This window comes from Bombina bombina, chromosome 4, assembly GCF_027579735.1.
Source record: "Bombina bombina isolate aBomBom1 chromosome 4, aBomBom1.pri, whole genome shotgun sequence".
NCBI classification, from domain to species: domain Eukaryota; kingdom Metazoa; phylum Chordata; class Amphibia; order Anura; family Bombinatoridae; genus Bombina; species Bombina bombina.
Window position 1 is genome coordinate 1,169,708,095 of NC_069502.1, and position 72,089 is coordinate 1,169,780,183.

Sequence of the window (72,089 nt, forward strand, 5' to 3'; positions counted from 1 at the left end):
CTCTCCCTCTCTTTTGCTCTCTCTCTTCCCCCCTCTCATTTGCTCTCTCTCCTCTCGTTTGCTCTCTCTCCCTCTCCTCTCTTTTGCTGTCTCTCTCCCTCTCTTTTGCTGTCTCTCTCCCTCTCATTTGCTCTCTCTCCCTCTCTTTTGCTGTCTCTCTCCCTCTCTTTTGCTGCCTCTCTCACCCTCTCTTTTGTGCTCTCTCCCCCTCTCTTTTGCGCTCTCTCCCCCTCTCTTTTGCGCTCTCTCCCCCCTCTCTTTTGCGCTCTCTCCCCCTCTCTTTTGCGCTCTCTCCTTCCTCTCTTTTTCGCTCTCTCCCCCTCTCTTTTGCGCTCTCTCCCCCTCTCTTTCGCGCTCTCTCCCCCTCTCTTTTGTGCTCTCCCCCCCACCTTCCTTTGGTGCTCGCCCTCCCTCTCTCTCTTTTGTGCTCTCTTCCCCCTCTCTTTTGTGCTCTCCCCCCTCTCTTTTGTGCTCTCTCCCCCTTCTCTTTTGCGCTCTCTCCCCCCTCTCTTTTGCGCTCTCTCCCCCACTCTTTTGTGCTCTCTCCCTCTCTCTCTTTTGTGCTCTCTCTCTTGTGCTCTCTCCCCCTCTCTTTTGTGCTCTCTCCCTCCTCTCTTTTGTGCTCTCTCCCCCCTCTCTTTTGCTCACTCTCCCCCCTCTCTTTTGCTGTCTCTCTCCCCCCTCTCTTTATCCCCCCTCTTCTGCTCTCTCTATCCCCTCTATCTCTGTCTCAATCACTCATTGTGCACTCGCCCGGCATCTGGCCCTGCCCAGCCCCCACCCGCGTCACGCTCGGCCTCGCATGACCCCACCCACATCACGCCCGGGCCCCGCCCACCCGTCGGCCATGCCCACTAAACCACACGGGACGCCAGGAGGAAGACACTTAGAAGGCCAGATGTGTTTGTCCTCGTGCACAGTCTCTACTGCGCATGACAGCTTCGGACAAACACACTTGGCCTTTTATTATATAGGATTATTGATACATAATCAAGACCAGGAGGTCATGCCATGACATGTTTCACACTAAGGGGTCGATTTATTAAAGGCTTGGGGAGATTGACAGCTCCTGCCTGCGCCTGATTGGCAGTGCATGGGCAGGGGGCGGGATTGCACGCAAGCGCAAAATAGCGTTCGTGTGCAAATGTAAATTCCTCCCGGGATATTCAATCTCTTACTCTTTGTATCATTGTTTTCTTATTTACTGGATATTATTTCTGCTAATATCTTCCAATGAAATTAATTTAAAAAAAACACCAATAAAAAATTTCAAAAATATATTATATATGAAGTAATTATAAAAGTTATAATGTAACGTTGTAGTGGTCAAACAATTTGGCATCTCTTGTCCATGTAACACATTAGACACAACCTTTTTCTTTCTGATACATTTCATATCAGTTCATACTGGTATATAAAACAGCATGAGGTGACAGCAGCAGCTGGTCATATTTCTTGTAAGAGTTATAGTTTTTGTCCAGCATGGGGTCTTCTTTTCATTCAAGACCTGTTTGCAGAGTCAGATTGTGTGACAGCAATAAGAAAGTTAATACAGTATAACAACACTCACTAACAAAAAAAGGTTTGTCCTCTTCCATCAGATATTGCAGATCTATTTGGCAAATAAAAACAAATGCTGTTAATTGATGCATTTTTAAATATTGTACTCAATAAATAAACATTATTTGTTAGATGCATGAAAATAGAAGAAATATCTGACTATATTCAGAAATTAAAATAAATCAATAAATATTAACCAATCAGTATTAGGATGCATAATTATTCATAATACAGGAGAAAATATAAATGCAAAAATGATTACAAAGATATAATACTATAAAGATAAAAGGAATACAAAGGGCCAGATTACAAGTGGCGCAATAAATAACTTTTGAGCTTGCGTGCTATTTGTGCTCAAAGTGAAAATTTATCAAGGCAGAATTAGCGCGTGTATTACAAGTTGAAAGTAAAAAGTTTGTACTCAAGCAAAAGACCGATATGCGCTAACTTCAGGACTTCAGACACCACAACCTTGCTAACTTCTTCCCATAGAATCAGAAGTGAGTTAGATATACTTTACAATCCAATGTTCTACACATAGAAACAAATGTTTTTTTTTTAATTTAAAATAAATAAATATATATATACAGTATATATGAATTTATCCACCAATCAGCAAGAACAACCCAGGTTGTTCACCAAAAATGGGCCAGCATTTAAACTTACATTCTTGCATTTCAAATAAAGATACGACGAGAATGAAGAAAATTTGATAAGAGTAAATTAGAAAGTTGCTTAAAATTTCATGCTCTATCTGAATTACGAAAGAAAATATTTGGGTTCAGTGTCCCTTTAAGCGTGACGTTTCGGGGACACACTCCCCTAAACATCACGCTTAAGAGATTAAATTCACTTATTAAAAGACCAGCGAGTGCCTCCTTCTGTTCATATATATATATATATATATATATATGTGTGTGTGTGTGTGTGGACATACATATTTTCACATCTAAACACATAAATACATTTGTATACTCATATTCCCAGTCAAACACTTTGTCATATACCATATAAAAAAACTTTTTATTAATAATAATGATATATTTTATTAAAAAGTGTATGTATGTGTATAATACTTTATTCTAACATAAAGTCCTGCTCCTGAACCGCAAAGAACTTCTGGTTGTGAATCTGTCTTCCAACTTATAATTTACAGTTGCTTGATAATAATAATAATACAAAGTAGAAACAGTGGTATCTAATTTGTTTATGAACAGGGCTATATTTATAATAAGGCAGCTCTTATCTCCGCTCTGCGCTGGCTTGATCCTGGATAAAGAAGGAAGAGTTCCCTACTTGAAAGAAGATATTGGCCGCTTGGAAAAAGACTTCACCGCCTGGAACAGGTCCTTCTCCGCCGGACTTCAGGAACGGTGAGTACCTATTTGGGGGGTTAGACTTATGTTGTTTTTTTGGGGGATTTGTTTTTTTTTAGATTAGGGATTTCTGGGCTCTCTTAAAAGAGCTGAATGCCCTTTTAATGGCAGTACAAGAGCTGCCGGCCCTTTTAAGGGCAATGCCCATACAAATGCCCCTTTAGAGGCAATGGGTAGTTTAGGATTTTTTAGTGTTAGTTTTTTTCATTTTTGGGGGTTTGGTGTGTGGGGGGTTTTACTGTTAGAGGGGGGACATAGTATTTTTTTAAGGAAAAGAGCTGTTTAACTTAGGGTAAGGCCCTACAAAAGGCCCTTTCAAGGGCTTTTGGTAGTTTAATATTAGATTAGGGGGTGTTTTTATTGGGGGGGTTATTTTCATAGGGATTAGTTTATTTTTTTTATTTTTGATAATTTGGTTTATTATTTTATGTAATGTTAGACTTTTTATTTTTTGTAATCTTAGATTATTATTTTTTTTTTAAGTAATGTTAGCTTTTTTATTTTAATTGTAATTTAGTATTTTTTAATTTAGGTAATTGTGGTTAATTTAGGGAATGTTAGGTTAGGGGGATTAGTAATTTAATTAGTTATTTGCATTGTGAGGGTTTGGCGGATTAGGGGTTAATAGATTTAATAGGATTATTGTGTTGTGTGGGTTTGGCGGATTAGGGGTTAATAGTTTTATTAGGTTTATTGCGTTTGGGTTAATGGCGGATTAGGGGTTAATAGTTTTAATAGGTAGTTTGCGATGTTGGGGTTGGTGGATTTAGGGGTTAATACTTTTATTAGGTAGTTTGCGATGTGTGTGAATGGCGAATTAGGTGTTATTGCATTGTGGGGGGTTGTCGGTTTAGGGGTTAATACTTTTATTATTAGTTCCGATGTGGGTTTGATGGTGGATATAGGGGTTTTACGGGTTGGGTTTATTTTTGGGAGGCGGGTTAGACTTTTACGGGAGATTTTATATATATTTTTTTTTTCTTAGGCACAGCAGTTTCTAAAGTACCGTAAGTCACTGGCGACTCCAGAAATTTGTATTTACGCTCATTTCTGGACATTGCTAGTTTATCCGACTTAGGGCACTTTATGAACTGCCGGTGCGGTTTATGTAATACCCCGATGTGCGAGGTGAAATTCCGGGCGGTGCGGGTTTCAGCAGTTGCGCTGAAGCCTGCGCCGTATATGTAATCTCGCCCTGGGTTCCTAAATCGATTTCAGGAGAGAATAGAATGGCTGAGCTGAATAGAAAGCAAGTCTTTTGGATTCATACCCTAGAAATAGGTTATCTTAGAGATATAAATGATAAATGGGATTTAAAACTTTATACAGGCAGTTATCTCAGTTGGAACAGACTATAATTATTTTCTTATTCTGTTTTAATTCAACCGTATCGGGATATTTATTGTTTATTTGCTATTGTCAATTTAAACAATCTTTACTATATTTATATATAATATTAAATATGTGATATTAAATATCCCTATTAGTGTTACAACATAATTTTCTGAATATTTATGACATATTTTTATTGGTTTCATGTGACTTTTTTTTTTTTTTTTTTTTATACATATGGTTTGTTAGGGGGTTAATATTTAGTAATTTGTGCAGCTGTGTATCCCTAATGAAATTCTCTAAGGCAGGAAACTATTCTTTTTTTAATTTTTAAAGGGACATTCAAATCAAAATTAAACTTTCATAAATCAGATAGGGCATGCAACATTCCACTTTACTTTTATCATCAAATTTGTTTTGTTCTCTTGGTATTCTTCTTGAAAGCTAAACCTAGGCAGGCTCAAACTGATTTCTAAGCCTTTGACGGCTGCCTCTTGTGCATTTTGATCATTTTTCATAGATATATACTGTAGATAACATTGTACTCATTCCCTGTGGAGTTTTGTATGAGTCAGCAATGATTGGATAAATGCAAGTCTGTCAAAAGAAATGAGATAAGGAGGCAGTCTGCAGAGGCTTAGATACAAGGTAATCACAGAGGTAAAAAGAATATTAATATAACTGTGTTGGTTTTGCAAAACTTGGGAATGGGTAATAGAGGGATTAACATTTAACATTTACAAATATTTTTGTATTTTGTTTTTAATCCTTTATTTAGAACCAACAGTGGATAAAGAATATCAGAAACATGATTAATGTCACACAGGACAAATAAAATATAAAATTACAGATCGTATATGGGTAAACCAAAAACAGGGTCATATATATTATTCTTCTAGTATCAAAGATGTTGGTGTTTTAAACTTATATTAAGTAATTCAGTCTTTTATTCTAATATTTCAAATATTCTAAGGTGATAGAAAGATTACATCATAAGAAAACAACAAGTAAACTAAAGAGGCGGGAAGCAAAAAATAACCAGCAAATTGGGCCATTCATTCATTACCCAAGAACTATACCAAAAATTATCGGTATTAATAAATAATAAGCTATTCAAAAGACAACATAAAAAGGGGGGGAGAGCTAGAGAGGGGGGAAAAAAGGGGGGAGAATATGACAAGCAATCAGGGATATCCTTTATTAACCTAACCCTGAGTTGGAAAAATGCCCAGCGTATATATTTAGTTGGACGAAAGCTGAGTTTAGCAATCGTTTCGCTGGTTGAATTTGTGCTGTCTCAGGGAGGGTATAGATAAGCCCTGTACATTCACTAGGGTTCTGTAATCTATACTGCTCTGACATGCATTAACCAGGGCTTGTTTAAGATCTATGAACTTAGGAGCCGAATGATCTTTCCAGGTTCTTAAAATAAGATTATGAGCAGTCCCAAAAGCAGTGAAAAATGTCTGCGTGGCTGGCACCACATCTTGAACAACAAATGTTAGATTTGTACCATCTAGATAAATCGTGTGGTGTTAAATAAGCCATATAAATCAATTTTAAATGAGTCTCCCGCCAGGTCGTCAGAACCCAGGATTTATCTGTTGTTTTAAAACTAAATCTAAAATATTCTGAGTGCTAATGTTTGGGAAATGTTTTGTCCATTTAGTTTTTAAATATTCTAGTTTATCAGTAGAGGAGGAACAATTCAGTATAGAATAAAATAAATAAATGGAGTGTACCCCATTTCACTATAGTTTGATTCTGCTGGGTAAGACTCCCAGAAACCAATCTGGACCATATTTCTGTTTCAATTCAGTGATTTAGTGCCTAAGCTGTAGACAAGCATAGAAGTCTCTCTTTGATAATCCAAATGTATTACAGAGATTAGGGAATGTTTCGAGGACTAAATCAGATTGTATTACTTGTTTCACCCAACTATCATTTTGTAAATAAAATTTATATAGCTTAGCAATCCAGGGACATAACCCTTAAAAAGTATCTTGATTGGAGTTTATCTTGTATTTTTGCTGTGACCAATTATTGGGTGAAATAATAATGAAAGTACATTGTAAATTATTTTACTATGCATAATTAAATAATCATGAGAATTCAGTTTTACGTCTCTTTAAGGAATCTGAAGCACTGTAGCTATGACAAATTGTAAAAATAGTCAAAATGTCAGCCACAAGAGACCTGTGTTAATCAAATTATAATAGTAATTAGTTTCCTTCTGATGATTAAATCGTCCTTGAACAAAGCAGTTTACTGTAAAAATTACACATGTTCCTATTTCTAGGTTTTAAAATAATGAATGTGTTATTTCTGAGTTATTTTTTAATTTAGTCTTTTGGGGGGGGGGGGTGCTACTGATTACAGTGTAATTAGTTTGCTTATGTGAAAAAAAAATTGTGCATTTACACAAGCTTGGAAAATCAGCAAACGTAAAAGCAGAGGTAAATACTGCATAGCTTTATAGCTTTATTTTCCTTGCCACTGTAACATTATAATGATAAATATATTACTTTATTCTTCATTTATTAAAGAGGCCCATGTAATCTGAATCTAAATACAAGAACATGCAACTAAAAATAATATTCATTATGGGCTGCATTACAAATGGAGCGCAATATCTTCTGTTCAACCTCACCCTAAGAATATTGCAAAAGCTAATGTCACAAGAGGATGATTAAACATTTTAACTAAACTATCTTTTTAGAGGTTGAAACATTTTTAGCGCACCCTATACTTTAAATCAGACATCCTCAAACTTGGCCCTCCAGAGGTTTTGGAACTACATTTCCCATGATGCTCAGCCAGCTGATATGCTGGCTGAGCATCATGGGAAATGTAGTTCCAAAACCTCTGGAGGGCCAAGTTTGAGGATGTCTGCTTAAAATGGATAGGGTGGGGGATGCTATAAGGTCTTAATGATCTAAAGCTCTCAGCTCACGTGAGATGATCTAAAATGATCCTCCAGCACTGCGAGGTGGCTAGTGAATTCTTAAATAACAGATTTTGCTATACTTCTGCAAGGGACATTCCCTGCATTTCTGTATGTGAAGGAGAGACAAGCCCAGTGCAGTATAGCACTGCATAACATGACAGTTTTGGTGCATTTACACACTGTGCTTTGTATTCTATTATACTTTACACTTCCAATTTCGTTTTATACATTTAAACTTTGCACTTTCCATTTTGTATTTTATTTTCTATAAAGCAGTGTATTTTGGATTGTGGTTTTATAAATTCTGATTTCACAGAAAGCATAAATACTTTAAAAAATTAGGACCATACTTTGTATGTTTATGTGTATCTTTTACAAATGATATTACACTTTGTATTTCTTTTATTTAAAATAAAACTGAAAAACAACCTACTTCAGTTTCCCAGAGAGCTTAATTACTTTCTATGGGTCCAAAAAACAAAGATTCCCCAGTTTGGAGAGAAATTTTAGTGTAGACGTCACAGGGGCTGAACTCACTGAATTCTTTGAGAAAAAAGAGCAGAACTTAGAAGTCCAAGAGAGATTAGAGATGCCTTCCATAGAAAGTAATAAAGATACGGAATTTCACAGGGGAAAGAGAATGTAACTGGAGAACACCTAGGGCTGATATAAATGCTCAGTTTGCATAAATTACAAATTAAACTGAAATGTATTCACTACAATTTAAATTGCTTTTGCCTATAGTTTATTATATATAAAGTTTCTGTCAGTTAAATAAGAGTATTGTGATTTTTGAGCAAACTTTACCTGCATAAAACTGTCAAGAAAAATCAGTGATTCCAGCTTGTTTAAAATGCTTACAGTATTTCACAAGACTTGTGAGAGCTTCAGGCATACCATGGGAACTACCCTGTTCAGCCCAGGGAACTCCCCTGTCCCTCCCACTTTCTGAAGCTGTGTTTCATTTTACAATATAAAAAATACTAAGTGCAATGTAAGGTGTAAAAGATACACAGAACTATACAAAGTATGATTCTACTATGTTAAAGTACACAGAAACTTTCAAAACATAACCAGAGTTTGTAAAATTCCAGCTGGAGCTGGAGCTAAATCTAAATGTATTGAAAGTGATGTGGCATAACTGTAAAAAGCTGTTGTGAAAATATCACCTGGACATCACAATTTCTTCAGCTCACCAGAGTAAGCGCTCTGTGAAAAGTTATTATTCAGCTGCTGTAAAGCTACAATTTGAAAAAAAAAAAAAAAAAAAAAAAGAATAAAAAAAACCAAACAATATCCAATCAGCATCACCAGTGCTAAGGTTGTGCTATGCTTTGCTGTGATCTCATAAGATTTCATAGTAAGCTTCCTTAAACTGAATTGGAAAATACTCACATGCATGTCATGGGACTAGCATTCTGATTGGCTGCTTAAAGTCTCTTTACAGTGGGGTGTGAATACTTAGGATATTTTTAGGTAAACAATCTTCCTTTATTTACATAGAGATGCTCAGGTGATATTTTCTAGTCAGCTTTTTACAGCTATGCTGCATCACTTTCAAGTGCTTATCATGTCCCTTTAAGTTTCATTAGAATAGTTTAGCATGTCTCTTTGAGTTTCATTAGAATAGTATAGAACTCCAACATCACCTTAGTGATGCATACCCCATAGAAGAGTATTATGTAAATATTTAACACACCCACGCTGTCTGAAATGAAGAGCACATACTAGACTATTGCACGAGTGTTAAAAAATACATTTGGACTATTGATTGTGCCCAAGTGATGTTAACGCACACTAACAGTAATATTTTAGTGCTCCACTTGTAACCTAGCCCTAACTGTCTTCCTAAGCTGTAAGTAGAATAGACATGGGCACAAACAAAAACGTAGTTTCTGACATTATTTTGTCATAAAAATTTCTTTCATGTCATCTGATATTCACTCATGGGCCTCTAGTTATCAACGTGTCTACTTACCCGCCTAAGCTCACCTACCATCGCTGCCGCGGACCTGAAAAATCTCGCCAAAGTTATCAATAAAGCTGTCAAAAAGCCGCGCACCAAGTACGGGGCGATGAGCAGTGGACTGTGATAGTTATCACTCATCCGATCTCGCTGCTCTTCGGCTTTTTCCCAGCTTTATTGACAAGCTGTCACTAAGCACCCACACTAAACTACACTGTTCTACCCCCTATACCAGCACCCCCGGAGCCCCCCGCAACTAAATAAAGTTATTAACCCCTAAACCGCCACTTCTAGACCCCGCCACAACTATAATAAATGTATTAACCCCTAAACCGCTGCTCCCGGACCCCACCGCCACCTATATTAAACTTATTAACCCCTAATCTGCTCCCCCTATACCGTTGCCACCTTTAATAAATTTTTTAACCCCTATCCTGCCCCCCCTACACCGCCGCCACTAAAATAAAATTATTAACCCCTAAACCTAAGTCTAACCCTAACCCTAACACCCCCCTAACTTAAATATTAATTAAATACATCTAAATACATATTATTCTTATTAAATGGACACTCAATCAAAATTAAACTTTCATTATTCAGAAAGAGCATGCAATTTTTTTTTTTTTTTTTTTTAATTTTATTTATAATGTAGGCAGAGAAATTAAATACATTCCAAGAAAAAAAAAAATCCAGACAGGAACAGGAATCAAAACAACGTATATGTTTGTTATCATTTCTTAGGCCATCCTTCCTTGCCTTTTAACTTCCCTCTGCTATTTTATCATTTTATATAACTAAAAATAACCCCATTTTCTCGATTATTTACTAAATAATGTAAAACAATCCAATTAAACATTCGATAAGCGAGACCAACCGGGTAAAATAATTCAACCAAAAACCCATAAAGAAAAGAAAAGAAAAAAAAAAAACCCACACCAGGGAAAGGGAACAAGGGAAGGAAAGATTTCCCTCTCTCTCCTACTCCACCCCTACTACCATATGTTAAATTGTACCAGTTCTAAGTCTCTGAAGGGAAAAATTATATGCTCTACATACATTGTTTTTTGAGGCAATTTTTGACCTCTAATATTGTGGGAGCCCTATGACTCTTCCAGCATTTAATGATTAGATACCTGGCTGCCAATATTGAGAGTACTGCTAGTTTTTCTTGAGGGTGTTGCTCTTCGCTTTGTTTTATGCAAAACATAACTTGTGTGAATGTAGGGCCCAGAGGGGAGACCTTTAATGTGTTACTAAACCAATATTCAAGTTTATGCCAAAACTGTCCGATTTTCGGGCAGCTCCAAAACATATGTTTTAAATCTGCTGCTTCTAAAGAGCATTTTGGGCATTTTTCAAAGTTGTCATTGTGCAATTTGTACCCCTTCTGTGGCGTAAAGTATGCTCTATGCAGTAACTTTGTATGAGCTTCTCTCCAGGTTGCTGAAAGTGTTGCCTGAGATACTTTTCTTATGGATTTTTGAAGAAATTTTGTGTCTATTCTGCATGGGGCAATTAGCCTGTTCCACTCTGCTGTTAATTGATCTAGGAAAGAGGCTCCCTTAATATTATTTAAGGATATATAGCAAAAAGTTATAGACATGTGACCACTCTTTATTAAAGCCAACCAGCTTTCCATCTTACCCATGTCCCAATTCCAGCCTGTCTTTCTAACCAGTTCTGAGATAAAATGCCGTAATTGAAGATATGCAAAAAATTCGTTATTTTCTAGCTTAAACTCATTTTTTAATTCCTCAAATGTTTTTACACACTGTGTATCTTTATTAATGAGTTGCTGAACCCTCTTCAGATCCTTAGTGTACCATTTATCAAAAATTGCCAGCTCAAGACCCGGATGAAAGTCGGGACTCCCCTTGATGGGCAAATATTGTGAAACATTACAATTAATTTTCAAGAGATTCCCGATCTTCCACCATGCTCTAATAGGGTTTGAAATCGCTTTAAGCTTTTTAATTTCTGGTGGCAATGCTTTGGGCTCACAATGCGCCAATCCTATGGGAAGAAATGGGTGACAAATGTTTTCATCAAGTAAGTTGTTGGTCACATAATTTTTAATATGGAACCAATCTGTCACTGTACGTGCTAGAAAGGCTAAATTATATAACCTAATATCCGGGAGGGCGAGCCCTCCAAATTCTTTTCCTACAGAGAGCTTAGATATTGATACTCTAGATCTTTTCCCTTGCCAAATTAAATTTCTGACGGCTGAGTTAAGTAATCTAATATCCTTTTCAAACAGAAGTATTGGGGTGTTCTGTATAACATATAATAGTTTTGGCAGAAGGATCATTTTGTACAACGCTATTCTCCCTGAAAGTGATAGGTAAGTTCTGCCACATTTTTAATCTTTCCAATATAGTAGACAGAATTGGTGTCACATTTAGTTTATAAAGATCCGATGGATTAACTGGGATACTAATTCCTAAATATTTGAATGAATCTTTCACCTCCTTAAAGGGACATTCACATAGTGAGTCTTTTTTTTTCCTCTTTAGCCATAGTATCTCCGATTTGGAAGCATTTATTTTGTATCCGGAGAAGGACCCATACCTATCTATTATATTAAGAAGTCTAGGAATGTTTCTTTGTGTGTTTGATAAATAAAGGAGTACATCGTCCGCGTATAACACAATTTTCGATTCGTGTTTGGTTATTGTAATCCCTTGGAGAGAGTGCCTGACTTTCATTGCCAGTGACTCTATGGCTATATCAAAAAGAAGAGGAGATAGGGGGCAACCCTGCCGCGTACCCCTCTGGATTTCAATTTCTGATGACAAAGAATTATTGATTATTAATTTTGTAGAGGGGTTTTTGTATAAGTTTTCTATAAACCGAGGGAAATTATCTGTAAATTTAAATTGAATGAATCTTAAATTGAATGAATCTTTCACCTCCTTAAAGGGACATTCACATAGTGAGTCTTTTTTTTTCCTCTTTAGCCATAGTATCTCCGATTTGGAAGCATTTATTTTGTATCCGGAGAAGGACCCATACCTATCTATTATATTAAGAAGTCTAGGAATGTTTCTTTGTGTGTTTGATAAATAAAGGAGTACATCGTCCACGTATAACGCAATTTTCGATTCGTGTTTGGTTATTGTAATCCCTTGGAGAGAGTGCCTGACTTTCATTGCCAGTGACTCTATGGCTATATCAAAAAGAAGAGGAGATAGGGGGCAACCCTGCCGCGTACCCCTCTGGATTTCAATTTCTGATGACAAAGAATTATTGATTATTAATTTTGTAGAGGGGTTTTTGTATAAGTTTTCTATAAACCGAGGGAAATTATCTGTAAATTTAAATTTTTCAAGAGATGTAAATATGTGGTTAAAATAGACCGAATCAAACGCCTTTTCGGCGTCAATTGCGACTATTGCCAGATCTGTGTCCCCCCCTATCTCCTCCCCCATATCTGACTTCAAGGAAAGAAATTCTATTATTGTTAATACTTCTCTGATTTTGGAGGCAGAATTACGATGCTTAAGAAACCCTGCTTGGTCTTTGTGAATAATATGATTAAGACAACTTTGTATTCTATTTGCTAAAATTGAAGTTAAGATTTTGTATTCTGTATTTAAGAGGGCTATAGGTCGATAGGATTCTTTTTGGGTTGGGTCTTTCCCCCTTTAAGCAATAATGTTGTATATGAAGCTGTAAAACTAGGTGGAATAGTTTTGCCATTGATATAAAAATCGTTATACTGATTGCACAGGTAAGGGCTTATGTCTGGAGCAAGAATCTTATATAGTTCGTTAGGGAGCCCATCTGGGCCTGCCGCTTTGTTCACTGACAGTTCTGAAATCGTTTTTCTAATTTCTTCCACTGTGATCGGATTATTTAACTTAATGTTTAATTCCTCGGGAACTTCTGGACATTTAAGTTCTTTCCAGAACTCTCTAGACTGCTTTAAATCAGAGGTTCTTGAGGAGTAAAGATCTTCGTAATATTTTGTAAATATCTCTGTTATGTGCTCGGGTTTTGTCAGCATATGCCCTTCCTGTTGTATTTTATCAATCATTGAGGGCTTTTTTTCCCCTTTGACCAGTCTGGCTAATAATTTGCCCGATTTATTGCCAAACCGGTACATTTTTGCCTGAAATCTGAGATCTTTTTGAGTTTCTGTAAGCAATGCTAAATCATCCCTTTCTTTTTTAGCTTTAGTGTATTTGGCCCAGTAAAAGGATGTCTTATGGAGAAGATAACTGTTGTATGAATTTATGAGAAAATTAGTAGCTTCCTTCTCCCTGTTCTTTAATTTTTTAGATAGTTTTGCAGCATATGCTGTTATTTCTCCCCTAATAACTGCCTTTGCAGCACCCCAGAATATTTCTGGCCTATCGATATAATCTGAGTTAAATTGAACGTATTCTGTAAATTTATCACTCAAATGTTTTTTGAATTTAAAATCATTTGCTAGGTAGTAAGGAAACCTGAATCTCTTTGTTACTTTTTTTGTGTTGTTTAGTTGTATCTCAAGGGTAATGGGAGCGTGATCAGAGATAGCTATTGATGTAATTCCTGCTTTAGTGTTATAAGAGCAGAGTCTCTCATCTATTAGGAATAAATCTATTCTGGATAATGTTTTAAATGCTCTGGAGATACAGGTATAATCTCGTTCATCAGGGTTTTGGGCCCGCCAAATATCTTTGACCGATAAGTTTTGGAAAAGTTTCTTAAATGTTTTTGTTTCTAGGTTATCCTTTTTAGATTTTATTTTTTTATTGTTACTTCTCAGTCTATCTAATGGGGATTGTGGGGACATATTAAAGTCCCCTCCTAATATCAGATAACCTTCTGACAGAGAAAGTGCCAATGATTGTATTTGATTCCAAAACTCATGGTCAAGTTCATTAGGTGCATATATGTTAAATAATGTGTAAATTTGCTTGACAATCCGAATTTTCAATATCAAAAATCTCCCCTCTGGGTCACTCCTTACCTGCATTATATCAAAGTCTACCCTTTTACCTAGTAATATTGCTACCCCTCTTTTCCTTCTGATGCTGGGTGAAGCAACTACCTCCTTTATCCAAGAACCTTTCAGTTTCATGCTTTCTTCAATATTTAAATGAGTTTCTTGCAGAAACATTATATCTGCTTGAAGCTTACGCATATGTGAAATTATGGCTTTCCTCTTTATAGGGGTTGAGATACCTCCAACATTCCACGATACCATTTTTACCTTATCTTGTAACTTTATCATCTTAGACTAAGAAATGTAATCAATTTTAAAACAACGCATGGAGGGAGAGGAAGGAAGAGAGAGAGAGAAGGGAGAAAAAATAATAATAATAATAATAAGAAGGGGGAATCTTGAATCTCAACTAAGTAAAAGAAGAGGGGAACCTGCCCTCCCTTTTTTTTGTTTCCCCTGGCTTCAAGGGGATCCCGAACCAGTGTTCGCCAGGTTATTGTTACAATCATAGCATGCCTTTATACTAAATGATAACATAAGTTTTTACAATTTTTATTTTGCCCAAAAAATCCTCCAAACAAAGGAGAACTCATCCTGCTGGTTCTAATTCAGTAAAAAAACTCTCTGCATCTTTTGCATTGTCAAAAATATGTATTTTGTCAGTGGTAGTGACTTTAAGTTTAGATGGATAGATTAATGTTGCCCTTTATCCCTTTTGTATTAATTTTGTGCAGATGGGTGCAAGTTCTCTCCGTTTTAAGGAGGTTTCGGCCGAAAAATCCTGAAACATGAATATTTTAACTCCTTCTATATTGATAGGTTGTTTCTTCCTATACTGTTGCATCATGTTAGTTTTGTCTAAATAATTCAAGAAGCGTGCTATAACTGGCCTTGGTCTGTTATTAGATTTATTGTCAGCCTGCAGTGGGCCGATTCTATGGGCTCTTTCAATTATTATCTGTGTTTCTGTAATTCCCAGGATTTGGGCTAGGGTTTCTGTTATAAATAATGTTAAATTTTCAAATTTCTTTCCTTCAGGTATTCCTATTATCCTAATATTATTCCTCCGGGACCGATTCTCAGAATCTTCTAGTCTAGACTGTATTTTCTGAAGTTTAATTTCTGCTTCTTTTAGTCTAAGATCATCGGTCACTGATAAGTCTTCTAAATCTGAGACCCTTTGCTCTGCCTCTTGCAGTCTATTCAAGAACTGTCTAATTTCCTGTGATAACATAGCTATGTCCTGTTTTATTTCTGTTCTTAAAATGTCAAACTTGGGTGTCAGGGCTTCTGATATATTAGAAACCAGATTTTGCATGCTAAAAACCTCATTCATTAAATTTATATTTGATGCAGAATGCTACGTTTTCTACCACTCCTTTAGACTTTTTGTCTCTAAGTTTGCCTGCCATATTTGAAGGGGAAGATTTTTGTGAGGTGTTAAGGAATTTATCCATGTGCCAGTTGTGAGGGTGATAGCAAAAAAATAGTGTATGTGATTGGGTGATCCTGTTTACTTAAAGAGAGAATTTTTAGTGACTAAACAAGTGAGAGAGGAAAAAAAAAATAAAAAAAATGTTTTCCTCTTTTTTCTTTTTTTTAGTTAGTGTGTGTTATAAGTGATACGATGGGGATTAACCCCCAAGAAAGAAAAAAAAAAAAAAAAGAATTTGTGAATTATTTTAGGGGTATAGTGCCAAGCTTTGGCAGTTTTTACTCAGAGTGTGGGAGAGGAATAAATAAGTTTTGAATAAGTGTTTTTCTTATAACCTTAGTATTTTAGGGCTTCCTGCTTTTCTAAGTTGCTATACTTTTACCCACTCACCCTATATAGGATCAGTTATTTTTCTTTATCCCTGAATCATTATCAGGAATATGATTCAGAAGGCTAGCTACTAGAACATATCTAAGATGGTATATAGCATAATATTGTGTTAGTCGGCAGTACTTGTGATCTTTGTATTCAGTAAGCCATGAAAAAGCATAAAAAGAAGACAGGAGAATTGCATTCAGCTATTGCATTAAATCACAGCTTTGAGAAAAGACCCAGCATGAGAAGGGCATGAATTTAATCCTTCTTACCCACTATCCTTAGTGTTTTCTCAAGTCTGAGCCATTATATCCCAAGAAGTTTAATATACAAGTATTAGAGGAATAGTTAATTATCAACAGTGCTTATACCTTTAGCATACACTAGAACCATTAAACAAGAGAGAAGAAAAAAAAAAAGAGAAGAGAGAGAAAACATATTCAACTATGCTTTTCACCAACAATTTTTCCTAGGGAGCCTATTATGTTGTTAGTGTAAGGCAAGTCCTTCTCACACAATTAGATTTGTAAATTTGTAATGTTTTTATGTTCTTTTGTTTTAAGTCTTTAATTTTTCCTTAATTTCTCCTTTTCTCCTTTTATCTTAAAGTTAGTTGAAATTCTTAAGGAGGGTCCTGGTGTCTATTTTTCTTAATATTCGAAGGGAGCTGTTTCCTTGTTTTAAAGGTATATTCCCAGTGATATAAGTTCTCTTCCCTTCTTAATTTGCTAGTTCAGTTTTCTCTCTTCACTCCCTGGCTTATACAAAGGGAGAAAAAAGATAATAGGAGCAAAAATAAAGAAAAGTCCAAGCCACCTAAAATCGTAGTCTAACTTGTTTCCTTCTTTTTAGGCTTCTTATCTTCCCCCTTCCAAGGCTATACACAACTTTTTCTTAATTGTACTATGTACTCACCCTTCCCATCACCGGTATTTTCAATTGTGTCCCTTCTTGCAGTTAGCCTCTGGGTTGTGAGCCCCTCTCTTACCTTCCAAGAAAAGGGAGATAGCAACGTGCAGCTTACAGAGCACTAAAGCGTAGCCTTTCCTTAACCCACCTCCTCCCGCGCAACATCGGTGGGGGGGGGAGCGGGCCTATTGACAGCTTTCGTGTCAGGTCCTGGAACCAATCTAGCGGAGTGAAGGGGAGAAAAGAGCAAAAGACCATTCACTGTCCCTCTCACCGGGGGTTCCGGCTAATGCCGCAGCGCTCAGACTTCTCACCATACGCTAGAGCAGCGCTCTCCTGTAGTCGCCTCCTCCCTCGCAGCACTGGTGGGGGAGGAGGATGTCCTTTCAATTCCTTCGATTCCTCCTTCCTCCTTCGGGTTCGCTTTAGTGCAGCCAGGTATGTATCGATAGCTCACAGGTGCATCGTTCAAGGGGTCGCCGGCCTTTTCGCCAGGAGGGAGGGTGAGTGCCCAATCAATATCAGGGGGGAGAAATAGCAACTTATTATTATCCAAAGATATAATTTAACACAGTCTTATCTTTATGTGGTTTGCGGTAGGGTAGGCTCAGAAAAAAAATCAGTTAAGCTATTATAGCCACTTGTTGTAAGCTGGTGGTATACTTTACCGCACTCTTGTTTTTGTAGGCTTTGCCTTTTGTAGTAATGGTACAAAGTCAAAGAGGGGTTGAAAAAAGCCGCTATACCTCTTTTAATCCTTCCAATATTGCCAGGCACATTTAGTAGGTTTGCAATCCCCTCCAAGCCAGGGGGTCTCAAACAGCAGGCTGGTTTCTGCTGTAAGTTCCGGCAGCGTGTGTACTTTGCTGGCCAGGTAGCAGCCCTTCACCTCAGGGCTTGGTGCATGGAAAACATCACCAGGTGCTTAGAGCTGGAGAACAATCACTCAGCCACCTGTGCTGAGCTCCTCTTCCGGAACTGTGTCTAGAGCATGCAATTTTAAACAACTTTCCAATGTACTTCTATTAACAAAATGTGCACAGTATTTTTATATTTAAAATTTTTGAGTCACCAGCTCCTACTGAGCATGTGCAAGAATAAGTGTGTATGCATTTGTGAATGGCTGATGGCTGTCACATGGTACATGTATGCATTTGTGATTGGCTGATGGCTGTCACATGGTACAGGGGGAGTGGAAAAAAACATAACTTTTAAAATTGTCAGAAAAAAATCTACTACTCATTTGAAGTTTAGACTAAGTGCTTTTGCATTGTCTTGTTATCTTGCATTTGTTGATTATGCAAATCTACTGTGTTGACTGGTCCTTTAACTAAATTAATCCTATTTAAAACTAAATACTTACCTATAAAATAAACCCTAATATAGCTACAATATAACAAATAATTATATTGTAGCTATTTTAGGATTTATTTTTATTTTACAGGCAAATTTCAATTTATTTTAACTAGGTACAATAGCTATTAAATAGTTATTAACTATTTAATAGCTACCTAGTTAAAATAAAGAGAAATTTACCTGTAAAATAAATCCTAACCTAAGTTACAATTATACCTAACACTACACTATCAATAATAAATTATTCCTATTTAAAACTAAATACTTACCTGTAAAATAAACCCTAAGATAGCTACAATGTAATTAATAATTACATTGTATCTATTTTAGGATTTATATTTATTTTACAGGTAACTTTGTATTTATTTTAGCTAGTTAGAATAGTTATTAACTATTTACTAACTACCTAGCTAAAAGAAATACAAAATTACCTGTAAAATAAATCCTAACCTAAGTTACAATTAAACCTAACACTACACTATCATTAAATTAATTAAATAAATTAGCTACAAATAACTACAATTAAATACAATTAAATAAACTAACTAAAGTACGAAAAATAAAAAAAATTAAGTTACAAAAAAATAATAAAAATAAGTTATAAACATTTCAAAAATATTACAACAATTTTAAGCTACTTACACCTAATATAAGCCCCCTAATAAAATAACAAAGCCCCCAAAATAAAAAAAATGCCCTACCCTATTCTACATTAAAAAGTTAACAGCTCTATTACCTTACCAGCCCTTAAAAGGGCCTTTTGCGGGGCATGCCCCAAAGAAAACAACTCTTTTGCCTGTAAAATAAAAATACAACCCACCCCAACATTAAAACCCACCACTCACACACCCCTACTCTAACCCAAACCCCACTTCAAAAACTTCAATCTGATTGGCTGATTAAATCAGCCAATCAGATTTTTCCTACCTTAATTCCGATTGGCTGATAGAATCCTATCAGCCAATTGTAATTCGAGGGACGCCATCTTGGATGACGTCACTTAAAGGAACCGTCATTCATCGTTAGTTCGTCGGTAGAAGAGGATGGCTCCGCGGCGGCTCGTCTGAAGATGGCTCCGCTCTGCTCCGGATGGATGAAGATTGAAGACGCCACCTGGATGATGACTTTAATCGGATGGAAGACTTCTTCAGAGCCCCTTGGATGATGACTTCAATCGGATGGAAGACTTCTTCAGCGCCCCTTGGATGATGACTTCGGCGGATCTCCTCTTCTGTTTCATCGGTGGTCGGCTGACTGAAGATGGCTAAAGGTAGGATGATCTTCAGGGGGTTAGTGTTAGGTTTATTTAAGGGGGGTTTGGGTCAGAGTAGGGGTATGTGGGTGGTGGGTTTTAATGTTGGGGGGATTGTATTTTTATTTTACAGGCAAAAGAGCTGTTTTCTTTGGGGCATGCCCCGCAAAAGGCCCTTTTAAGGGCTGGTAAGGTAAAAGAGCTGTTAATTTTTTAATGTAAAATTGGGAAGGGATTTTTTTTTATTTTGTTATTTTATTAGGGGGCTTAGATTAGGTGTAAGTAGTTTAAAATTGTTGTAATATTTTTTAAATGTTTGTAACTTTTTTTTATTATTTTTGTAACTTATTTTTTTTTATTTTTTGTACTTTAGTTAGTTTATTTAATTGTATTTAATTGTAGTTATTTGTAGCTAATTTATTTAATTAATTTAATGATAGTGTAGTGTTAGGTTTAATTGTAACTTAGGTTAGGATTTATTTTACAGGTAATTTTGTATTTCTTTTAGCTAGGTAGTTATTAAATAGTTAATAACTATTTAATAACTATTCTAACTAGCTAAAATAAATACAAAGTTACCTATAAAATAAATATAAATCCTAAAATAGCTACAATGTAATTAATAATTACATTGTAGCTATCTTAGGGTTTATTTTATAGGTAATTATTTAGTTTTAAATAGGAATAATTTATTTAATGATAGTGTAGTGATAGGTGTAATTGTAACTTAGGTTAGATTTTATTTTACAGGTAAGTTTCACTTTATTTTAACTAGTTAGCTATTAAATAATTAATAACTATTTAATAGCTATTGTACCTAGTTAAAATAAATTGAAAGTTGCCTGTAAAATAAAAATAAATCCTAAGATAGCTACAATATAATTATTATTTATATTGTAGCTATATTAGGGTTTAGTTTAAAGGTAAGTATTTAGTTTTAAATAGGATTAATTTAGTTAATAAGAGTTATAATATTTAGATGTAATTAATTAATATTTAAGTTAGGTGGGTGTTAGGGTTAGGGTTAGACTTAGGTTTAGGGGTTAATAATTTTATTATAGTGGCGGCGGTGTAGGGGGGGCAGGATAGGGGTTAATACATTTATTATAGGTGGCGACGGTGTAGGGGGGCAGATTAGGGGTTAATAAGTTTAATATTGGTGGCGGCGGGGTCTGGGAGCAGCGGTTTAGGGGTTAAACAATTTATTTAGTTGTGGCCGGGTCCAGGATTGGCAGGATAGGGGTTAATAAATTTATTATAGGTGGCGGCAGTATAGGGGGGCAGGATAGGGGTTAATAGGTATTATGTAGGTGGCGGCGGGGTCCGGGAGCGGCTGTTTAGGGGGTAATAAGTTTATTAGAGTGGCGGTGGACTCCGGGAGCGGTGGTTTAGGGGTAAATCAGTTTATTATAGTTGCGGTGGGGTCCGGGAGGGGCGGTTTAGGGGGTAATAACTTTATTTAGTTGTGGCGGTGTGTAGGGGGGGGACAGATTAGGGGTGTTTAGACTCGGGGTACATGTTAGGGTGTTAGGTGCAGACATCTCACATAGGAATCAATGGGATGTGAACATGAACTTTCGCTATGGTCAGACTCCCATTGATTCCTATGGGATCCGCCGCCTCCAGGTACGCTGGGCGGGAAAAGTGCCGAGCGTACCTGCTAGTCATTTGATAGCTAGCAAAAGTAGTCAGATTGTGCCGAACTTGCGTTTGGAACATCTAGAGTGACGTAAGAATCGATCTGTGTCGGAATTTGCCCGGCAGATCAAAGCTTATGTCACAAAATTCTACTTTTGCCGGGCAGCAGGGCTTGATAACTAAGGCGAATCAGCCTCGCCACAAATACGCTGCGAAATTCCACTGGCTGTTTCACTGGCTGTGATATTTACAATGTTTGATGCCAATTATGGTTTTTATCTGCATTAGTAATAAATGTTAATTTTTACTTATACGAACCATTGTCAGCTGGACTTTCTTCACCTAGTGTGATTGTATGCTGAATTGCTGATATCCTGTTTTGTATTTTTGTCAGATCAGTGCTTGATTACTGAATATATGTTATGTTTTTTAAATTGCGTCACATATCTGAAGGTTCTTTCTTGCCATAAGCATCTGGGGATCATCAACACTGGGTATTTGGGGGATGACCCTTAGGGCTTAATTTATTCACAGGCAGACAGGGGGGTACCTATTTGCCCCTGTACACCTGGCTTCTCCCCTGGCAGGTAGTAATCCGCTGCCCTTATTAACCATTGCACTCTGCCCCCTGCCCGCACACAGCCAATCATGCACGGACAGTAGCTGACAATATCTTTAGTTGGAAGAGATTGAAAGTTTCCACCTAAGAGATGGAGAACAGGGCAGGGAAGCAGTGGCTGATGACTGCTGCTTAAAAAATTCTGACTGCAGGTTTGCTTGTGCGAAACGGCAGTCAAAGGGGAGAGAAGGGCTTGATAAATCGAGTCCTTACTTGAAAACATATTAAATTTGCATGATGTACAAACTGTAGGTGTTGCATCTCCATTTACATGGCTGTTAATTGTTATCAAAAGTGTGACTAAAGTGGGTACCTATGTTAAGATATAACAAGCAAAACTCCAGGAAGGAACATTGTAAATTTGAACTTTTAAAGCCTTTTTCTCCTAAAAGTGTAAATTTGATGCCTTTTTAACCGCCAAAAAATACATTTTCATTTGTAGTAAAGGAACTACAAACAAATTTAAATATTTTACAGAGCAATGTCCCTTTAACACACCTAGATAATAAAATGTCCCACTACATAAAATATTGCAAAGACAGTGTATGTTCAAAAATAAAATGTGTATCAAGGTCAGAGTGAGTATTATTTACAGTAATATTATACACATGTTCCTTAATCCTTGCTCTGACCTCCCTTGTCTACATAATCCATTCTGTAAAATTCTGTATATATCCTGACAATGTGCAATATGAGCATTTAAGTGAATGCCAGTCTCTGCATATGTTTCCTGCAAGCCATCTATTTTCTGGTTCATGCTATCCAGAGCTTTATTATACTAAAATGTGATTGGATATTTCCCAATGGTCAAATCCTACTATATAAAGTATGATGTGAAAGACCTTTCAAAGTAAAATGTATAATATTAAAAAGGCAGGAGAGTGTTTGGATACTCATATCCGTATTGTAGAATATGGTTTTACCCAACACATTTTCAGGCATATTATTTATTATATTATTATAAATTCATTAACAAAGAGCAGTTTATCAAAAAAACCTACAAAACACTGTGTAGTCCGCTGTATATTATACATGCATTGTAAGCTGCTATATTTAGCAGTTTACTGAAGCCACACCCAATTTCCCACCAAGACCATATCTCCATCAAAAAAAAATAAAAAATCAAGACCAGTTAATTTTTAAATCATTTTTAAATTATATTGGAATAAATATTAAAAACAGAAGCAGATAATAATAATTGACTGATTTATGTGGCTGTGTCTTCAGAATGAACCTCTTTTTTTTCTTGATACCACATACCGAGAGTAGCTTTTAACATACACAGATATGAAGGGCAGAGGAGACAGTTATTGTAGGCATTTTCTCTGAATGAACAGTGAGAGCTGACCTAAGATTTGATGGACCAATGCTTGTAAACATACGGCTAGATTATGAGTTGTGTTTTAGGCTGAAAAAGCAGCGTTAAGAGGTCCTAACACTGCTTTTTTACACCCGCTGGTATTACGAATTTTGAAGGTTTAGGGTCACCGCACACTTCTTTGGCCTTACCAGAAAATTACTTACGTAAACCTTGTAAAGTCTTTTTTCTATGGGACTTCCATAGTGCCGGTTTTACGAGTCTGTCCTGGGAGGCCAAAAAGTGAGCGGTATACCCTATCCTGTCAAGAGTCCTAACGCATTTAAAAGTCAGTAGTTAAGAGTTTTATGGTACAATGCCCTAACATAAAACTCATAACTAAAGTGCTAAAAAGTACACTAACACCCATAAACTACCTATTAACCCCTAAACCGAGGCCCTCCAGCATCGCAAACACTATAATAAAATTTTTAACCCCTAAACTGCCGCTCCGGACACCGCCGCCACCTACATTATATATATATGAACCCCTAATCTGCTGCCCCAACATCGCAGACACCTACATTATATTTATTAACCCCTAATCTGCCGCCCCCAATGTCGCCGCCACCTACCTACACTTGTTAACTTCTAATCTGCCGCCGCACTCCCGCCTCGCAAACATTAGTTAAATATTATTAACCTCTAATCTGCCATCCCTAACATCAACGCCACCTACCTACATTTATTAACCCCTAATCTGCCGCCCCCAACGTCGCCGCCACTATATTAAAGTTATTAACCCCTAAATCTAAGTCTAACCCTAACACCCCTTAACTTAAATATAATTTAAATACATCTAAATAAAAATTCATATCATTAACTAAATTATTCCTATTTAAAACTAAATACTTACCTATAAAATAAACCCTAAGATAGCTACAATATAACTAATAGTTACATTGTAGCTAGCTTAGGGTTAATTTTTATTTTACAGGCAAGTTTGTATTTATTTTAACTAGGTAGAATAGTTATTAAATAGTTATTAACTATTTAATAACTACCTAGCTAAAATAAATACAAAAGTACCTGTAAAATAAAACCTAACCTAAGTTACAATAACACCTAACACACTATAATTAAATAAATTAACTAAATTAACAACAATTAAATCAATTAAATTAAATTATCTAAAGTACAATAAAAACAAACACTAAATTACAGAGAAAAATAAACAAATTACAAGATTTTTAAACTAATTACACCTAATCTAATAGCCCTATCAAAATAAAAAAATCTCCCCAAAAATAAAAAAACCCTAGCCTAAACTAAACTACCAATAGCCCTTAAAAGGGCCTTTTGCAGGGCATTGCCCCAAAATCAGCTCTTTTACCTGAAAAAAAATACAAAAAACCCCCCTAATAGTAAAACCCACACAACCAACCCCCCAAATAAAATACTAACTAAAAAAACCTAAGCTCCCCATTGCCCTGAAAAGGGCATTTGGATGGGCATTGCCCTTAAAAGGGCAGTTAGCTCTTTTGCAAGCCCAAAGTCCCTAACCTAAAAATAAAACCCACCCAATACACCCTTAAAAAACCTATCACTAACCCCCTGAAGATCGACTTACCGGGAGAAGTCTTCATCCAAGCCGGGCCGAGTCCTCAATGAAGCCGGTAGAAGTCTTCATCCAAGGCAGGCCAAAGTCCTCAACGAAGCCGGGAGAAGTCTTCATCCAAGCCGGGCGAAGTGGTCCTCCAGACGGGCAGAAGTCTTCATCCAGATGGCATATTCTATCTTCATCCATCCGGCGTGGAGCGGGTTCATCTTCAAGACATCCGGCACGGAGCATCCTCTTCCAATGAAGTCTTCTTACTAAATGACGGTTCCTTTAAGTGACATCATCCAAGATGGCATCCCTTAGATTCCGATTGGCTGATAGAATTCTACCAGCCAATCGGAATTAAGGTAGAAAAAATCCTATTGGCTGATACAATCAGCCAATAGGATTGAAGTTCAATCCTATTGGCTGATTCAATCAGCCAATAGGATTGAGCTCGCATTCTATTGGCTGATTGGAACAGCCAATAGAATGCAAGCTCGTTCCTATTGGCTGATTGGATCAGCCAATAGGATTGAAGCTCAATACTATTGGCTGATTGCATCAGCCAATAGGAATGTTTCACATTTAATTCCGATTGGCTGATGCAATCAGCCAATAGGATTGAAGTTCAATCCTATTGGCTGATTCAATCAGCCAATAGGATTGAGCTCACATTCAATTGGCTGATTGGAACAGCCAATAGAATGCAAGCTCGTTCCTATTGGCTGATTGGATCAGCCAATAGGATTGAAGCTCAATCCTATGTTTCACATTTAATTCCGATTGGCTGATAGAATTCTATCAGCCAATCAGAATTCAAGGGACGCCATCTTGGATGACGTCATTTAAAGGAACCTTCATTCTTCGTTAGACGTCGGAAGAAGAGGATGCTCCGCGCCGGATGTCTTGAAGATGGACCCGCTCCTAGCCGAATGGATGAAGATAGAAGATGCCGTCTGGATGAAGACTTCTGCCCGTATGGATGAACACTTCTGCCGGCTTGGATGAAGACTGCTCCCGGCTTTGTTGAGGACTTCTTGCCGCTTCGTTGAGGACTTCTCCCGGCCTCGTTGAGGATGGATGTCGGCTCTTCAAAACTGTAAGTGGATCTTTTTTTCTAAGGGTTTATTGGGTGGGTTTTTTTTAAGGTTAGGGTTTGGGCAGCAATAGAGCTAAATGCCCTTTTAAGGGCAATGCCCATCCAAATGCCCTTTTCAGGGCAATGGGGAGCTTAGGTTTTTACTTAGGTTTTTATTTGGGGGGTTTGGTTGTGTGGGTGGTGGGTTTTACTGTTGGGGGGTTTGTATTTTTTTACATGTAAAAGAGCTGATTTCTTTGGGGCAATGCCCTGCAAAAGGCCCCTTTAAGGGCTATTGGTAGTTTAGTTTAAGCTAGGGTTTTTTTTTATTTTGGGGGGCTTTTTATTTTGATAGGGCTATTAGATTAGGTGTAATTAGTTTAAATATCTGATAATGTCTTTTTTTATTTTGTGTAATTTAGTGGGGGGGGGGTTTAATTCAGGTAATTGTATTTTATTTAGGTAATTTATTTAATTGTAGTGTAAGGTTAGATGTTAGTGTAACTCAGGTTAGGTTTTATTTTAAAGGTAAATTTGTATTTATTTTAGCTACGTAGTTAGTAAATAGTTAATAACTATTTAGTAACTATTCTACCTAGTTAAAATAAATACAAACTTGCCTGTAAAATAAAAATAAACCCTAAGCTAGCTACAGTGTAACTATTAGTTATAATGTAGATAGCTTAGAGTTTATTTTACAGGTAAGTATTTAGTTTTAAATAGGAATTATTTAGGTAATGATAGGAAATTTTATTTTGATTTATTTAAATTATATTTAACTTAGGGGTGTTAGGGTTAAGATTAGACTTAGTTTAGGGGTTAATAACTTTAGTATAGTGGCGGCGACGTTGGGGGCTGCAGATTAGGTATTCATTATTTTATTTTAGCATTTGCGATGCGGGAGGGCCTCGGTTTAGGGGTTAATAGGTAGTTTATGGGTGTTAATGTACTTTTTAACACTTTAGTTATGAGTTTTATGCTACAGCTTTGTAGTGTAAAACTCATAACTACTGACTTTAGAATGCATTACGAATCTTGCGGGATAGGCTGTACCGCTCACTTTTTGGCTTCCAAAAAAAAGCTTGTAAAACGGGGCTATGGAATTCCCATTGAAAAAGACTTTACGCAAATTGTGTAAGTTAATTTGCGGTACGGCCAAAAAAGTGAGCGGGACAGCTGTACCTACAAAACTCGTAATAGCAGTGGTAGTGAAAAAGCAGCGTTATGAGCCTTAACGCTGCTTTTTTACTCATAACGCAAAACTCGTAATCTAGCCGATTATTAGTTACTTATAAAGCACCAGCACAGACTAATTACAATAGGTTAGGCTACATATGCGGATACATTACAATAATGTCAGTACTTACAAGAGTAAACTAAAGGAGAGGAATACCATTGAGCACAAGCAGTGATAGGACCATTATTTAGTGACACAAAACATGTGAGAGGAGGGAATATTCAGATATGTGCTTACAGAGAATTACGAGTTTGAAAGAATAAATCTGTAAATGATAGGATGAATGTACTGTACGATACAAAATGAATAATTATATTGCTTTGAAGGGAAGGGAGCAATATAACAGCTGAAAGAACAGTAGAAAAAATGAAGAAGTTATGTAGGAGAAAGTGTATAGTTTCCTACAATGCTTTCAGTGCGGATGGGTTCATCATCATACCTCACCTGAGCTTGTGAATTAGATGAAACTTGACAGCAGACAGTGGTCAGATGTAAAGACAAAGTTACAGCTCCAAGTTATATGGGTGACAAAATTTACTGGTAATTACACTATTGATAAGAAACCATAATAAGTGCATTGAGGGTCTCCGGTGCTATTTGTCAGTGTCCCTTATCCACGTTAGAGCAAAAATGTCTCAAGGGTTCCTTGGAATCCCACACTGTGCATAATTTAGACTTTAGTATTAGACTCAAACGGATAGATAATGGGTGGGTGTCAGGGTTTTTCCCTGCTTTGTTTGCCATGTGCTCCTGGCAACCATTTTACTCACCTCTCCTACTGAATCTGGTGCAGAGTGTGTGATGCTGCTCATTTCCTGCACGCCCTCTTATGGCCAGACTGGTGAACATCATCTGTGTGAGACAGGTTGCAATCTCAGAATTGTGATGTCATCACTTATTATTTAAAGGGCCTCTGTTCAGTATACTTTGCCCTTGCGTTGTCTCAGACCTGTTTGTGAGTTCCTGTGTTCCAGTTCCTGTGTATTACCTGGCTGTCTGACGTCCCTTCTAATTCCTGATCCCTGGCTTGTACCTGACTTTGCTGTTTTCCTTGTTCCTGATTCTGGCTCGCCTGACTATCCGCTTTGGCTCCTGACTAGGCTCGTCTGACTACCAGCTCTGACTTTTGACTCCTGGCTTGTTATTTGACTTTGGACTTTTTATTATTTTTTGTTATCAATAAAGGTGTGATTATTTTTGCACTTCTCGTCTTAGTCTGATTCCTGGGACCCTGACATTAGGCAAGGTCCATGAATCCGGATGGTGCTAAAAATCCACCTTTACCTACCATCATTTCCAGGATGGATGAACAGGATCACCGCTTGGATCAATTTGCACTAGCCCTGCAAACCCTGCTGACTCACACTGCACATTTGGACCAGCGTGTCCCACAAGTTATGGCTGCTCCTGTTTCAGCTGCTGCACCTAGCCCTACCAGGTGGTTCTGCACCTCTACCTCAGCGATATGGAGGCAATCCTATTCAGTGCAGAGGATTTTTGAACCAGGTGGGCATTTACTTTGAGATGTTACCTCAGGTGTTTCCCTCTGACAGAGCTAAGGTGGACAACATCCTCATACACTTACCCACACTTGAGGCTCATCGTTCTGATGTCACATGGGTACTTCAGAGACTACGTGAGAACGGCCTGTTTTGTAAACTCGAGAAATGTGAGTTCCATCAGACTCAAGTAACCTTCCTATGTTATGTTATCTCTGTTGCAGGGTTCTCCATGGATCCTGACAAGTTGTCTGCAGTTCTGCAGTGGTCTCGCCCAGTTGGTCTTCTGTCTATCAACGTTTTCTGGGCTTTGCCAATTACTATAGAAAGTTTATTAGAAACTTTTCTTCCTTTGTCAAACCAAATCACAGACATGACCCGTAAAGAGAAAGATCCACTCCATTGGTCACCTACTGCCATTAAGGTAATTGATAGTCTTAATACTGCCTTTTCTGACACTCCAGTTCTGGCTCAACTTAACCCTGTCCTGCCTTTCATTCTTGAAGTCGATGCATCTGAGACTGGAATAGGTGCCCTCTTGTCTCAACGTCGTATGCCTGATGGTTCCTTGCATCCATGTGTTTTTTTCTCTAAGACACTATCAGGGAATTACTGGCCATAATTTTGGCACTCAAGGAATGGAGGCATCTTCTTGAGGGTACTAGCATACCAGTGCTTATTCTTACTGGCCACAAGAATTTAACTTTCTATCTGAAGCAAAACGTTTGTCGCCCCGACAGGCCAGATAGGTGCTATTTTTGTCTCGGTTTAATTATGTGGTCACCTATCTGCCTGATAGTAAGAATGTTAGGGCTGATGCCCTCTCTCGACAATTTTCGCCTCTGTCCAAGGAGGAGTCTGTACCTACTCCAGTTATACCTATGGCCATGTTTCTGCTACCATACGTACTAATTTGACTTCTCCCTTGGGGGAGGAGATCCTGGCTGCACAAACCAATGCACCTCCTGAGAAACCTAGTGGCAAGTGTTTTGTTCCTGAAAATCTTCTAACTAAACTTTTGCACACTTAGCACTATCCTAAAGCTGCAGGTTACCCGGGCAAGAACCAAACGATTTGGTCTGTCACTCTACAATTCTGGTGGCCAGGTCTTTGTTTTGATGTTGCTTCGTATGTTGCCTCCTGCTCAGTTTGTGCACAGAATAAGACTCCTCAACGTCTTCCAGTGGGTCTTCTTCAACCTATTGCAAATGGTGAGCATCCTTGGACACATCTTTCAATGGACTTCATTATCGAGCTCCCTGTTTCTAATGTCAATACTGTTATCCTAATGGTGGTTCACCATTTTTCTAAAATGTCTTCCGCTCAGGAGCTTGCCTAAATTTGTGCCCGGGAGGTCTTCCATTTACATGGGTTACCCAAGGAGATAGTCTCAGACCATGGGAGCCAGTTTGTCTCCAGATTTTGGTGTTCCTTTTGTGCTGGAATGGGGATCCAGCTTTTCTTCTCCTCTGCACATCACCCTCAATCCAATGGGGCTGCAGAATGGTCTAATCAAGCCCTGGAACAGTACTTCCATTGCCAAGTCTCAGATCACCACAATAATTGTTCTGAACTGGGCAGAGTTTGCTCGTCTGACTATTCGCTTTGGCTCCTGATCCTGACTTGGCTCGTCTGACTACCAGCTCTGGCTTTGACTCCTGGCTTGTTGTTTGACTTGTGGACTTTTTATTATTTTTTGTTATTAATAAAGGTGTGATTATTTTTGCACTTCTCGTCTCAGTCTGATTCCTGGCACCCTGACACTGGGTATTACCTGGCTGTCTGACTTCCCTTCTGGTTTCTGATCCATGGCTTGTTCCTGACTTTGCTGGACTGGGAGAATCCTGCAGTTTACAAATTCACAGTAATCTGGTAAGAAGAGAGAGCTATACAAACTTTATTGGATTTGAACTGTTTATTTAAACTCTTGTGCAGGGTAGCTGAACTGTTTAGTTAGCCTCCTAAAAAAGGAGTAGTTTTTTTATTTTGATGTTTGACAGTTTTTTCATTTGTTTTGTTGCAACTAACTGCCCTGACTGATTATCTAAGTGCACTGGCAACTGCTGTGTCACATGTGGTGTCAGATTGGAGTGACTAGGAGTGCACTTTGTCAACCCCTTAAAGGGGCAGAACCCATTGCAATTACTACAGACTTTGCAAACATGGAAGATGTTGTAAAAGCCCTCCTACATGCTACAACAGTCCAGCAGGAGACTAATCAGGCACAGCAGGAATGCAATCGCTTGCTGGCTACACAGCTTGCAACAGTGTTGGAGGCACAAAGAAGTGACAGAGAAATTCTTTAAGAGATAGGCCAAAGATGTTTGGTCCTAGGAGTTCCTGTGCAAGCTAGTATTTCAGAGAGAATTCAGGAAAGTGGCTGCCTTCAGAAAATAACTCCAGGAGATGACGTGGAAGCATATCTTCTTACCTTTAAATGCACTGAAATTAGGGAGGCCTGGCCCCAGGAACAATGGCCAGGAATCAATGCTCCTTTTCTGCTGGGAGAAGCCCAGAAAGCATGCTACGAACTTAAGAAGGAAGATGCTACTTATTACTCCCATCTAAAAGCAGAAATACTAGCCAGAATGGATGTTACTGCTACTGTGAGAGCACAATGTTTCCACAACTGGCGATATGATGAAGGAAAGCCCCCACGGACTCAGATGTTTGATTTGAGTTATTTGGCACAAAATTGGCTGAAACCAGAGACTCAGGGACCGGAACAAATTTTGGAAATCCTTGTACTTGACTGGTTTTTGCGGAAACTGCCCCGAAGGTTCTGTGAATGGGTCGCACATAGTAACCCCACTTCTGCCAAAGACCTTGTCAAAGTTTCTCCTGCAGTATCTAAGACTGCCACTGGTGGTGGGGCCTATCAGACAACTAAACAATTTGCTAAGTCCCAAAGGTGTAGGGCTAAGATGGAGGATGAGAAAGTCCGGCCTGGAATTAGTCCTCGTCCCTGGAAAGTGAACGTTGAGATCCATGATGACACAAAACAGATCGATTTCAGGAAAACCTCTGTAACTTGTTTTGAATGTGGAGAGAAAGGATATGTGAAGGCAAGGTGCCCTAATCTCCCAGAACCCATGCAATGCAGACTTGGGGAGGACCCAAAGGATTTTTGTGGACTCATATGCTTGTCAGGCATGAGGGAAAGTGTGCAACCTTTCCGAATAACTGCTCTTGGATCTAAAACAATTGCTTTAGTGGATTGGTAGTGCAGTAACATTAGTGTCAGGGAACCTAATTAAGAAATCTCATTTTTTTTAAAAATTAGGATGTCGGGGTACTTTGTATACATGGGTGCATTGTGAATTATCCTAAGGCCAGGATAGAAGTAACTGTGTTAGACAAGAGGGAAAATGTTGTGGCCGTGGTTGTGCCAAAATTGACCTATCCTTTAATTATAGGCAGAACTTATCCTAGGTTTCAAGCGTTGATACAATCCCAGGTGTCTTTGAGAGAAGTAGAGCCTGAAGTGGTTACTGAAAGTCCCCATGATGTATTTCCATTTACTCATTCTGACTTATTTCTAGACAACCCAAAACCCTGCAAAACTCTGCGAGAACCCAGAGAAAATAAGGATATGTTTAATAAAGCCTTATGTGAGGCCTTGTGGAATGGGCGGGGAAAACGGTGTAATAAAGGGGTAGCTACTTAGGTTACAGAACAGGAGCTAACAAGAGGTCAAAAGGAACCTGAACCTGAGAAAGGGAATGAACCCCGGGCAAGATGATGCTTCTAGTAGTTCTTTCGGGCCCAATCAGGCAAATGATCCCTTACTACAAAATGCCCGAAGTCGGGTAGTAGAAGTAAATGGGGTACCAGTGGGTGGTCAACCTAGAAACACTTTCCCCTGTTTTATCCTTAAAAATGACCTTCTTTATAGAGTGACCAAGGAAGAGGGGCAAGAGGTTGAACAATTAGTGGTACCCTCATCTCACACAACTGACAAGTACTGGATTTAGCACACTCACATCTTTTGGGAAGACACCTGGGGGTTGAAAAAACACAGGAATGGGTACTAAAATGGTTCTGTTGGGCAGGGGTTTATGAGGATGTAAAAAAGGTTTTGTGCCTCTTGTCCTGAGTGTCAACTGACAGTCCCAAAACCTAAACTAAGGGCACCACTGGTACCGCTCCCAATAATTGATTCTCCATTTGAGAGGATTGGTATGGATCTAGTGGGTCTATTAGAAAAATCTGCTAGGGGTCACCAATATATTTTGGTAATACTTGATTATGCCACCCGTTATCCTGAAGCTATACCCTTATGTCAGGCAACTACCAAAAACATAGCAAAATAGTTATTTCAGGTGTTTTCACGAATAGGCATCCCAAAAGAAATACTGACTGATCAAGGTACTCCTTTTGTCTCCCGACTTATGAAGGAGATGTGCCAGCTGTTAAAGATTCAAACATTAAGAACCTTGGTTTATCATCCACAGACTGACAGTCTTGTGGAGAGATTTAATTGAACCCTTAAAGGAATGTTGAGAAAAGTGGTTTGTAAGGATGGAAGGGATTGGGACTTGCTTCTTCCTTACTTATTGTTTGCAATTTGAGAGGTTCCCCAAAGTTCCACTGGTTATTCTCCATTCCAGCTATTATACGCCAGACATCCTCAGGGTTTGCTAGATGTTTTTAAAGAAGTTTGGGAAGAACAGGGAGTTCCTGGGTCTACAGTGGTTTAACATTTGGATACGTTGAGGGAGTATATAGCTCACGTTATACCCTTGGTACGCCAGCATATAGAAAAAACGCAAGGGGCCCATAAGTTTAATTATGGCAGGAGTGCAACATTTAGGCAATTTCAGCCAGGGAACAGGGTGATGGTCTTAGTGCCCACAGTAGAGAGTAAACTCTTGGCACATTGGCAGGGCCCCTATGAAGTCCTAGAAAAGGTAGGACCTGTAAATTATAAGATTAGTTAGCCAGGACGCAGAAAAAAAGAACAGATTTTTCATATAAATCTCCTCAAAGAATGGAAAAAGAGGAAGTCTTGTGTAGCATTAGAGGATAGTCTCAGAGAGGTTCCCCTATGTCCAAACCAGGTGGTTAACATTGCCATGAATCTTCCTCCTGAGCAAACTGAAGAGGCAAGGGAAATGATAGAAAGAAACAAAGATGTTTTTTTCTACTAAACCAGGCAGAACCCAGGAGATTTTCCATGATATTATAACGGATACTGGGGTAACTGTAAATGTAAAACCCTATAGAATCCCAGAGGCAAAACAAGAGGCAGTCAGAGTAGAGATAAAGAAAATGCAAGACCTAAATGTCATTGAGGAATCTCATAGTAACTGGTCCAGTCCAATTGTTCTGGTGCCAAAACCAGATAGATCAATTCGGTTCTGCAATGACTTTAAAAAACTTAATTCAGTCTCACAGTTTGATGCATACCCCATGCCCCGTGTTGATGAGCTGGTAGAAAGACTAGCAAGGGCGAGGTTCCTCACCACATTAGACCTCACAAAAGGGTACTGGCAAATATCCCTAACAAAAGAGGCTAGAAAAAAACAGATGGTCTCTTTCAGTACATTCCCCACTTTGCCATTAGGGCTGCTCCTCTTACTGACCTTATCAAGGCTAAAGTTACAGATGTTGTGAAATGGAATAGTGAGGCAGAAAAGTCCTTTGTAGATTTACACTCAGCGCTGTGTAGCCATCCTGTACTGGTAGCCCCTGATTTTGAAAAATAGTTTTTGCTGCAGACAGATGCCTCTGAAGTTGGTCTGGGGGCAGTGCTTACCCAGTATGTGAATAAGGGGGAACATCCAGTATTATATTTAAGTAGGAAAATGTTACTCAGGGAACAGCATTATGCTACAGTGGAAAAAGAATGCTTAGCAATTAAGTGGGCATTAGAAACACTTAAATACTATTTGTTAGGGAGACGTTTCACCCTGGTCACGGATCATGCCCCTCTGAAGTGGATGCATGCAAACAAGGACAACAATTCAAAGGTTACCAGATGTTTTTTGTCTTTGCAACCATTCAATTTTGTGGTGAAGCATAGGGCAGGTCTTTCTCGAGTGCATGTGCTTTCAGCAATGGCCGCTCCACGTGACGGTGTTCCGCTGGGGAGGGGGATATGTGACAGGGTGAAAGATGGGGTTTACATAAGCAGGAGATTAGAGAGAGCTGCTTTTCCTCTGTAAGGAAATAGTTAACCTTCTTCCTGAGCCCACACACACCTGTAGTGAATGTAATTAGTGAATTGCTTTTTATACAGGTCTGTGTGAGGCAGTCACTCTCTCAGTGAGCAGCTGAAGCCCAGAGAGACAGGACTGAGAGAATCCTGTAGTTTACAAACCCACAGTAATCTGGTAAGAAGAGAGAGCTATACAAACTTTATTGGATTTGAACTGTTTATTTAAACTCTGGTGCAGGGTAGCTGGCCATGGTTCTTGTAGCTAGCTCTGCTGAACTGTTTAGTTAGCCTCTTAAAAAAGGAGTAGGTTTTTTATTTTGATGTTTGCCAGTTTTTCATTTGTTTTGTTGCAATTTAAAGGGACAGTAAACCCACAATATTTTTGTTATAATAAAAAGGCTTAAATTCTGCAACTACTAGCTGTCCTGAATGACAGAATGGGCTGGCAAAGTATCACTTTGATCCTGCCTACTCTTTTGATTGACTAATGATATTAATTCACTATTTTTTTTATCTTTAGCCAGTTACACAACAAGAACCGGCTGACATCCGGGAATTAAACTTATGATATATAACTTAGAGTACAGTGGGTGGAATATCAGGTTAGTGTTCATATTTATTTATCCATTAGGAACCCGAAACCTCAGGTTTTTTAACTTAGTTATGTTAAGTAGTATATTGTGCAGTTAGATCTGGAAAAGGAAAGCTGTAACCATTATAAACCTTATGGAGTCAAGGGTGTGGGAAAGTGTCCAGATAGGTAATTAAGTGGAGGAAAGGGGAGAGAAGTAAGGAAAAAAAAGGGGGGGAGGAGCTAGGGTATCATGATTAAGGGTCCTAATTAATCTGGAAATTTCTCGGTCCATATGGACCAAGTCTCCAGAGTTCTATGTGAATACAGCTCCATCTGCTTAATAGATTGAACTGTAGAGATGACTTGTGCGATAGAGGGTGGTTCTTTGTTTTTCCACATTCTTGCTATAGTTAGTGTGGTGGCCATGAGGAGGTAAATTGCAAGCGCTTCTTTGGCCGGGGTTAGACTTGGGAAACATAAATGGAGTATATAGACTTCAGGTATAAATGGTAGGCTGATGTTTAGCATCCTAAAGAGTCTTAATTCACTATTTTTTAAACATACAAAGTCATGCACAATGGTCCAGACCATTGTTGCTATGGATAATTGCTGGACTTATCCTAACATGGAATGCTACAGGAACATGTCAGGTGCTTGACTTTATCTGGGTATAATGCAATTGCATTGAACAAACAGACTCAAGAAGGATTTTAAAACAATGCTCCAATAAAAAAGACATTTTATTTGTTACTGTCTGTTTAAAGATGTTTTCAAAAGCATTTTTGCAAAAATGCTACAACATAGCTCTCCAGACACAGGCATATATAGGTATTCCCTTCAGCACAGTATACCATGAGTATGAACTACATTTAATAAGAAGTAAATTGAAAACTTTTTAAAAATTGTATACTCTATATTAATCATGGGAAAACAAGAGGTTTCGTGCCCCTTTAAGTACTTTAATTACCTGTGTGTTATCTGTTTTTTCTTTTTTCCTAGGGTAGAAATGTAGAGTTGTTTTTTTAAACATAAGTGGCTAGATTACGAGTTGTGTGTTACAGTAAAAAAGCAGCATTAAGAGGTCCTAACGCTGCTTTTTTACGCCCGCTGGTATTATGAGTCTTGCAGGTTTAGGGTGACCACAGACTTCTTTGGCCTTACCGCAAAACGACTTACGTAAACTTCATAAAGTCTTTTTTCTATGGGACTTCCATAGCGCTGATATTACGAGTCTGTCCTGGGAGCCTACCGTGTCAAGATCCCTAACGCATTTTAAAGTCCGTAGTTATGAGTTTTACACTAAAACGCTGTAGCATAAAACTCATAACTAAAGTGCTAAAAAGTACACTAACACCCATAAACTACCTATTAACCCCTAAACCGAGGCCCTCCCACATCGCAAATACTAAAATAAAAATTTTAACCCCTAATCTGCCGCTCCGGACACCGCCGCCACCTACATTATATTTATGAACCCCTAATCTGCTGCCCCCAACATCGCCGACACCAACATTATATTTATTAACCCTTAGTATGCCGCCCCCAATGTCGCCGCCACCACCTACCTAAATTTATTCACCCCTAATCTGCCTCCCCCAACGTCGCCGACATTATAATAAAAATATTAACCCCTAAACCACTGCACGCCCGCCTCGCAAACATTAGTTAAATATTATTAACCCCTAATCTGCTGTCCCTAACATCGCCACCACCTACCTACATTTATTAACCCCTACTCTGCTGCCCCCAACGTCGCCGCCACTATAATAAACATATTAACCCCTAAACCACTGCACGCCCGCCTCACAAACATTAGTTAAATATTATTAACCCCTAATCTGCCGTCCCTAACATCCCACCACCTACCTACATTTATTAACCCCAAATCTGCCATCCCCAACGTCGCCGCCACTATATTAAAGTTATTAACCCCTAAACCTAAGTCTAACCCTAAACCTAACACCCACTAACTTAAATATAATTTAAATAAATCTAAATAAATATTCCTATCATTAACTAAATTATTCCTATTTAAAACTACTTAAAATACTTACCTATAAAATAAACCCTAAACTAGCTACAATATAAATAATAGTTACATTGTAGCTAGTTTAGGATTTATTTTTATTTTACAGCCAAGTTTGTATTTATTTTAACTAGGTAGAATAGTTATTAAATAGTTATTAACTATTTAATAACTACCTAGCTAAAATAAAGACAAATTTACCGGTAAAATAAAACCTAACTTAAGTTACACCAACACTACACTATAATTAAATAAATTAACTAAATTAAATACAATTACCTAAATTAAATTAGCTAAAGTACAAAAAAACAAACACTAAATTACAGAAAATAATAAACAAATTACAGAAATTTAAACTAATTAGACCTAATCTAATAGCCCTATTAAAATAAAAAAGCCCCCCCCTAAAAAAAAAACCTAGCCTAAACTAAACTACCAATAGCCCTTAAAAGGGCCTTTTGTGGGGCATTGCCCCAAAGTAATCAGCTCTTTTACCTGTAAAACAAAATAAAAACAGCCCCCCCCAACAGTAAAACCCACCAACCACACAACCAACCCCCCAAATAAAATACTATCTAAAAAAAACTAAGCTCCCCATTGCCCTGAAAAGGGCATTTGGATGGGCATTGCCCTTAAAAGGGCAGTTAGCTCTTTTGCCGCCCAAACCCTAATCTAAAAAATAAAACCCACCCAATACACCCTTTAAAAAAACCTAACACTAACCCCCTGAAGATCGACTTACCGAGAGACGTCTTCATCCAAGCCGGGCGAAGTGGTCCTCCAGACCATGCAATCAGCCAATATTATTGAGCTTGCATTCTATTGGCTGTTCCAATCAGGCAAAAAAATACAAGCTCAGCCAATAGGATTTTTTCTACCTTAATTCCGATTGGCTGATAGAATTCTATCAGCCAATCGGAATCTAAGGGACGCCATCTTGAATGAGGATAGAAGATGCCATCTGGATGAAGACTTCTGCCCGTCTGGAGGACCACTTCGCCCAGCTTGGATGAAGACGTCTCCTGGTAAGTCGATCTTCAGGTGTTAGTGTTAGGATTTTTTAAAGGTGTATTGGGTAGGTTTTATTTTTTAGATTAGGGTTTGGGCGGCAAAAGAGCTAACTGCCCTTTTAAGGTCAATGCCCATTCAACTGCCCTTTTCATGGCAATGGGGAGCTTAGGTTAAAATCAGCCAATAGAATGCAAGCTCAGTCCTATTGGCTGATTGCATCAGCCAATAGGATTTTTTCTACCTTAATTCCGATTGGCTGATAGAATTCTATCAGCCAATTGGAATCTAAGGGACGCCATCTTGAATGACGCCACTTAAAGGTACCTTCATTCTGTTTTAGTAATTGGATGAAGAGGATGCTTCGCGTCGGATTTCTTGAAGATGGACCCGCTCCGCGCCGGATGAATGAGGATAGAAGATGCCGTCTGGATGAAGACTCCTGCCCATATGGAGGACCACTTCTGCCCGGCTTGGATGGAGACTTCTGCCCGTCTGGAGGACCACTTCTGCCCGGCTTGGATGGAGACTTCTGAATGAGGATAGAAGATGCCATCTGGATGAAGACTTCTGCCCGTCTGGAGGACCACTTCTGCCCGGCTTGGATGGAGACTTCTGCCCGTCTGGAGGACCACTTCACCTGGCATGGATGAAAACGTCTCCCGGTAAGTCGATCTTCAGGTGTTAGTGTTAGGATTTTTTAAAGGTGTATCGGGTAGGTTTAATTTTTTAGATTAGGGTTTGGGCGGCAAAAGAGCTAACTGCCTTTTTAAGGGCAATGCCCACCCAAATGCCCTTTTCAGGGCAATGGGGAGCTTAGGTTTTTTTAGATAGTATTTTATTTGGGGGGTTGGTTGTGTGGGTGGTGTGTTTTACTGTTGGGGGGGTAGTTTGTATTTTGTTTTACAGGTAAAAGAGCTGATTACTTTGGGGCAATGCCCCGCAAAAGGCCCTTTTAAGGGCTATTGGTAGTTTAGTTTAGGCTAGGGGGGGTATTTTCGGGGGGGGCTTTTTTTATTTTAATAGGGCTATTAGATTAGGTGTAATTAGTTTAAATTTCTGTAATTTGTTTATTATTTTCTGTAATTTAGTGTGTTTTTTTTTTGTACTTTAGCTAATTTAATTTAATTTAGGTAATTGTATTTAATTTAGTTAATTTATTTAATAATAGTGTAGTGTTAGGTGTTATTGTAACTTAGGTTAGGTTTTATTTTACGGGTACTTTTGTATTTATTTTAGCTAGGTAGTTATTAAATAGTTAATAACTATTTAATAAATATTCTACCTAGTTAAAATAAATACAAACTTACCTGTAAAAAAAAAAAAAAAATCCAAAGCTAGCTACAATGTAACTATTATTTATATTGTAGCTAGTTTAGGGTTTATTTTATAGGTAAGTATTTAGTTTTAAATTGGAATAATTTAGTTAATGATAGGAATATTTATTTAGATTTATTTAAATTATATTTAAGTTAGTGGGTGTTAGGTTTAGGGTTAGATTTAGGATTAGGGGTTAATAACTTTAATATAGTGGTGGCGACGTTGGGGCGGCAGATTAGGAGTTAATAAATCTAGGTAGGTGGTGGTGATGTTAGGGATGGCAGATTAGGGGTTAACAATATTTAACTAATGTTTGTGAGGCGGGAGTGTGGCGGTTTAGGGGTTAATATGTTTATTATTGTGGCGGTGACATTGGGGATGGCAGATTAGGGGTTAATAAGTGTAGGTAGGTGGCGGCGACATTGAGGGCGGCAGATTAGGGGTTAATAAATATAATGTAGGTGGCGGCGATGTTGGGGGCAGCAGATTAGGGGTTCTTAAGTATAATGTAGGTGGCGGCGGTGTCCGGAATGGCAGATTAGGGGTTAATAAATATAATGTAGGTGTCAGCGATGTCGGGGGTGGCAGATTAGGGTTAATAAGTGTAAGATTAGGGGTTGTTTAGACTCAGGGTTCATGCTAGGGTGTTAGGTGTAAACATAACTTTTATTTCCCCATAGGAATCAATGGGGCTGCGTTAGTGAGTTTTACGCTGCTTTTTTGCAGGTGTTAGACTTTTTTCAGCCGGCTCTCCCCGTTGATTCCTATGGGGAAATCGTGCACGAGCACGTACGACCAGCTCACCGCTGACTTAAGCAGCGCTGGTATTGGAGTGCGGTAATGAGCAAAATTTTGCTCAACGCTCACCTCTTGTCTTTTAAAGACGGGTTTCTGAAAACTCGTAATACCAGCGCTGTAGGTAAGCGTTGAGGGAAAACTGCTTGTTAGCACCGCACAGCCTCTAACGCAAAACTCATAATCTAAGTGAAGGTTTTGTGAAATAATTTAAAACTTTTTTTTTTAATTTGCAAATATCTGACCTTACAGTCAAGTCAGTTAGCCTTTCATTGTTGCCATAAAGTGAAATTCTTTTTTAGCTCTGCTCAGAATAAAGCACATGCAACACGTTGTTATTTAAAGCCAGAAGGAAATCAAAAGTTATGATAATTCTTCCCAATGCTTTGTTTTCTAGAGCAATACTGAACTGGTTGATACAGGAAATCACATTTAATAGCTGCCATCAAAATCCTATATGAATTTAAATGCAATTTTTCAAGTTGATCTTCCAAGAAAAATGACAAAGTGCTGTCATTATGTGTCCTTCATTTCATCTCTGACAGCTTCTGCAAATTATATGGCATTTGACAGGAAGTAAAGATAAGAATAAGCAGATGATATCGACATCAAATGATTCTGTATTGTATTCTGGATTTGTTTGAATATAATGTGATACGGCCTTAGTTGCATTTAATGGTTTTGTTATTTTACATAAAGGTAATAGTTATGCAAACTCAGTAGGGATGTATCCCACATTAATAAAATATGCCAAATGTCCCGATTTTTTCAAGACAGTCACAATTGTAAGTCTCTGGTCTCATGATATAATTGTCCCTTGAGTCTGTTACGCATTGCAAAAGTCTTCCCCAACAAAGCTCCCCTGAACCCCTAGCACAATAAACTGTAATCACAATCTCTTCTACCACAGAATACTTTAACAGAGCTGCCTTGATCCCCCCACACTGAATTTTTTTACATGATAACCTCCCTATTAATTGTAAGACCCTTCTAAAGGTCCCCACACCACATTGTGACCCCAAATGTCAATCCTTGAACACTAAATGCCACCACTGCTACTTCACCCTCCTATATAATCTCCTCCCCCACTGATAGATCATCAATAGTGATGTCGCGAACATAAAAATTTGGGTTCGCAAATGGCAAACGCGAACTTCCGCAAAAGTTTGCGACCCGGGCGAACCGCCATAGACTTCAATAGGCAGGCGAATTTTAAAACCCAAAGGGACTCTTTCTGGCCACAATAGTGATGGAAAAGTTGTTTCAAGGGGACTAACACCTGGATTGTGGCATGCCGGAGGGGGATCCATGGCAAAACTCCCATGGAAAATTACATAGTTGATGCAGAGTCTGGTTTTAATCCATAAAGGGCATAAATCACCTAACATTCCTAAATTGTTTGGAATAACGTGCTTTAAAACATCAGGTATGATGTTGTATCGATCAGGTAGTGTAAGGGTTACAAGGAAAAAAACATACAATAGTATAGTGATAGAGTGCACCAGATCGCTCCAATGAGAGCGTGTTAAATAGCCAGAATGACTGGTCTTGGCTCAATAGTAAAAAACAACAATGCTAATGAGTAAGTGAAACAGTCACCGAATGTGACAAAACGTGACACAAAAGATGTATAATATGTGACAATAAAATAACTCAAATGCAAAAAATGAAATACTGTAACATATAAGGATGATGGCAATTAATAACATAAAAATGAAATACAATATCTATATAAAAAACAGCAATTATAAATTGAAATGCTTATCGTGCAGAAGTCCCAAAAAATGCTTGGAAACGGTATCTTAAACCGTCAGTGTCTCTGAGGGTTAAATGGAGACTTCGGCACAATGTTGATATTGAGGTACAGCAGGCAGCTGGTCTTGGGACTGTGTGATCAAACAGTATATCTAAAGAATGAACAAAAGAAGACAGCGCCTCATAGTGAAAATAAATTCCAAAAGCTGGGGTCACAATGGGAGACAAACAGTTGAAAATATACTCACAAGAGCACTGGCACTCTTATATAAAGAAGTGCGAATGGGCAGGCTGACATTTCACAGCAGTCAGTACGCTGAAAGCAGATGGTATCCAAACTTCCAAGATGCAGCTGTGGGCTCTCCTCCACGAGTCGAAAAGGGATCGTCTGGAGCAGCACTGTATTGGAAAAAGCAGCTTTCACTGCATGCAGCATACACTTAGAGCTAGTGTTCACAAAAGGCCTCTCAACGGTGGTATTGTGGAAGGAAACCCTTGCAAAAGCAACAAAGTTTATGTTTACGCCCGCTTCACAGTGACAGACCAAACTCCCCGTTTAACGCACCGCAAACAACTGCAAACAGTCCATTTGCACAACCACAAACTCCCCATTTGCACAAGGTTGGATACCAAGCTAGCCATGTCCCGTTCCTTGTCCTCACTGATGTCGTTGAAGGTCTCTTCCTCCACCCAGCCACGTACAACACCAAGGGTCCCCGAAAGGTGACAACAAGCCCCCTGGGACACCTGCTGTGTTTGGTCTTCCACCTCCTCAAAGCCACCTTCCTCCTCTGACTCCTCTTCTTCAGTCTCCTCTCTCTGCGTTGCCTATCTCTGCGTTATAAGGTGTGTTAAGTAGTACTATTCCTATTAGTTTAATCCCTGTTACGTCCCCTATCAGCGGACGTGTATATGGCATCGATTTTAGGAACCGGGAGATGGAAAAAGATGCTTGGTCAGTCCTCTTACTTCAAATTTGGGTCACTGCGCGTGCAATCTAATGCGCCACCAGATAGGAGTGGTGTGTTAAGTAGTACTATTCTTATCAGTTTAATCCCTGTTACGACCCCCCTATCAGGGGACGTGTATATGGCATCGATTTTAGGAACCGGGAGATGGAAAAAGATGCTTGGTCGGTCCTCCTACTTCCTATTTGGGACAATGCGTGTGCAATCTAATCTGCCACTATATAGGAGTGGTGTGTTAAGTAGTACTATTCTTATCTGTTTAATCCCTGTTACGTCCCCTATCAGGGGACGTGTATATGGCATCGATTTTAGGAACCGGGAGATGGAAAAAAGATGCTTGGTCGGATCTCCTACTTCAAATTTGGGGCACTGTGCGTGCAATCTAATGTGCCACCAGATAGGAGTGGTGTGTTAAGTAGTACTATTCCTATCAGTTTAATCCCTGTTATGTGCCTTTTTTTGGTTTGGTTTTTGAAGCCACAGTGCAGCACCAGAGGCCAGAAAAATTAGGCATGTACACATGCCTGAAAAATTAGGTATTGTTGCAGCCGCTGCTGTAGCAGCGGCCAGAAAGATTTATGTTTATTTCCCAGGCAGAAAGTGCCCTAAAACATTGCGGCTTGAACCCTAGTTGGTGGCGGATAAGTCACGCAAGTCATCCGGCATTCAGAGATAAAATACAGCAGCGTGTGGACCATTTTTAGCCCAAGGCAGCTCATCTCATCAGGCCTTTTTTAGTCAAATGTATCGCCCACTGTCAGTCCCTTCCAGATCCATCCCCTATTCATCTTAATAAAGGTGAGGTAATCTAGACTTTTTTGACCTAGGCGACTTCTCTTCTCAGTGACAATACCTCCTGCTGCACTGAAGGTCCTTTCTGACAGGACACTTGAAGCGGGGCAGGCCAGAAGTTCTATCGCAAATTGGGTTAGCTCAGGCCACAGGTCAAGCCTGCACACCCAGTAGTCAAGGGGTTCATCGCTCCTCAGAGTGTCAATATCTGCAGTTAAGGCGAGGTAGTCTGCTACCTGTCGGTCGAGTCGTTCTCTGAGGGTAGACCCCGAAGGGTTGTGACGATGCGTAGGACTTAAAAAGCTCCACATGTCCTCCATCAACAACACGTCTGTAAAGCATCCTGTCCTTGCCGGCGTGGTCGTGGGAGGAGGAGGATTACTTTCACCTCTTCCCCTGTTAGATTCCCGTTGTGCTGTGACATCACCCTTATACGCTGTGTAAAGCATACTTTTTAATTTATTTTGGAACTGCTGTTTCCTTTACGACTTGCGGTAATTCGGTAACATTTCAGGCACTTTATGCTTATACTGGGGGTCAAGTAGTGTAGACACGCAGTACAGGTCGTTCTCCTTCAGCCTTTTTATACAAGGGTCCCTCAACAGGCACAACAGCATGAAAGACCCCATTTGCACAAGGTTGGATGCCGAGCTACTCATGTCCCGTTCCTCGTCCTCAGTGATCTCACTGAAGGTATGTTCCCCCCAGCCACGTACAACACCACGGGTACCAGATAGGTGACAACGAGCACCCTGGGATGCCTGTTGTGGTTGGTCTTCCTCCTCCTCCTCAAAGCCACATTCCTCCTCTTACTCTCCTCACAATCCTCTTCCAGCATTGCCGCAGGTCCAGCAAGCAATGCTGATAAGGCTGTTTCTGGTGGTGATGGTGACCACAACTCTTCCTCTTCACGCTCATCTACGGCCTGATCCAGCACTCTTCGCAGGGCACGCTCCAGGAAGAAAACAAATGGTATGATGTCGCTGATGGTGCCTTCGGTGCGACTGACTAGGTTTGTCACCTCCTCAAAAGGACGCATGAGCCTACAGGCATTGCGCATGAGCGTCCAGTAATGTGGCAAAAAAAATCCCAGCTCCGCAGAGGCTGTCCTAGCACCCCGGTCATACAAATAGTTGTTAATGGCTTTTTCTTGTTGGATCAGGCGGTCGACATTAGGAGTGTTGAATTCCAATGTGTCAGGCTGTCGCAAATCAAGCGCCTCACTGGCATGTTGTTTCGCCGCTGGATATCTGAAAAGTGCGCCATGGCCGTGTAGGAACGCCTGAAATGGCCACACACCTTCCTGGCCTGCTTCAGGATGTCCTGTAAGCCTGGGTACTTATGCACAAATCGTTGCACGATCAGATTATACACATGTGCCATGCAGGGCACATGTGTCAACTTGCCCAAATTCAATGCCGCCACCAAATTTCTTCCGTTGTCACTAACCACTTTGCCGATCTCCAGTTGGTGCAGAGTTAGCCACTGATCCACCTGTGCGTTCAGGGCAGACAGGAGTGCTGGTCCGGTGTGACTCTCTGCTTTCAGGCAAGTCAACCCCAAGACGGCATGACACTGCCGTATCCGGGATGTGGAATAGTACCTGGGGAGCTGGTGGGGTGCCGTTGATGTGGAGCAAGATGCAGCAGCAGAAGAGGATTCAGCCGAGGAGGTTATGGAAGAGTATGGAGTAGGAGGAGTAGAGGAGGTGGCAGCAGGCCTGCCTGCAAGTCGTGGCGGTGTCACCAACTCCTCTGCAGAGCCACGCATTCCATGCTTGGCAGCCATCAGCAGGTTTACCCAATGCGCAGTGTTGGTGATATACCTGCCCTGACCATGCTTTGCAGACCAGGTATCAATGGTCAGATGGACCCTTGCCCCAACACTGTGTGCCAGACATGCCATTACTTCCTTTTGCACAATCGAGTACAGGTTGGGGATTGCCTTTTGTGCAAAAAAATTTCGGCCAGGTACCTTCCACTGCGGTGTCCCAATAGCTACAAATTTTTTGAACGCCTCAGACTCCACCAGCATGTATGGTAAAAGCTGGCGGGCTAAGAGTTCAGACAAGCCAGCTGTCAGATGCCGGGCAAGGGGGTGACTTTGTGACATTGGCTTCTTACGCTCAAACATGTCCTTGACAGACACCTGACTGTGGGCAGATGAGCAGGAACTGCTCAAGGCGAGACACGGAGTGGCGGATGGTTAAGAGGGGGCAAGGAGGACAGCAGTGGTTGACGTGGCTGAAGATGCTGGACCAGGAGGAGGATGGCGGCTTTGAGTTTGTGTGCTGCTTGTACTCATGTGTTGATCCCATAGGCTTTTATGATATGTGATCATGTGCCTTCGCAAAGCAGTTGTACCTAGGTGGGTGTTGGACTTCCCACGACTCAGTTTCTTTTGGCACAGGTTGCAAATGGCATCGCTGTTGTCAGAGGCAGACACGCAAAAAAAATGCCACACTGCTGAGCTCTGCAATGACGGCATTCTGGTGGTGGCAACAGCATGCGTTGATTGGCGTGCTGTCTGGCTGACCCCGGGTGCCGATGCATGCTGTCTGACTGTGCCACTAGCTCCTTGCGACAACCTCCCCCTCCTTTCAACTCGTCTCCTCTCTGTCTCCCCATCTGAACTTTCCCCCTCTTCTTCTCTTCTAGCGGGCACCCACGTGACATCCACAGACGCATTGTCATCATCAACCGCTTCACTTGTATCTGACAACTCAACAAAGGAAGCAGCAGCGGATACAACATCATCATCACACCGTACGTCCATGTGTGTAATGCTGCCTGACTGAGACATATCCCTGTTATCTACATCCTCTGGCAATAATGGTTGTGCATCACTATCACTCATTTCTTCCAACTGAAGTGTAAATAACTCCTCTGACAGATCAAGTGAAGCGGCTGTGTTGCTAGTGTTGGTGGTGGCGGCAGGCTGGCGAGTGGTAACTTGAGAGGTGCCTGAAGCTAAGCTGGAGGAGGATGGTGCGTCAAGGTTCCGAGCGGAAGCTGTAGAAGATTGGGTGTCCTGTGTTAGCCAGTCAACTATGTCCTCAGAACTGTTCAAGTTTGGGGTACGTGGCCTCTGAACACTGGGCATTATTCTAGGGCCAAAGGGAATCACAGCACCACGAACATGATGGCCCCTACGGGGTGGCCTGCCTCTGCCTGTCATTTTTTTTTCGATTAGTGGTACTATGCGTGCAAGCTACTGTGACAACAGATATGAGTGGCACTGTGCACTGGCAGAAGTTGGCAGAGTAGACGCTGTAGGCCTGACACACACACTTGCAGACAACTAACTGCTATTCAATCTATTACAGTCAAAATAGATTTTTTTGTTTTTTTAAATGTACACTACTGTTACACCAGATATGAGTTGCACTGGTGTGACACTGTGCTCTGGCAGGCACTGAAATGCACACATGTGAAGGAAACTGACTGCTATTATTTAACACAGTCAAAAAAGTGTTGTTTTTTTTTAAATGTACATTACTGTTACACCAGATATGAGTTGCACTGGGGTGACACTGTGCCCTGGCAGGCAGGCACTGACGCACACGTGTGAAGGAAACTGACTGCTATTATTTAACAAAGTCAAAAAAGTGTTTTTTTTTTTAAATCTACACTACTGTTTCCCCAGATATGAGTTGCACTGGGGTGACACTGTGCCCTGGCAGGCAGGCACTGAAACGCACACGTGTGAAGGAAACTGACTGCTATTATTTAACACAGTCAAAAAAGTGTTGTTTTTTTTTAAATGTACACTACTGTGCAAGTGGGCACAGTATACGCTGTGAGCCTGACACACACGCTGGCAGGCAGGCAACTGCAATTAGATTACACAGGAAAAAAAAAAAGCAGACTGATGTTCTAGCCCTAAAAAGGGCTTTTTGGGATGCTGTCCTTACAGCAGAGATCAGATGAGTCCTTCAGGACTGTAGTGGACACTGAATACACTAGCCTAGCTATCGATTTCCCTATTAAATCAGCAGCAGCTACACTGTCCCTCCTCTCACTAAGAAAGCAGCTTCCAAATGAATCTAACATGGATGCTGTCCAGGAGGTAGGAGGGTCTGGGAGGGAGGGTCTGCTGCTGATTGGCTGGAATGTGTCTGCTGACTGTGTAGTACAGGGTCAAAGTATTACTCAATGATGATGAATAGGGGGCGGATTGAATATTGCATATGTTCGCCCGCCACGGCGAACGCGAACAAGCTATGTTCGCCGGGAACTATTCGCCGGCGAACTATTCGCGACATTACTAATCATCAACACTTAAATTAAAGATGAAAAAGAACCAATTACTTCAAATAAAAATAAAAAAAGTTATTTTAAAATTCTTATGGCTAAATTACGAGTTTTGCGTTAGAGGCTATGCGGTGCTAACGAGCAGTTTTGTTCCACTGCTCACTTACCTGCAGCGCTGGTATTACAGGTTTTTACAAACCCATCGTTAAACGGCAAGAAATGAGTGTTGAGCAAAATTTTGCTCATTACCGCACTCCAATGCCAGCGCTGCTTAAGTCAGCGGTGAGCTGGTCGTACGTGCTTGTGCACGATTTCCCCATAGGAATCAACGGGGAGAGCCATCTGAGAAAAAGTCTAACACCTGCAAAAAAGCAGCGTAAAGCTCAGTAACGCAACCCCATTGATTCCTATTGGGAAATAAAGTGTATGTCTACACCTAACACCCTAACATGAACCCGAGTCTAAACACCCCTAATCATACACTTATTAACCACTAATCTGCCGTCCCCGACATCGCCGACACCTGCATTATAGTTTTAACCCCTAATCTGCCACTCCAGACACCACCGCCACCTACATTATACTTATGAACCCTTAATCTGCTGCCCCCAACATCGCCGACACCTACATTATATTTATTAACCCGTAATCTGCCACACCCAATGTCTCCGCAACCTACCTACACTTATTAACAGCTAATCTGCCGCCCCCAACGTCGCCGCCACTATACTAAATGTATTAACCCCTAAACCTAAGTCTAACCCTAACCCTAACACCCCCTAACTTAAATATAATTTAAATAAATCTAAATAAAATTACTATAATTAACTACATTAATCCTATTTAAAACTAAATACTTACCTATAAAATAAACCCTAAACTAGCTACAATATAACTAATAATTACATTGTAGCCAATAGAATGTGAGCTCAATCCTATTGGCTGTTTGCATCAGCAAATAGGATTGAGCTTCAATCCTATTGGCTGATTACATCAGCCAATAGCATTTTTTCTACCTTAATTACGATTTGGCTGAATTCTATCAGCCAATTGGAATCTAAGGGACACCATCTTGGATGACGTCACTTAAAGGTACCTTCATTCGTCGGGTAGTCGTCAGATGAAGAAGATGCTCCGCGTCGGATGTCTTGAAGAAGGACCCGCTCCGCATCGGATGGATGAAGATAGATGATGCCGTCTGGATGAAGACTTCTGCCTGTCTGGAGGACCACTTCGCCCGGCTTCGTTGAGGACTTCGGCCCGGTTGGATAAAGACTTCTGCGCTTCATTGAGGATGGTCTTCAGAACTGTAAGTCAATCTTCAGGGGGTTAGTGTTAGGTTTTATTAAGGGTATATTGGGTGGGTTTCATTTTTAGGTTAGGGTTTGGGCCTGCAAAAGAGATAACTGCCCTTTTAAGTGCAATGCCCATCCAAATGCCCTTTTCAGGGCAATGGGGAGCGTAGGTTTTTTTGATAGTATTTTATTTGGGGGGTTGTTTGTGTGGGTGGTGGGTTTTATTGTTGGGGGGTTGTATGTATTTCTTTTTACAGGTAAAAGAGCTGATAACTTTGGGGCAATGCCCCGCAAAAGGCCCTTTTAAAGGCTATTGGTAGTTTAGTTTAGGCTACGGTTTGTTTTATTTTGGAGACTTTTTTTATTTTGATAGGGCTATTAGATTAGGTGTAATTAGTTTAAATATCTGTAATTCGTTTATTATTTTCTGTAATTTACTGTGTTTTTTTTGTACTTTAGCTAATTTAATTTAATTTAGGTAATTGTATTAAATTTTGTAAATTTATTTAATTATAGTGTAGTGTTAGGTGTTATTGTAACTTAGGTTAGGTTTTATTTTACAGGTACTTTGGTAATTATTTTAGCTAGGTAGTTATTAAATGGTTAATAACTATTAAATAACTTTTCTACCTAGTTAAAATAAATACAAACTTGCCTGTAAAATAAAAATAAACCCTAAGCTAGCTACATTGTAACTATTAGTTATATTGTAGCTAGCTTAGGGTTTAATTTATAGGTAAATATTTAGATTTAAATAGGAATAATTTAGGTAATGATAGGATTTTTTTTTTAGATTTATTGTAATTATAATTAAGTTAAGGGGGTGTTAGGGTTAGACTTAGGTTTAGGGGTTAATAAATTTAGTATAGTGGCGGCGACGTTGGGGGCAGCAGATTAGGGGTTAATAAGTGTAGGTAGGTGGCGGCAATGTTAGGGACGGCAGATTAGGGATTAATAAGTGTAGTTAGGTTGCGGCGACATTGGGGCGGCAGATTAGGGGTTAATATATATAATGTAGGTGGCGGCGATGTTGGGGGTAGCAGATTAGGGGTTCATAAATATAATGTAGGTGGCAGCGGTGTCTGGAGCAGCAGATTAGGGGTTAAAAATTTAATTTTAGTGTTTGCGATGCGGGAGGGCCTCGATTTGGGGTTAATAGGTAGTTTATGGGTGTTAGTTTACTTTTTAAAACTTTAGTTATGAGTTTTATGTTACGGCGTTGTACCATAAAACTCTTAACTACTGATTTTTAAATGCGTTAGGACTCTTGACGGGGTAGGGTGTACCACTCACTTTTTGGCCTCCCAGGACAGACTAGTAATACCGGCGCTATGGAAGTCCCATAGAAACCCACATAGAAAAAAGTTGTTACAAAGTTTAGTTTTGCGGTAAGGCCAAAGAAGTGTGCAGTGACCCTAAACCTTCAAGACTCGTAATAGCAGCAGTAGTGAAAAAGCAGCGTTAGGACCTCTTAACACTGCTTTTTTAACCTTAACGCACAACTTGTAATCTAGCCAATAGTTTTTATTCTCTTGTCTCATAGTATAATTCTCTTGTGACACAATGCACAAATGTGCCCTGAAGTGTATACAAACTAAATATAACACAGGTCACAGCCTATGTAATGGATTCTATTTTGTGCTCTCTTCACAAAGCCCCACACTTCTACAGGAAGTTTTTACTGTTAAATAAACACATTTTTACCCCTTCCCTAAATACATACCCCTTCTAGAGAATCTAGATTTTTCGCCAGGATCCGACTCAATGCCGTTTCGGTTTTGGAAGACCAGAGGTTTGGGGGTAGTTGGGGACCTCCTAGACCAGACCACTCATATTTTAAAATCTTTTCAGGAACTTAGAGATCAGTTCAACATTCCTCACACACAGTTTTATGCATACCTGCAGGCTTAGCATTGTGTTAATGGCTTTAAAGATAAATATGAATGCTTCTGGAGCTCCTCACCTTTAGTAATCACTCAAACTTCGTTTACAGTGGGAAATTTCTCTATCTCAGGTATTTACTTAACATTATTACATAAAAGAGTGTCCGGTTTACAAGAAGCCCTCTTAGAGAAGTGGAAATTAAGAATTGGGGGACCTTACGATAGTAGAGCTCAGGAAGAGTTTTTGAATTGTTAAAAAAGCTACCTTATCATCTCAGTTAAGAGAATCTCAAATTTGCTTCATTCACCAAGATTATCTAACTCCCAAGCACATAGCTCACTGGAATAAATCTATTAATAATCTGTGTTTCAAATGCACCTTCCCCTCCCCAGATTTCTATCACTATTTTTTCAATTGCCAAAAAATCTAACGTTTTTAGAACAGAGTGCAGTTCTGGTTACATAAGACCTTTCCCATTAATTTTAAGCTGACTACTGAATGCAAATGCTTTTTTACATGAGGATATTGGTTGCCCTAAACTTTGCCCCATTATAACATTAATTATCCTCTTAGCTAGACAATGTATCCTATCCCTATGGATTGATAGACTCCAACACTTGCTCATCTCCGACACAAATTATGGACCCACCTGCTCTTTGAGCAACATGACACTAAAGTAGACGTTATACAAAGACTTCCACCATTTTAAAAAAAATTGGAAACCTAACTCAAAACATTGGATCCTGTACAATAAAGAAATTTTATCCCCTTTCTTGCAAACGGAATGTATGCTATCCGCTTCTCTGAGGGGCAAATGGTCCACACTTTATAGCACATAACCCCACAACATGGAAGGTACACCTGTACTTAAGGCTCCCATAAGCTAGGTTTAATTGTGCGATTAGGGGGGTACAGGAGAGGGAATTTTAAGTTTAATTATTAAAAAAATAAAAATCTCCCCCCATGAATGACAGACTATTCTTAAATATTTAAATCACAAGTGTGGTAATTCATTCTGTAATAGAGGTTAATGTTGTCAAAGTTGACAATGTTTGTGGTTTATTTGTGTTAATATATTCTTTAGTTATATCTTATGCCTAGGAGCTCTGAAAATGGAAACATAGGATTTTTTTTCTTTAAAATAGAAACACACTGGATGTAGACATTGTCAGTATATTTATGAAAATCTTAGCAGTGCTATCCAAATAATATATATAAGTTTATGGCAGGGTTATTAACACAATACAAAGAAATAGAAACCCTTATCAACCATGCACCTACTAGACCATACAATTAATATAAATATCTGAATTCTTTTATTTAGTTAATATCCATAAACATATTGAACTATATTTGCAGTAAAAGGAAACTAAATAAAAGTTTATATGCGTTAAAACCAACTCTTAAGATATGCTATCCTTCTTACAAAACCCAGAAAAATATACCTTCGCAATTCAGCCTTTTATTTATTTAACACAATGGGACTAAAAACCTTTAACATCCAAGTAATACAATTCTAAACAGTGTTTATAAAACAATAGGATAATATATATATATTCTGCTATTTAACTGCAATTTATCCCAATACAAAATTAACTGACAATATCAGAACTTGCATAGATGAGTTACTTGGTCAATCAGACGCAGATTTAAACAATATATATATAGGCTGTGAAATGCTAACTAAAACACACTGTTTCTTTAAATCTATTAAATACAAATTGACTATGCATATAACTTATCTTACAAAACCTTGAATACGTTACCAAAGTAAAAGCAGTCGATATCCGATTATTCCTTGGTAGGAATTATTTTACCTCAGATCACCAATAAGTGTATATCGCAATCAATGAGAAGAAGGTAGATCAGCTTGTTTAGAATGAGTGTATTTTGGACGCCCAGCAATGTATCATTCAAGTCAGCAAAATCTGTCCCTTTCTCTCCATTGCATTCACTTTTTATTTGGTTTTCCCATCACTGGTAAATTGTGGGTGGCCCTGCGGGAGCTGACCTTCCCATTGGTTATCTGGGAAGTCTAAATCGGATTGGCCCTTGGAAATTTCATTTTTAACAAAAAGAGAGAACCTTCTGGCTGTAGTTCTCGCAACACAACACCAGGTGGCAGCAGACGTACAAACAAACAAATACAACAAGACCATCTCTAACATTTTTAAGCAAGTTAAAAAAAAATTTCTTTCATAAAATGGTTATTTAATCAGATCACACTCTCTGCATTAATCATATATAACCCCAATTACAGATGGTTAATATTAGGTTATTTTTTTCTGATTATTCTGATACCAAATATGTTATATTATTAACATTTTATTTTATTTAGGTAATTTAATACTGCTAATTATTAGTTTAAAATGCATTACAATGTTATCGGTATCCTGGCATTTATATGTGAATAATAGCTTATTTTTAATTCAGTATTGTACTGTATTCCAAGTGAATCCTGTCTATGTAGATCTGAAATAAAAATAAATGTTAATAATCACTTCTCTTCAGGTCCACAAACATCCATTCACGCTCTCAAACACACAGAGGCCAAGATATTCATGCTTTCAAAACATACACATATATATATATCATATATATATATATATATATATATATATATATATATACACACACACATCTCATGTCCATTAAAACATATACAATTGCTTTGAAATCATAATGTAAGTCATTTGTCTTCACTGTGTTATTCTAACCCCCGACACAACGTCTGTGTTACGTGTATTCTGATGTTATCATCCAAACAGCCTGAGTCACTCAACAAGTCTGTGCCAATTATCAGTTCCTTTGAAGAATGTTTGTATCTCTCACATTTCTTCAGACGGATCGGCATTTCTCTTGGAGGAAATCCATATATTTGCTGTATCCTGAAACTGTGTTAGTTTCCATTTCCTTTCAAAATTACTTCCCCCAACATTCCTCTAAGTGACTGTTCTGAAATTTGGCAGGCCAAATGTTCCATTGTCTCCCCCTGTGTGTTCAGCATAATTTTACATAATGAATGTGGGAGATCTCTTAGGAACAAACCTTTGTCTACAGACCATGTTCATATCCACAGATCTATTAAATAAAGACAAATATACCTCTATATATTATTTAATAATATTTCAAATACCTTGACATAAATCCCCCTTTCCAATTCAAAAATATGTAGGACACATGTATTTGAATTGGATCAAAGTTAGTGGTATTTGGTGAGGATGTTGACCGTACACATCATGGACAGTCTTCTATGTAGATAGTCTGTCAATTTTGAACCTTCATGTTTATCAGTTAGGCATCTTTAAACTATAGTATGTCTTTAGTTCATTTGGGGATATGACACTTCATTCTCCCTCTATGACTTGTAGTTGGGATCTGGGATGACACGCTCGCAATTGATTGATATGGACCCATTTATCTATGAAACTTTCATTTTTGGGGATCCGTATTTTATAGGCCACTGGAGATATTTTGTCAGTAATGACAAAAGGACCTTTCCATGAGGGAAGAAATTTCTTCTCCCTAACCTGACCTCTTCCAAAGTTATAAAGATAAACTTTATCATTTATTTCATATTCCTTTTTGGATGTTTTGAGATCATAATAGGTTTTAGTGGCAGTTGCGGCTCTTTCTAAATTCCTTTGAGCAAATGCAAAGGCATATTGCAGGTGCTTTCTTAAGTTTTCCACATATTGATGTGTATTGGCAGCGTTTATCAAATTTTGGTCTGATGTACGGTACAGCAGATGCTGAGGTAGAACCATTCTTCTACCAGTCATCAGCTCAAAAGGTGACATCTTGGTAGCACTACTTGGAGTTGCTCTTAATGCCATTAAGACTAGAGGTAGTTTTATATCCCAGTCTTTACCTGTTTCACTCACAAACTTTTTGAGGATTTTAACAATGGATTGGTTGTAACGCTCTACACCACCACTTGAGGCAGCTCTATAAGCAATATGGAGCTTTCTTTTAACCCCTAGTATTTTCCACATTTTTGTCATTACTTCGCTAGTGAAGTGGGTCCCCCGATCTGATTCGATTCTTTGGGGCAAACCAAATCTGGAAAATACATGGTTGATGAGCAATGCTGCACATGTTTCAGCACTATTGTTAGGTGCACTAATGCACTCTACCCATTTAGTGAACAGGCATGTCACAGTTAACATGTATTTGTTACCTCTTGATGACCTTGTTACCGGACCAATAAAATCAATTTGTATATCTGACCATGGCATTACCATCCCCCTTTTTTGCAATGGCGCTCTATGCGTTGGTGCAGTGGGTTGGAACTGTGGGCAGATTAAACACCCTTGACAGTAGGTTTGAACATCTTTCAACATGTGTGGCCAAAAAGCATAATCACGCAATATTTCATACGTGAGTTTGGCACCGCGATGACCAGATGTGGGAGCATCATGGGCATGTTGAAGCATTAGACCTCGGAACTTGGTGGGTACTACCCACTGCTGGATGCCAGTTTTGGAGGTTCTAATTAACAAACCATCCTGTAATTTGAATTGTGATTTAGATTTTATTAAGATTCTCAGATCTTCTTTGCCAATACAATCATCTTTTGAGATGGGGTTGCTTTCAGGATCTTCTATGTGTTTATAGAAGATGCCTACAATGGGGTCTTCTTTTTGACTAGTGATCAGGTCCTCACTAGGAGAATCCTGACTCCATTGTACCAAGTTAGGCTCACTCTGTTGTTTTGCCTGGTTTCTGGTAATGGCTTCTACCTGAATTGCACCCATTAAGTGGTCAATATTAAGGAGTTCTCCAGTTATGGCTCCTTGTTTGGCTAATGAATCCGCAAGGTCATTGCCTTCCTTATCAGGACCTAAAACTCTGGAATGACCCTTGGTCTTTTTCCAGTGTATGGTTAAATCATTGGATACTACCAGATTATCAATCTCGCAGAACAATTTGCCATGCTTGACTGGTTTGTTATTGCTTTTCTGCATGCCATTTCTTTTCCAAGTTGGCAGGTATTCAACAAAACTGTCACGCACATAATTTGAGTCAGTTATGATCACAAATTCATGAATACCATGTTCAATAGCCATTTCAATGGTTTTGAAAACAGCAGTTAGTTCTGCAACTTGACTGGATCTTGGTCCAATGTTGAAACCTACAGATATATTTGAGAATCCATTTGCCCCAGTTATACCAATGCCAGCGACTAATCTGCGCTCATTATCAATAGTGGCATGGTAAGAACAACCATCAACATATACCCAAGGTAATGTTTGACAATGGTCCTCATTGTACATTTTATATGGGGAAAGCAATTGTTCCTCCAGAAAATCATCTTCTGATAATTCTTCCCCAGGATTTCTAGCAGTACAGTCGTGGAGCTCAGCAAGCCCTTGTGCGACTGGATTCTTTTTATTCTGCTTGTAGCGAATTTCTAAGGGCCAGCCTTGTAAGGAAAGAGTCCACGCTGTTATGCGGCTATTAGACAAATTCCCATCTCTTATTTTCTCACTTTGCAAATATAGCAAAGGCTGGTGGGCCGTTTCCACAATAATTTTCTCGCCCTGTATATAGCTGCGGAAATTTTGTAGAGCCCATACAGTAGATAAGAGGGCTTTTTCGCAATCGCTAAATTTTATTTCTACTGGGGATAGATTTTTGCTCGCATAAGCAATGGCTTTGTTCAAATTATCATGCTTTTGGTATAACACAGCACTCATGCTTATATCTGTGTAACCTGTCTCTAAGAAGAAAGGTTTACCACCTTCAGGGTACGCTAAGCAAGGTGCTTGAGTGAGTTTTCTCTTCAGCTCTCTGATGGCTGTCTCTTGAGACTCACTCCAGTGCCATTTCACATCTTTCTTTAGAAGAAGTAGTAGTGGTTTAGCTAATTCCGCATAATTATCAATGAATTTGCGAGAATAATTCGTCATACCCAGGAATGATCTCAATTCCTTTAAGTTAGTTGGGTTTTTAGAATTCACTATCGCTTCCACCTTTTTCTTCTGGGGATTTAATCCGTCAGAGGTAACTTCATGTCCCAAGAAGTTTACACGAGTGCGGCACCATTGAGCTTTTTGCAGGGATAATTTGACACCTGCCCTTTTAAGTTGGCTGAGGACGTGTTTAAGCTCTGCGATGTGTTTTTCAAAGTCTGTGCTTTTGATTAAAACATCATCAACATAAGATAAGGTCCCCCTTTCCAGTGCGTCAGGCATAGCCTTATGCATGAATACAGCAAATTCATGTCCAGAATTTATGTATCCAAATGGAAGTCTCTGGAATGCATACTGAACCTTTTGGAAGGAGAATGCTAGCTTATATTGGTCCTCTTCATGTACCTTTATGGTCCAATATCCCTGTGCACAATCAATGGCAGTGAATATTTTGGATCCCTGCATTTGTGCTAGGCACTGGTCAATGTATGGTACAGGCCAGCCAGACATGTATACTCGTTTGTTTAGCTGTCTTAAGTCAGCACACAAACGCCATTGTCCATTGGGCTTAAGGACACCTAGAATAGGATTATTATAAGAGCTGTGCACCTGTCTGATAATACCTCTTTCTTCCAAATTCCTTATGATCTCTGCAAGAGAATCATATGAGGCTAAGGGAAGTCTGTATTGTTTGACAAATACAGGTGGCGCATTAGGATCTGTTTGTATTCTTGCAATGTGCAAGTCTGTAGTACCACAGTCATAAGAATCCTTAGCGAAAATATCCTTGTATTCCATTAGGAGTTCTCGCAGCTGTTGGCGTTCATCATCGCTAGAACAGCCATTGGCTAAGGATATTTGCTCTTCGACTATTCGCTGAAATCCTGGAAAGATTTCAGGCTGTCCTATTTCATAGGCTTCTTCTAACCTAGAGGTGAGATCCCCTTGATTATAATTTACATTGCTCCCATGACTCTGGGTATTGGGGTAATCTTGCTGTTGGATTGGCTGATCAAACACTAGAGAGGCTTCTTCAATTTTACAGATGCCTTCCTCTGAGCTGAAGGGATAAATAGACTGAATATTAAATAGACCCTCTGGCATAGATGCAAAGGATTGTTCTATTAATTGTTCTTCAGTTAGGTATCCTTCAGGTATTAGCCCAATTACATTATTCTGGAATCCAAAAGTGTAATAACTTGATTCCAGTGCATATCCTATGGTAGTTCCCTTGGATAATGTTATATCCTGTGGGGTCATGTTATGCACAATAATATTTATTGGAACAGTTCCAATATTCACCATAGGAGTGTAGGTTACTGAGACACCCAGATTTTGTATTCTATGGGAGAGGCAAATCAGTGTTTCAGAAGTTTTTAATTTCTGACCTCTCTTTACCTGTAAGGGTAAAAGAAATTTATCAGCCCCAGCAGGAATTATAACATCGCTAGATACCTGCATATTCACAGCATATGGCAATTGCTGGTTTGATTTCAGGGCTGCATTTTCATCCTGAAATACTTCAGGGTCCCCCTTTAACCTGCTCCAGAGGCAAGAATTAATCAAATCTATTTGTATGGCATATCTATGTAAGATATCATTGCCAATGTATATTTGATTATGGGGAGTATTTAAAACTAAAAACAGGTGCTTCACTGACTTATTACCAATAGAGATAGATAATAAGCACTTAGCTGTGATGTTATAGCTTTCAGACCTGTCATCCAGGCCGTTGACACAGTGGTCTTGGGGAGAAAGATATTTATTCACTTTAGGTTCAGCTATTTGCGCTAATAAACCTTCGCTTATATAGCTAGCTTCCTGTTTTAAATTTATTTTAGCATACTTGGTTTTACCAAGGTCATGCACTTGTATAGGGATAAATAGATCCTCTTTAACTCTCTCAATCCCTGTGAGGTATTGAGTGTGGCCTCCCCCCTTAGGGATTTTATGATCCCCCTTGTGGAGTGCTATGGTTAATACATCGCCATCTAGGGAAATATTCGCTATCTTTCCAGGCGAAATTTTAAAAGTATTACCATCAGAGCCACTAAAAGGAGTCTGATCATCTATTTGTAGAATAGTGATTTCAGGTGTAGAGTTATTCCTGAAATGAATCTCCACAGCATCTGGTTTCTCTTCCACCACGTGACAGCTGTGTCGGGTGCGAGATGTACCAGATTTTTCATAATTGATAGGCCGTTTAACTTGCGACCAAATTACATTATTTATGCAATCAATTATGGTGCTTAATCGCTTCAGGAGATCACTACCAATAATTAAACGATCAGTTGGCAGATCCACTATAATGACAGGGTGTCTTATGACCCTGTTCCCCAATTTAAATTTTAACCAGGCAATACCGTAGACTTTTAGGGAATCACCCCCAACACCTATCAGAGAACCGTCAAATTCTTTTATTTTAGGTTTGTGGGGTGTTAGCTCATTTAGCTGTGTGTAGTACCTGTGGGATAAGATAGTTGCCTGTGACCCAGTGTCAATTAATCCCCTGATAGGGTTGGAGACTGAATCTTGCAGCTCAACTAGTACATAATATCTTCCTGCAGTTTCTATCATTTCACACATAAAATTTGCATTCTTGTACATCTGTGGGCTTCGCCACGTTTTACCTGGATCCGCTGTGTCATTCGATGCAGAGGAAATTTCATACCTACTTGTTTCCCCTATGACAAGGTCAGCTGGGTTCTTGTGTACTGCATCTGTAGAAATAATGTTAAGAGAACACTGCAGAGGAAAAGTTTGGTTAATTTTTCCCGGCTGATGTCGCTCATTGTCACAGCTAATTTGTCCGTTTCCGGTCTGTGGGGAGATAACATGATTAGTATCATTGATATTTATTATTACAGTTTGTATATCTCTACCCTCCCCTTCAGGTGATACTGCAGTATTTATGACTGTGCCTGTGGTCCACTGCTGACCACTGGCTGTACCCCTAAAAAAGTATTGTTCGGTTGCTGAGCTGTAGATTTTTGACTCATATTAGCGATTTGTTCGCTCAACCGATTTAATTGGGTAAACAGCATATCTACCTGATTGTACAAGTTACCTCTACCCCTGGGCCTATCTCTTGGTGCCCCATTGTACTGATTCCTGGACCATTGGGTTCCCTCAGAATCAGGGCCACTATTTCTATTCTGGCGTGGTTGCCCCTGGGGTTCAGCTTGTTCAGTATTAATATTTTGGGGAGCATTATATACCTGGGGTGTCTGGTTACCCTGAGAATATCTTCGTCGTTTATTGTATCTACCCTTGCGTGGATACCAATTATTTGGTGAGTATTCTCTTTGTGAGTAATTATTCACCTGATTATGTCCCCCACTTTGGTTATAGTCTCCCTGCGCCTCAACCTGTGTAGGGGGAGGGGCAGAATTAAACCTCTGTGGAGATGGCCTGTTTTGACTGGCCACCTCTGCATAAGTCCTCTTGTTAGACTCCAAATTGAGGGGGCTAGGTGACACCCTAGTTTCTGCCACAATTTTGGGTTTTGACTCCTTTTTAACCCCCTGCTCACTGGACTGCTGAATAGAGTATAACTTCGTACTCTCTTTGATCAGCCATTCCAATGAGCAGTCCTCATCAAAATCTCTAGCTAAGTTGATTTTGATGGGTGTAGGCAATGCTTCAAAAAATAAATTTACAAATTCTGAGCCATCAAATCTGGGATTATCTTCAGCCATACTGTACGCATTTTTCAATACAGAAAGGAATTCGACTGGACTCTGATTCGCACGACACTTTAAACCATATACCGCTATTTTCGCGGCAGTTTTAGTGCGATATTGCCCGAATTCTTTTCTGCATTGTTGTTTTACCCCATTCCAGGAATGAATATTCATATCCTTTAGTGAGGCAAAGAATTTGTGATGCTTACTGTCAAATACCCAAGGTAGAAATTCAATTTTCAATTTCTCACTTGTAACATTCATTATAGCTAACGCATTTTCAAAAGCCTGTAAATGATCAATTACAGATGTTGTTCCCTTATTGGAGAATATAGGCACTGCGCGTTGTACGAAGGTGATTATTTTATGGGAATCATAGACTTTATCAGACTTATTTTGGGATTCTCTGTTAGAGTTTCCCTCCCCCGCATCAGCTGCGCTACAGCTGTCCTCTGGATTTACATCCTGAGGGGATTGTCTATTTGGGAAATCTACTTCTGACCCGTTAGGGGTCATTTGTCTATGTTGTTCTATATATTTTCGTACCTCGTCCCTAACGCGTTCGCTAAAGGAGTTAGCATTATCTGTATTATTCTCATTGCTAATATAGGGGTTTTCATTATGGCGATATGACCTTTTTAAATCGCTTAATTCTCTCTGGCTTTGCGCAAGCTGTTTATTTAAATCTTGTATCTGCGCGATTAAGTCCATATTGTGCTTATCTAAGGTGGCTAGGTTTTGGGCAAATTCATCCATTTTATTTTTGGCTGTTTTTAAACCCTCTTCGCGTCTGCGCGAGGAACGAATACTATTTTCTAGCTCCTGTATTTGCAATCGTTTGTCTGTGACACAAAACGACATTTCGTCAATTATGCATATTAAAAGGGGCCAGGATTTTAGTATTAGTTCGTCTCGCTTTATGGGAGCTTTGCATTGATTAATCATTAATAATTCCTGGAAGAATTCATTCTCTTCATTCCACATATTATTATTAACGGTAATATTTTTAGCCCTAGTTTCAAGCATATCCATAAAATCATTTAATTCACCCGCAATATTAAACTTCCCTTTAAGGTAACTTAAGATATCTTTCTTAAGGACCTGACCTTTAGTAATAGGTATGGTTATGGGACCAATTTCATTGCTATGTATAGAATTAAATGAGTCACTTCTGGCTACAGACATTATTGTATTGGTTTAGTATTTAACTAAAATGCTAATACAATTTTTTGCCAATAAAAAGAGAGAAAAATTTTATATTTCAAAAAAAAATATTATTAATTTTGAAATATGAAAAATTAATATTCCGAAATATGAAAAATCAATATTTTTGATTAACTTTGAAAATATGAAAAATTAATATTTTTGATTAATTTTGAAATATGAAAAATTAATATTTTTATTAATTTTTCAAAATTAATCTTTAATAATATTTCAAGATATTAATGTCAATCTCGAAACATGAAAATTAATATTTCAACTTCTCAAAAAAAAATTATATCTTTAAAATATTAATATCGAAATATGAATTTTTTTTTTTTTTTCTTTTATAATAATTTCTATTTACTTACAAATATATTATATCAATTATGATGGAATATTAATAAATCTCAGAAAAAGTGCCTCCAATTATTATGTCAGTATATTTATGAAAATCTTAGCAGTGCTATCCAAATAATATATATAAGTTTATGGCAGGGTTATTAACACAATACAAAGAAATAGAAACCCTTATCAACCATGCACCTACTAGACCATACAATTAATATAAATATCTGAATTCTTTTATTTAGTTAATATCCATAAACATATTGAACTATATTTGCAGTAAAAGGAAACTAAATAAAAGTTTATATGCGTTAAAACCAACTCTTAAGATATGCTATCCTTCTTACAAAACCCAGAAAAATATACCTTCACAATTCAGCCTTTTATTTATTTAACACAATGGGACTAAAAACCTTTAACATCCAAGTAATACAATTCTAAACAGTGTTTATAAAACAATAGGATAATATATATATATTCTGCTATTTAACTGCAATTTATCCCAATACAAAATTAACTGACAATATCAGAACTTGCATAGATGAGTTACTTGGTCAATCAGACGCAGATTTAAACAATATATATATAGGCTGTGAAATGCTAACTAAAACACACTGTTTCTTTAAATCTATTAAATACAAATTGACTATGCATATAACTTATCTTACAAAACCTTGAATACGTTACCAAAGTAAAAGCAGTCGATATCCGATTATTCCTTGGTAGGAATTATTTTACCTCAGATCACCAATAAGTGTATATCGCAATCAATGAGAAGAAGGTAGATCAGCTTGTTTAGAATGAGTGTATTTTGGACGCCCAGCAATGTATCATTCAAGTCAGCAAAATCTGTCCCTTTCTCTCCATTGCATTCACTTTTTATTTGGTTTTCCCATCACTGGTAAATTGTGGGTGGCCCTGCGGGAGCTGACCTTCCCATTGGTTATCTGGGAAGTCTAAATCGGATTGGCCCTTGGAAATTTCATTTTTAACAACCAGAGAGAACCTTCTGGCTGTAGTTCTCGCAACACAACACCAGGTGGCAGCAGACGTACAAACAAACAAATACAACAAGACCATCTCTAACATTTTTAAGCAAGTTAAAAAAAAAATTCTTTCATAAAATGGTTATTTAATCAGATCACACTCTCTGCATTAATCATATATAACCCCAATTACAGATGGTTAATATTAGGTTATTTTTTTCTGATTATTCTGATACCAAATATGTTATATTATTAACATTTTATTTTATTTAGGTAATTTAATACTGCTAATTATTAGTTTAAAATGCATTACAATGTTATCGGTATCCTGGCATTTATATGTGAATAATAGCTTATTTTTAATTCAGTATTGTACTGTATTCCAAGTGAATCCTGTCTATGTAGATCTGAAATAAAAATAAATGTTAATAATCACTTCTCTTCAGGTAAACAAACATCCATTCACGCTCTCAAACACACAGAGGCCAAGATATTCATGCTTTCAAAACATACACATATATATATATCATATATATATATATATATATATATATATATATATATATATATATATATACACACACACATCTCATGTCCATTAAAACATATACAATTGCTTTGAAATCATAATGTAAGTCATTTGTCTTCACTGTGTTATTCTAACCCCCGACACAACGTCTGTGTTACGTGTATTCTGATGTTATCATCCAAACAGCCTGAGTCACTCAACAAGTCTGTGCCAATTATCAGTTCCTTTGAAGAATGTTTGTATCTCTCACATTTCTTCAGACGGATCGGCATTTCTCTTGGAGGAAATCCATATATTTGCTGTATCCTGAAACTGTGTTAGTTTCCATTTCCTTTCAAAATTACTTCCCCCAACATTCCTCTAAGTGACTGTTCTGAAATTTGGCAGGCCAAATGTTCCATTGTCTCCCCCTGTGTGTTCAGCATAATTTTACATAATGAATGTGGGAGATCTCTTAGGAACAAACCTTTGTCTACAGACCATGTTCATATCCACAGATCTATTAAATAAAGACAAATATACCTCTATATATTATTTAATAATATTTCAAATACCTTGACAACATGTTAAGCATGATAGGCAGACTTCTGTTCTTTTTTGGACTAAAACAGCTAACCATAATAGATCTGAATGGTGGACATTATATTTCTGTGTTTTTCTGTTGCACAATTTCTTGAATTTGTTCATAACATGTTTTTTTGTGTGTTTCATTTTATGCACAATCCATTGTAATATATCTTATGTGAACTTATATTACTCAATTGTATATTTCAAAGCTGTTTCAATAAAGAGAAATAGAAAGGAAAAAAACCCCAGAGGTTTATCAATTGGGACCCATGAGTGGTCCCCTCTTGTTCATGGTAGTCTTCAGTAGCTTGATACCTATTATAGTATGGCGAGGTCCAAAAGTGGCTTCAGTTATCATTTGAAAGACTTTCAATGTAATTGGCAAGCATGATGTTTACTAATGCTATTTAAACAATTCCATATTAAGATGTTATGTATGAATTGTTTAATTACTATTGGATGTATAACTGGAAACAATTAATGTGTATTGAATTTTCTGGAATGCATATTGTGCCGTAAAATAATCCTCAATAATAAAAAAAAAAAACTAATTTTATCTAATATCTATACTAACAATTGTGAATGTTAATGGTTTAAAAATTATGGAATCACAACAATTAGCACTCAATTTATCATCCACAAGTCTTGAGAAAGGACCCTAATAGAGTGCCCAAACAAGATGACTTTTTGCTCAAGTTTTCTATATCATTGGGCTATCTGGTCACCATTTGAAATCAATTTCTTGGATTGCTTTAATACCCTTTTTGGATTTATATATATTGAACATCTACTTTTGAGTCCACTTTTACTATTTTCCTTTGGACACACATATTGGTATAACACATATTTGAATACACACTATTATAATACTGAAGTATTGTGAAGTATTGTGGGACTAATATTACTTTCTTGAATAACTTTTATTTTCATTTTTAATTATATGTGCATATATTTCTTTGTTTTGAATAAACTATATTTATTGTTAGGATAATTATGTTTATCCTCTATGAACCATTTCAGCCTCTTCGGGTGCTCCCTCACGCTATTTGCATTGCCTTACTGTTATCTGATTAGGAGATATATGGGAGCCTATGGGCATCTAATTTGGCGCTCCAATTAGTTGATCTAACAGGTTAGTATGTAACCTATACTCACACAGCTCGCAGGCTTCTTAGCGGGTACATTAGTTTTTGAACTCCAAGCTAGGGGACACACATTCCTTTTATTATTATTATTATTATTATTATTATTATTATTATTATTATTATTATTATTATCAGGTAATTGTAGAGTGACAACAGATTCTGCAGAGCTATGAACATAGGTCGTATACAAAATAACATTTACAGGAATTAAATGGGTAGAGGACCCTGCCAAGAGTTGCACTGTTGTAGTCGGCTTTTATGAAGGTGAATTACAAACAGCTGGGCTCATAGGCTTACATCCTATGGGGTTTAAGGGGATAGCAGTGGAGATAGGAAGGTTAGTGTTGGTTGTATGCATCCCTGAATAGTAGAGTATTTAGGGAGCACTTGAAGCTTTCAAAACTAGGGGAGAGTCTTGTGGAGCGAGGCAGAGAGTTCCATAAAATGGAAAAAAGATCTGGAAAAGTCTTGTAAACGGGAATGTGAGGAGGTAACAAGAGAGGAGGAGATCATGAGCGGAGCAAAGGGGACGGGAGGAGAGTATCTGAAGACAAGGTCTGAGATGTAGGGATTTGAGTCCAGTTGAGGGCTTTGTGTGTAAGAGTGAAAATTTTGTGATTAATCCTGGAGGCAAGAGGAAGCTAGTGAAGGGATTGGCAGAGAGGTGCAGCAGATGAAGAGCGATGTGTAAGGAAGATGAGCCTGGCAGAGGCATTCATTATTGATTGTAAATGAGCTAGGTGACAGCTAGGGAGACCATAGAGGATGGAGTTGCAGTAGTCGAGGCGGAAGAGGATTAGAGAGTAGATTAAAATCTTAGTTGTGTCTTGTGTAAGGAAATGTCTAATTTTAGAGATGTTTGTAAGGTGGAAGCAGCAGGCTTTAACAAAGGACGGAATGTGAGGAGTGAAAGAAAGATCTGTGTCAAGTGTGACCCCAAGACATCCGGCATGTGGGTTTGGGATACTGATGGATTTATCAACAGTTATAGAGAAATAGGGGGTGGAAATGGGGGGAAATAAGGAGCTTAGTTTTGGAGAGATTTAGCTTGAAGTAGTGAAAGGACATACAAGATGAGATATGAGAGAGACAGTTAGTGACATGGGTTAGCAAGGAAGAAATAGCTCTGGTGCAGAGAGGTAGATTTGGGTGTCATCTGTATACAAATGATAATGAAACCTGTGAGACTTTATTAAGGAACCTAATGATGACATGTAGATTGAGAAAAGAAGTGGACTGAGGACAGAGTCTTGTGGTAGTCCAACAGAAAGAGGTAACGAGGCAGAGGATGCCCCAGAGAAGGCTACACTAAAGGTACGGTTAAACAGATTGGAAGAGAACCACGAGAGAGCTGTGTCGCAGATACCAAAGGATTGGAGGGTTTGGAGCAAAAGAGGGTGGTCGACAGTACCAAAGGCTGCAGACAAATCAAGGAAGATAAGAAGAGAGAAGTGACCTTTGGATTTTGCTGTAAGTAGGTTGTTGGCAACCTTAACAATTGCTGTTTCTGTGGAGTGATGGGGCAAAATCCAGATTGCAGTGGGTCAAGAAGGGAGCTTAATGTAAGGAAATGGGATAAACACGCATATACTAGCTTTTCAAGAAGTTTTGAGGCAAGAGGGAGTAGGGAAATAGGGTGGTAGTTGGATGGGGAGGTTGGATCGAGAGAAGGTTTTTTGAGGATAGGTGTGACTAGTGCATGTTTAAGAGATGAGGGAAATATACCTGTGCTGAAGGAGAGGTTGAAGATGTGTGTGAGTATAGGGGTAAGGGTAGACAAGAGGGAGGGGAGTAGCTGTGAGGGGATGGAGTCGATGGGACAGGTAGTGAGGTGAGAGGATAGTATAAGGGTAGAAACATCTTCATCTGTAACAGTGGCAAAAGAGCTAAATTTATGGCTATGTGGGTTTTGGATGATTGTGAGCTTTTGAGGGGGTGGGAGACCCGAAGTATGTTGAGAGCTGATTTCATTTTTGATGGAATCGATTTTAAAGTTGAAGTAGCTGGCAAAATCTTGAGCTGAGAGAGAATTTGTAGTTAGAGGTGGGGGTGGCCTGAGAAGAGTATTGAATGTGGAGAACAGATGATTTGGTCTTGAAGAAAGAGTAGAGATAAGAGAAGAGAAGTAATATTGCTTATATAGATTAAGGGAAGAATAGAAAGAGTTCATATATAAACTTATAGTGAAGAAAGTCAGCTGAACTTCGAGATTTCCTCCAGTGTCGCTTAGCAAGAAGGGAACATCTGCGTAGGTACCGTTTCAGAGGAGTATGCCAGGGCTGAGGATGAGTGTATGATGTCCGAGTTATGGTAGGTGGGCCAGATTGTCAAGAACCGATGTAAGGGTGGAGTTATAGTGGCAGATTCATCAGGGCAGGAAAATGAGGGAAGAGAGGAGAGGTTCGAGCGAGCTGATGCTTATCTAATGACTTGATTCTTCTGTAAAGATTGGTGTGAGGGGTAGAAGGAGGGAGAGTTGTAGGGAAGGAAGTGATGTTACAAGTGAGGAGGTGATGGTCAGAAAGTGTAAAAGGGGAGTTTGTGAGGTTTGAGATATTGCATAGATAGCTGAAAATCAGATCAAGGGAGTGACCTTCTTTGTGAGTGGGAGAGTCAGTCCATTGTGACAGGCTGAAAGAGTAAGTGAGTTGCAGAAGTTGTTTTGCAGAGGAGGCAGTGGAATTTTCAACAGGAGGTTGATGTCACCAAGAATGAGGGTAGGGGTATCTGAGGAAAGGAAATAAGGTAGCCAGGAGGCAAAGTGATCTAGAAATAGAGTTGAGGAGCCAGGGGGCAGTATATGACTGCAACATGTATAGAGAGGGGAGAGAATAAGCAAATCATGTTTTTTTCTAATGAAGAAAATGTGAGCAACGAGAGGAAAGTAAAATACCAACACCACCTACTTGTCTATTATCAGACCTAGGAGTTTGGCTGAAGTGGAGACCCCCATGTGACAGTGCAGCAGAGGAGGCTGTGTCTGAAGGAGAGAGCCAGGTTTCTGTGAGAGCCAGAAGATTGAGAGAGTGGGAGATAAAACGGTCATGGATAGAAGTGAGCTTGTTGCAAACAGAACGAGAGTTCCAGAGTGCACAAATGAAAGAGGTGGAGGCTTTAGATGCAAGAGGAATGAGATTAAGGTTACCAGAGTTTTGTTTTTGAAGTCTATTGAAGGACACACATGCATGTGCAGTGCAAGGAGGTTGTGGGGGACCAGGATTAGGGGAGATGTAACCAGCAGCTAGTATGAGCAAGAGCGAGAGTGACATGAGATGCAGATTTGTAGTAATGTTTTTGTGGTGAGGTGCAAGGGGGAGAGAGAGTCATATACACACAGATATGTAACAGGAACTAAAGTTAACACTGAAAGAGTTTTGTTTTTGGTTTGAGACTTATAGGTTATAACTGGTCCCTTTAATAAAGATAAATGACACAGCTACACAGACTTATTTTTCTACAGCACAGCAGACATTAGTAGATAACGTTGTTTTCTGCTGTTGGCTTTAGTTCAGCAGTCAGCACTGCTCTTCTCAAGTCGGACATAGGGAGGATGTTTGCATTTGCTATCACACACAGTGCTATGGGCATGTAAGGGTTAAACTTTTTTGCACACTTTTCTTTCTTAGTGATCTTGCTTCCTACATTTTTACTTAGAGCGGCGGTGGCCATTGCTGTGTTCTGCTGCCATGGTGCTCCGTTTAGGTTCTGCCGCGATTGTGGCATTATACTGCAGTTCTTTCTTTGTCATTTGCATTAATTATAGATTTAATTTGCTAGGCTTACATACGCTTTTTCCCACAGCATTCATATGCAGTGTGTTTTTGTGTATACATGTGTTACACGTTTCATATAATCGTAGAGTGCTTGTGTCTTTATTACCTGCATATAAGTTAACATTTATGCAAATCTGACACTTGTGTGTGTTTATCTGTTCTATTGCTGTCTCCTTATTTGTAAATTTTGGTGCAGACTAGAACTGTCCCCTCTCCTAGTATTCATTCTGACCCTTTGGCCTCTAGTTATTAAGGTCTGGCGGACCTGATCCGACACTGCGGATCAGGTCCGCCAGACCTCTCTGAATACGGCGAGCAATATGCTTGCCGTATTCAGCATTGCACCAGCAGCTCACAAGAGCTGCTGGTGCAACGACGCCCCCTGCAGACTCGCGGCCAATAGGCCGCCAGCAGGGGGGTGTCAATCAACCCGATCGTACTCGATCGGGTTGATTTCCGGCGATGTCTGTCCGCCTGCTCAGAGCAGGCGGACAGGTTATGGAGCAGCGGTCTTTGTGACTGAAGACTCGCCAGAAACAGGGGCCATCAAGCTCCTTACGGAGCTTGATAACTAGAGGCTTTTAGATGAGATATGTGTTGATTTTTTGCCATCTAAGACTCAGGGCTCCATTTACCAAGCAGCGATGAAGATTGCTGCTCCTTAACCTGTCTGCCACCTAAAATGTGTATTAAAATCATTCCCATCCAATTAGATAATGGAGCACACAGAGAAACCGTCAGTGAAGAAAATGCAATCATTGCTGGTGATCAAGATAATTTAGCTGTTTTGTTTTTGTATTGTAGTGTGTTGAAGGCTATACCACCTTTAAGTAACTGCAAACATCTGTTGCCAGAGAGCAATATTTCTGCACTAGCAGATCCTTCTACTGAACCACTAATAAAAGAGTATTACACCATCCTTGTGTGAAAAACAATTAAGAGTGAGTGCACCTATTGGATTGAGACAGCTCAACCCTGATAAACAGCTGTTCCTTCAAACAACTGTGAGGGATCGATGGGGTAAAAAAAAAACATCCTTGTGTGTCAGATACTTCTGACTTTGATTCTTCTTCAGAAGGAGAAATGTAATCTGAGGATTAGGAATCATCCTTGGAACAGGACTCAAAATCTTCCTTTTTTCTATTTAAACTGGAACATTTACAGTCCCTTTTGCAAGAAGTTTTACTGACTCTAGATGTCCAAGAATTCCCTTCCTCTGAGAATCAATCAGTCAAACAACTGGATTTACAGGCTGGTGTCCGCTGTAAAGACAACCCAAGATGGACTGAAAATAATCTCCTTAAATCAGAGACCTGTTAAAAAAATCCACCAAGGGAAAGACTGTCTAGTTTTGTAATCCAGGTAAACTGACTGAGATAAGTCTGTATAATTTCCATTCCACTGCTTGAGCATACTAGTTGAAGAGGATGCAAGTGAAACCTTTTAAGGTGGATGGCATCTTAAGCCACCACCATCAAACCTACTAGTTCCATGCACTGAGCAACTGATGGATGAGATGTAATTTGAATATGTGCACACCGAGTCTATAGTCACCTCCAGAATAGTAACTCTGGTGTGTGGAATCAGAGAACTCTTTGGCAGATTGATATTCCATAAATGATCCTTTACAAACTGGGTTGCCATGTGAAAAGTCGCCAAATTCAAGTATAGAGCTTGTATGAGAATGTCACCCAAATAAGGGAATACGGAAAGGAAGTAAGTTCCACAGAACTGTTGTGAACACACTGGGAGCCGTCACCAGACTTAAAGAAAGTGCCACAAACTGAAAATGTTTCTGCTGAAAGGCAAACCTGTGGAATTTGTGATGATTTCTATGAATGGGAATATTTAGATATGTGTCCTTCAGATAATTATGGCCATGAACTGACCCTGCTGAACCAATGGCAAAATAGACAGAATTATTTCCATTTTTAAAGTAGGGAAATATGATCAGAGATTTAAAACCTAAAATTGCTCTGAACATGCCTTCCTTCTTTGGTACTATAGGAAGATTGGAGTAGAAGTCTAGGCCTTATTCTGCCTGTGAAACTGGGCAATCATTCCAATATGTTAAAGCTCCTGTACACATTGAAGAAAGGCTCCTATCTTTAAAGGATTCTTGGGAACATGAGACAGAAGAAACCTTCCATGAGGTGCCCTAGCTCAAAAGCCTATTCTATTCTGTAACCCTTACCCAGGGATTGTGAACATATCGGAACCAGGCCTGCTAAAACAGGCTCAATCTGCCCATTAACAGAGAAAAATCTGGGTTGGTGGTGGCCACACCTTCATGCTGTCATAGAGAAAGTGGACAATTTATTTGTCTGCTTGATCTTGTTCCAAGAATTTCCTGACTTCTAGAAGAATTAAATTTTTGAGTAGACAATGGTGAGGATTTTTGGTTTCTGGACTAACGAAAGGAAAAACATCCCAGTCTAGACTCACCCTTACAATGTTTGTCCTCAAGTAAGAAAGTTCCTCTACCCCCTGTTACAGTAGAGATAATTGCGTTCAATCCTGTACCAGAGACATCCTTTTCTAAAAAAAGAACAATATAACAGTCTTCTTTTTAACACCATATCTACAGACCACCACTTCAACCATAAGGCTCAGCTAAAGCAGTATTCATTATATTCAAATGAATAATGCCCATAATTGCCTTGCAAAAAAGAAATTTGCTACATTGATTATCTTCAAA